This window comes from Pinus tabuliformis, chromosome 2_1 (genome assembly GCF_031772625.1).
Source record: "Pinus tabuliformis cultivar Carrire ecotype Pingquan chromosome 2_1, CPIR1, whole genome shotgun sequence".
Classification (NCBI taxonomy): Eukaryota; Viridiplantae; Streptophyta; class Pinopsida; order Pinales; family Pinaceae; genus Pinus; species Pinus tabuliformis.
Window position 1 is genome coordinate 259264550 of NC_142299.1, and position 72089 is coordinate 259336638.

General features: G+C 36.8%; 2 protein-coding genes and 1 pseudogene across 2 annotated transcripts; all 3 read right to left on the reverse strand.

Annotated features, from left to right (window-relative positions):
* Positions 1-44946: 44946 nt before the first annotated feature.
* On the reverse strand, positions 44947-45540 carry LOC149199721 (protein IQ-DOMAIN 6-like). Its single transcript, XM_089400669.1, has one exon. It carries the CDS (start codon positions 45538-45540, stop codon positions 44947-44949), a length of 594 nt encoding a protein of 197 aa, XP_089256795.1.
* A 3610-nt stretch (positions 45541-49150) lies between these two features.
* Positions 49151-52195, reverse strand: LOC149199722 (uncharacterized). The gene is made up of 5 exons (XM_089400670.1): positions 52082-52195; positions 51378-51481; positions 51106-51193; positions 49464-49579; positions 49151-49331 (listed from the first exon to the last, which is right to left on the reverse strand). Exons 1-5 carry the CDS (start codon positions 52193-52195, stop codon positions 49151-49153), a joined length of 603 nt encoding a protein of 200 aa, XP_089256796.1.
* Positions 52196-52291: 96 nt separating this feature from the next.
* LOC149199723 (protein IQ-DOMAIN 6-like) lies at positions 52292-54412 on the reverse strand (annotated as a pseudogene).
* Positions 54413-72089: the final 17677 nt, after the last annotated feature.

Genomic DNA, 72089 nt, shown 5'->3' on the forward strand with positions numbered 1-72089 from the left:
ATTGTTATCCCCTTCCTCGCATAGATGATCCTCTAGATCAATTGAAAGAAGTTGTTTATTTCACTAAGCTAGATTTGCACAGTGGATACCATCAGGTCAGAGTTGTAGAGCAAGATGCATGGAAGACTTCTTTCAAAAAAAAGAAGGGATTGTATGAATGGCTAGTTATGCATTTTGGCTCAACTAATGCTCCTGCTACTTTCATGAGATTAATGAATGATGTACTCAGACCTTTTCTTGATGATTTTGTTATTGTGTATCTGGATGACATTCTGATTTTTAGTAAAATGTGGGAATAACACTTAAAGCATGTTAGGCAAACATTATATGTTTTCAAAAGAGAAAAACTTTATGTTAAACTCTCAAAATGTGAATTTGGAAAAACATCTCTAAACTACTTGGGTCATATAGTAGGCAGAGATGAATTGAAAGTAGATCCCTCTAAAGTGGAAGTCATTGTGAACTGGCCTAAACCCAGGTCTGCTACAAAAGTGAGAAGCTTCCTAGGAGTAGCACAATATTGGAGGAAGTTCATTTCTAACTTCTCCTCGATTGCAGCTCCCTGTCATTCTTTAACAAGATTGAATAAGGTGTTTTAGTGGGGAGGCAAACATCAGAAAGCCTTCGACACCTTGAAAGAGAAAATAAGTACATCACCTATACTAGCACTACCAAATCTGCAAAGACCATTTGAGATCCAAAATGATGCCAGTGACTATGCCATGGGAGCAGTGTTGACACAGCACAACAAACCCATATGTTATCATTCTAAGACTTTTAATCCTGCAGTAGTTAACTATCCTACATATGATAAATAATTGTATTCATTGGTTCAGAGTGTGATAAAGTGGAAACATTACTTAATGGGCAAAGAGACAGTAATACATACTGATCATCAGCCACTTCAATATATACACTCCCAAACTAAGTTGTAACAATCAAGAAATTATAGATGGATGGGTTTTCTACAATAGTTTCACTTAGTCATCAGATATAAAATGGGCATGTACATAACAAGGTTGTAGACATGTTATCTAGACCCATTATAAATGCATCTACCATACTTAAACATAATTCTACGCTACATGAAAGCTACATAGAACAATATGCTTAGGATATGGATTTTAAAGATGTATATGCAACTTTGAGTCAAGGAAAAAGAGTAGAAGAATTGGACTATCATATAAAGGACCGACTCTTATACCGTTGTGGGAAACTTTGCATTCCACAAACTGAGAGGATAAAGATAATTAGGGAAGCACATAATTCTCTGATATTAAGTCACTTTGGGTTAAGTAAGACAGTTGCATAGCTGCAAAGATTCTACTATTGGCTGAAAATGAATGAGACAGTTTCTAGATATCTAAGAGGGTATGAGACGTGTTCTAAAAGCAAGCCCAATAATAGAAAACTAGGCTTGTTCACTCCATTTCCAGTTCCTTCTCACCCTTGGGAAAGAGTTTCCATGGATTTTGTTGGAGAACTCCCTAAATATGGGAAAGGTCATGATTATCTATATGTTGTTGTGGATATGTTTATCAAAATGTGTATTTTGATACCTTGTAGTAAGAAGATCACAACTGAACAAAATACAAAATTGTTCTTTGAACATGTATGGGTTCATTTTGGATTACCCACTTCCATTGTATTTGATCAACACACCCGATTTGTGGGGAAGTTTTGGTCTAGTCTGTGGGAACTAATGGACACCAAGTTGAAGAAAATCACAACTTTTCATCCACAAACAGATGGCCAGACAGAAGTAGTAAACAGGACAATGATCCAGTTATTGAGACAATATTGCAGTAAACATCCTAAGCTTTGGGATGAACACTTGTGTTATGTGCAGCATGCTTACAACAGAGCCAAACACTCTTCTACACAAAGATCTCCTTTTGAGACCTGTTTTGGTTTCACACCAAGGTCTCCTTTGGATTTCGTCTTTGGGAAAGATACCATGGTTGATGGACACAGTGATGTGGATAAGGCAACTAGGTTCATTGAACAGATCGAGGAGATCCATCAGGTAGTATAGGAACATCTAGAAAAGAGCCAGGCCAAGTATAAGGCTAGGCATGATAAGCATTGGATGGAGCATAGTTTTCAAGCTAGAGACCAAGTCTGGCTATATATCAGGAAGGACAGGATGAAAGGTGAAGGTAAAAAGCTAAAGCCCATCAGGTATGGACATTTTAGGATACTTCAGAAGATTAGTGAAAATGCTTTTCACCTTGATTTACTAGCTTACATGCACATCTACTCAGTCATAAATGGAGATTGCTTGAGATTGTTTGAACCTTCAATGGTTGAGGACCCTGAAGAGAAAAGTCAATTGCCTTCTATTGATGACCTGCTACCAGAATACCTCAATGAGTTGTAGGAAGACATAGTGCTAGATAGGAAGGTGAGGACAACATGCAGGGGAGAAGTTGAGTACCTTAGGATTGGGCTCAAAGGTTCAAAGACGAGTAGCGCAAATTGGATTGAGATTGGACAAGTGAAGAAACAACATCCTCACTTAGTCGATGCATGAAAACCAACTTTTGGTGGTCCAAAAGCTTTTTCAGTGGGAAGGCCGTGATCCGAATAGGATCCATGAAAGACTGTCAAAGAACCATGACTGTATCAGGCTGAACAAATCTCTAAAGGAATCCAAAAAAACAATAAAAAACACCCTAAACTAGTGGCAATGGGAGCCAACGTGGAACGATGAGGACCTTGGTTAAAGCGTGCTGACCGAAGCCCATGGAGACCGTGCAGGAGGCCGAAGTAGCCCTTGGGAGCCCCAGAATGGGAAAAGGAAGTGATTTTTGATGCGTGATTAGTGTTAGATGAACAGGGCCGCAAAGGAAAATGGAAAACACTCGGTCGCGTGGGGGATCCGGAAGACCATGGGCGGAAAAAGGAAAAAGCGCTAAACAGAAATGGTGGGACCCGTGCTCTGGAAAACGACCCTTTTGATCGGGGCACCCTTGAACGGTAAGAGGTTTTGGACAAAAGCAGAGCGATTCCATACAACGATTGACGCGTGGCAGGTGGAGGTGAGAGAAAACCACCATTGATCGCGTGCTATCGGTCGAGCAAGTCAACTGCGCAAAACGTGCATATGGCGTTAGATCTGGAGGGCCCAGATCGGACGGCTGAGATCGCGCCTGATGGAGGAAGCGGAATCGACAGGGAATTAAGCTGTGTTTTACAGGGATTTGGAATTCCTTTGATCGCCACGGCGGAGGAAGAACGCATCCACAGAGTAACTGAAGAAACGAACTGACGAAGCATGCTGGCACCATTTAGAGGAGGACAAATGGCCACTCCCTTAGCCTTCATGATGACGTTGAACACAGGGAACTCCAAACACAGCTGCAGAAGGTGAATTGATAAGCGAAAGAGGAACCAAACAAGCATAGGGTTCGAATGGCTAAGGCCATGAACAGAGGAAGAAGACAATCAGTTGGAAGTAAAGTTAGACGCAAAGAGATAGAAGTTGAGAGACGAAGTGTAACAATGAACCCTGAGAGGAGGACTGAACACAGAGAACAATAAAGCAAAGAAGAAGAGACAAAGGGCCGAGTTGACCAGAGGCAGGATCAAACACTAGAGAGCTTGAATATTCAAGCATTCCCATAGAGGAATCTATCCGGACGAAGCATAACATTTGGCTCTTTCCACTATAGACCAAAAGGTCACAGAGCTGGTAGGAAGAAGAAGAGTTTGTGTACTCCAAGTGGCTTGGGGAATCCAAGAACCACCTTGCCAAGCAAAATCTGCTTTAGGAGAACTCATATTGTATCCCTGTATTGTAATTTCTCTTCTTGAAGACACAATAAAACAAGGCCACCACTGAAAGCTGGATTAGAGATGTAGCCCTTGTTCTGGGGAAAAATGCCTATGCAGGACGATCCTATCCACCTAAGGTGTGACAGTACCTTAGCAAGAAATGAATACAACTACTTCGGTGTCTTCCTTTATGAAATGTGAAAGAGGGGAGATTGGTAGACTTATCGTTATCTTCCGGTTGTCCCTCGATCTAGATCCTCTCCTCTTTGGGTGTCCACAACTACTTGCCTCCTCGCTTGCTCAAGAGAACAGCTACTTGATTCCCACGAGATCACAAGAGAACAGCTACCTGTGACAAGAGAACAACTACTTGCGACAAGAGAAGGACACAACACATAGGCAAATATACATATTCATAAATGATTCAGGATTAGAAGTAAATCAAATATACTAATGCAAATCATACAAAGTACACCAGCATATAGGAAAGAACAAAGAAGCTTTATTGATTGATAACAAGGTTCAGGAAGAGATACAACCCATAGGGCTCCAACCCAGCATCTCCTTCCCAGCAGAATGGAATTCCTTCTTCAGCTCCCTTCAAAGGATAAACACCCAATGATCCCACCTCAAACCAACAAAAATTCTTTGCAATCACAAAATTCCAGCCTCCTGATCTCATAGAGGAGAGATCTATATATAGGAGTTTTGGAGAGAGGATGAGTCAGCTTGAGGCTGGTATGAAACTGACTAGTGTCCTTTCCCTCTTTCAGTTCTTGAGTCCACTTGGAGGTTCTTGCTTCCACTTGGAGATTTGGAACCTCTTACTCATCACCAGTCGAATTCCCTGATGCAAGTGTCATTTTGGAAGCTTCCTGAGCATTGACACATTGAGAAATGAGCCTGCCACTTGTCCAGTTACGCTCAGCACAGGTAGCCTTTGTTGCAGTTGACATTCAACGCAGGTAGATAGTGGAGCAGTTGACATTCAGCGCAGATGCTCAGTGGAGCAGTTGACATGATCCAGAATTGCCTTGTTTTTGAGTGTTTTCAGGTGGAGAACTTCAGTGAATTGCTGTGGTTTGCTGGCCTTGTTCCTCTAGGGGTAGGAACAACATGTTTAGGGACTTTGGATCCCTTGATTATTGGCATTTCATGCTCAGTGATGCAAGGCACAAAAACTGTCTATAACAGTTGCCCCCTAAAGTATGAGGCCGTTTATCGGGTGAAATGCTTTATCCAGGAGAGTCCGAAGTTCATCCATTTGCCGGGAGGAGACCTGTAATAAGATACAATACAATACATTATGATTCATACTGCTTTCATGATCTAGCTGAGGCGGACATTCCCATGCTCAGCTTTATAAATTCATTTTTGTACATAGAACAGACGATCGTCTGATGGTAGACTGATAATTTTGGCGAAACTATCATCCTTTGAGTAGGATGATCATATGCTACAATGATGTACATGTCAAATGTCTTTATTTTTCCTGAATATATATCGCAGCCCGGATGGACAAAACTAGATCCGGGGTCTTCAAACTCGTTCGATCTTCACTCTGAGTACAAGTCGATCCATGTGAGAATTGCGCTGAAGTCGAACATGGAAAGACATCGCTTGATTACCGGTCAATGATGTAAACCGTTAACAAGCGCGAGAGGAATCACCGATAATGATAATGACCCTCAAGGTACTGCAGTACAATTCACGTGGTGTGAATAAAGGACTTGGCGTCGAACACCACGCAAAATCTTCTGGTCGAAGGTCATTGATGTATACCTGTCACTAGAAGTGAGAAACTTGCCATTGAGGCATGCAATCTTCAAAGTACTGAAGGGGTTGTTCCTAGATCAACTTCTTGGATAATGAGCTGATGTCGACAAGAAGTGATCCGTCAATGGAGGGCCTTAATGAATCCCACATCAGTGACACGGAATGGAGCTAATGATTTTAATGGAGGTGAAAACAATCTGTGACATATGATTCAGGGTGGCAGTCATGAATGGATGAAGGATAATGTATGGCAGTGGATGGGACCCGGTTGACTCTTTCTGAAGGACTTCTCTTGAACATATGGCGACACTGATGCAATGGATTGGTAGCATTACCCCAAGTATGGATGGTATGGCGAGACCATGGTGATGTGACTGGTGAATGAAACAACCCAACCCGATGTGGTACGGAGGAAAAAGTGTCATGTTCAAGAGCGACCTGCTACCATCAAAGTTTTCTTGATTTTTTCCCAATTTTTCCCTAGTCATTTCTGACCAGTACCTCTTTATTTTTGTCAAGCTTGAGGAGGATAACATATGCTTGTTCTATAACCTTCCCTTCGGGCAAGCCCATCACTATGTTTTAACGAGCCTAGCGATAGTGAAACTCGTTCTCGTCTACAGACAAGTTTGTCGCTATTTAGTGATTTTAATGAGTCTAACGACAAGGAAAACTCGGCCCTTTTCATTTTTAGATAGTCTGAAAAGGTACATAAAGTTAACTCCAAAATTCCTTTTTCGTCATCTAATCCCTTAAGTCCGAAAAATTATAAAACAATACAGAAGGGATGAGTTTTCGATAGTTTTAACGAGCCGAACAAAACAAGCGCTCGATCTTTTTGTGCAATAATCCCTCAGGTCCAAAAAGATTAAAATCTAGAGGAGGGATAGCTCTTCCGGTCGCTTTAACGAGCTGGAAGGCCAAAACTCGGCAATCTTTTCATATTTTACGGGTCAATTGAAAAGAGCTTAAAGAAGACTCGTCTTTTGAGGAACGAGTGATGAACAGGGTTAGCAGCTGATTCCAGGTACAGGTTGGAATTTTCCAATCACGGTAGTGTCACAAGGATGGCTAGGTGAAATCACTCTTCGCAGTTGTTCCTCAAAATGGGTAAACAATCATATGGAGGTAAACGATCGGCCAAATGAACAGTGGAGGTGACGGTGCACAAAACACGACCAAGGCTTTTATGTTTGATCAGGTTACATACTCAATGGTTATTTACCGGGATGGGTTCATTTTTTAACGAGCTTGAATGCGCCAAAACACTGCTCAATCTTATGTTTATTTTTTAATGAGCATGAACTATGTGCTAAAACTGCTCGGATCTCGCTTTTCTATTTTTTAACGAGCATAAATTTCGCCGGTAAAACTGCTCGATTATATGGTCAAATTTTGATTTTTTACCATTACCAGCTTTTCTCTCTTCAAGAATAGTACTTCATTTTCAATCGCTGCATCAAACTTAGTTAGAAATACATAATATGAGATAAAAACCCTAATATTTTGCTTTGAACTACGTAAAAAGCCATTAAAAAGTGTTTTTACCTCTCATTTTACCATTTCATTTGAACTTGGTTTGTTGGAGCTTTGGAGGTGCCTCTTCCCCCTTGATTTTCACCAGCTGATTTCGGGAGATTCTGTGGACGATTCTCGGCGCCGTCTGGACCAGGTAGGAGCTAAACCCTAGCTCTTTCTTTTCATGGTTTGATTTTTCCATTCTGTGCTTGTTTCCCAGTCTTTCTGAGCATCAGGGGTTTTGCCAGGGCGCCCTGTCATCAACGCAGGTTGTCCATTCGAAACCTGCGTTGAATGTCAAGCTGCCTTAAGGCAGCCTAACCTTCAACGCAGGTAGGACACTGTCTACCTGCGTTGGGCTCAGAAAACTGAGTTTTTAGCACAGTTTTTGATGAAATTTCGCCAGTTTCTCATCAAATCCAGGATCTTACTCATTCTCTTGTTTGTTTTGCAGGAACCTTTGAGCAAAATGTCCCTTACATGGCGAGAATGAGAACATGAAGAAGAAGATATGATTGCTCTCCATGACCCTGTCACGGTGAACGCGTTGCGGAACTGTGGCCTGCTGAAGTTCTTCCGTATCTCTAGCATGAGAGCACAGATTTCTTTACTGCAGTACATGCTTGATGCTTGGGATCCCATCAACCAAGTATTCCAGATTAGGGGAAAATCCATCCCCTTGACCATCGTAGACATTTACTTCTTGACTGGGTTGTCAAGGCGGGGTGCCCCCATTTCTTTGTCAGGTTCGGCCCGGGGGAATGACTCCGTGAGAGACTATGTTCGCCAGTACTGCAGGGAAGGTTCCCAGCTGAGCAGAGATGGCAAGGTTGTTATCCGTGAGATTACTGATAGGTCTCTTAGGTCCATTCTGTATACTATTGGTAGGATGGCCGGTAGCGCATCTCTTCATTTTGCCAACCGATCTTATGTGCAGCATGCCTTGGAGTGTCTCCAACTGAAAGTATTCAACTGGTGTGATGCAGTACTTGTTCAGATGAAAAGTCAATTGACAAAGGTGAAGGACGGGAAGCTGAAGAACTTTGGATTTGGTTCTATCTTGACTGCCTTCGCCTTGGAGAAAATACCACTGATGCAGCCTCAGTATATAACACTCGACTTGCCTTCTCCGACCGAGCCACGCATGCAGAGATGGGTCGATCACATGTCTAGGCATGCTGGTCAACCTCAGATTACTTTTACTGATACCTTCTTCAAGTGGTTCAAGCGCTAGGAGATGGTCTTTTCCGAGTATCCATATGTGGGTATGGATTTCCGAGGTGATCCGGATTTGGTGTTACCGAATGGCAAACAGTGGGGCGCTATTGGTAAAAATCTTTGACCATATCACTGTTTACTGTTTTCATTCATAATTTTGTTGTGATTTATTCTGTCAAGACTTTTAATCAAACTCTTGGGTGCATGCAGATGTTGGTCCTGTTCATCCAGCAGTTCGTCTGAGACCGCCAGTTGCTGCCCCAGCAGTGGAGTCTGCTGGGAGAGTTATTCTTCACGACCTTGACGTGGCCGAGACCCTTACAGCTGTGCAGGAGCAGGTTGAGAGCCTTACTCTCGGTATTCTGGATGTACGGATCGATGAGTTACCTTTACAGTTGCAGCGGCATACTACTGGTGTGCCTAGACGATGGACTCGTCTCTTGCGCATGATTGCACAGGTCGTGACGTGCTATCATGAGCACCACTAGGCTAGGGTGCCCCCTAGCACTTTTGATTTTTTGGGTCATGCGACCAATTTTTGTCTTGGTTACAGAACATTATGTATAAACGATAAACAACTTTTATATATTTTGATTTTCGAGGTTTATTCTGGTTGAGTTACATGATCCACTTGCATAGCATTGATGATTCATTTCTTTTTATAAATGTCGCAAATGTCTATCTAATACATAGTTTGCTAATGAATTGGTTAATGTGTTTAAGTTCCTGGAAATATGTTGGTATTGAATTGAATCAAACTGTCTTTCCAAAATCTTAACCCTTAGAAACATTCGATAAATAGCTGGATTGCGGACATAATATATACCATTGAGTTGTAGTATCACGAGTTGTGAGTCTAGCCTGACGATTAGTTGGCGCAAACCATGGGTGATGGCATCAGAGAGGAGTTCTATCAACGCGCTATACTCAGCGATATTATTCGTTGATTGCCCAATACACACACCTCTGAAACTCACTAACTCGCTGCTTGGATCAAAAATGGCCCAGGCCACGGAGGACAGGTTCCGCGAACTACGACTCGCTCCGTCAGCATATCCCACACATGTCTCAGAAAGGTTCGACATCTGCAATAAATGTAAAAAGGTGGATTACTCGACCAAAACAAACACTTTAGCGAAAACAAAATACAACAAAAGCACACAGGTTACTATTTAGGCATAGTAACGCTTGAGATACAACCCGTTGCGGGGTTGCGCCAGTGGGATTCCGTCATAATCCATTAACTCATAGGCTCCTTTTGCTAACACTCGTTTAACAATATAGGGGCCCATCCATAAAGAATTAAATTTTCATGCTCCTAATTTGTCGGATTCTTGGTCGTAAAGCAAGACCAAGTCACCTTCGGAGAAGACACGGGGTTTGACATTTTTGTCGAACAGCGCCTTGACTCGTTTCTTATGGGCTTCGTTAGCCAAAGCGGCGTCACGACGGGTTTCATCCAATTGGATTAATTCCAAGAAACGGGCCTCTTCTTCTGAAGTTCTGGGGAGTAGGTCAATTGCGAGTTTAAGAGACGAAATTTCACACTGAATTGGTAAGACTGCCTCCAGGCCATACACCAGTTGGAAAGGTGTGAACCCAGTGGCATTTTTTACCGATGTTCGGTAAGCCCACAAGGCTGAGTACAGGATTAGGTGCCACCTTCTTTTGTGAACCCCGATCATCCTTTGCAACATACGCTTCAGGACCTTGTTGATTGCTTCAACCTGTCCGTTGGCTTGCGGATAATATGGGGTGGAGCTGTCGTGAGATAGCCCTAGCTTGGCAGCTAATTCAACCATCATGTGATTGCGAAAATGCGATCCATGATCTGTAACTATAGCCTGCGGTACGCCGAACCTGGCGACTACATGATTGAAAAAGAAAAGGGCAGTTGTTTCACCAGTGTTATCCAATGTAGGCATCACCTCGGCCCATTTGGTAAAATAGTCAACGGCGACTATAATATACCCATGCCCCCCAGTCGAGGTGGGGTTACATTGCATGAAATCGATTCCCCATTTGGCGAAAGGCCCTACAGCAACTATTGGTTGTAATGGTGTGGGTGGTCTTCTGGTTTTGCTATCAAAAATCTGACATGCATGGCAACTTCTGACTGCGATTATGCAATCTTTGAACATGGTTGGCCAGAAGTATCCTGCTCGTAAGATTTTTTGTGCTATTGCATTTCTAGATTGATGACCCCCACATGCGCCTGAATGACACTCATTCAGGGCTTTTTTGGCCTCCTCATGGGTAAGGCGCCTCCTCAGAACTGTATCGATACCACGACGGTAAAGCGTATCACCGACGATCATGTAGTCTTTAGCTTGGTATCGTATATGTTTCTGTTCAGAGTGAGAGGTGTTAGGCCTGAACTTTTGGGTTTGGAGATAAATTATGATATATCCATACCACTCATTGCTTGTAGATATCAGAAAAAAATTCTCATCCACGATTGACTCTTCCGATGTTTCATTGTTGGACGACGATGGGAGATCGCATAATAATTCCGCGAAAACTAGAGCTTTCTTTGATTTGGATTTTACAAATTCCATATCAAACTCTTGAAGAATCGCTATCCATTTTGAATATTTTCCCCCCAGCAACTGTCGCGACAGTATATAAGTCATGGCGTTGCAATCTGATAAAATGGTAGTTTTCTGAAAGAGGACATAATGTCGAAATCTTTGAATCGCTTGAACAGCTGCAAGCGCTAGTTTTTCAACATAAGAATATTTACTCTCTGTATCATTTAAGTTTTTACTTAAATAATATATAGGATGTTCAATTCCATCGAATTCTTGAACTAAAACCATCGCAATGGTCGTATCCGCTGTAGCCAGATACAGGTTAAAATCTCTTTGATAGTCTGGGGCATACATTAATGATGCTCTTACTAGAGAATCTTTCAGAGCGTCAAAGGAAGCTTGCGCGACCTGATCCCAGACAAAAGGTACATCTTTTTTCAAAAGATGAGTGTAACCTTTAGCAAGTTCTGCGTAATTTGGAATGAACCTCCTCAGAAAGTTTGCTTTCCCTTGGAGTTTCTGAATCTGAAGCAAATTTGAAGGTGGAGGAAAATTAATGATTGCCTGAACCTTGCAAGGGTGGAGACGAATCCCATCCTTAGAGACTACAAAGCCAAGTAAACGACCAGAACCGACGCAAAACACACATTTGTGCGGATTGAGTCGTATCTTGTAGTGTCGGCAACGTAGAAATATCGCTCTTAAATGCTGCGGATGATCAGTCTGCTTTCGCGAATGAGCCGGAAGGTCGTCAAGATATGGTTGAACTATGTTCTTGATGTCATGGAAGGCATAATTCATTGCCCTCTGAAACGTCGCCCCTACGTTCTTTAAACCAAAGGGTAATTTTCGATAAGCGAATGTGCCCCACGGACAAATAAATGCAGTCTTTGACTGGTCCTGTGGGCGGATATTTATTTGATTATACCCAGAAAATCCATCCATAAATGAAAAGATTTCACATCCGGCGCATTCATCAATTATCTAGTCGATGAAGGGTGTATGGTAGTTGTCCTTTGGACAAGCTTGGTTTACATCCCTATAGTCGACACACACTCTAATCGTCCCTTGTTTCTTCATAACAGGGACAATATTCGATACCCAATCGGTTAGAGGAACTGGGTAGATGAAACCAGCATGGAGAAGTTTCTCAACTTCTGCCTTAATGGCAGCGGCTTTCTTGGGGTGTACCTGTCGAAGTCGTTGTCTTACTGGTTTGACATCAAGATACATTTTAATTTCATGTTCAACAATACTCGAGTCAATGCCTGGAATTTCATCATATGACCAAGCAAAGACATCTCTGAACTCACGAAAAAGAGCGTTATATATTTCCAGTTCTGAAGGGGAACAACCTTTGCTGACATAAATATTCTCTGCAACATTTGGTTTAGTCGAGATATTTATGGCTATAGTCTCTTCAATATTCGATAAGTTTCGCTCTGAATCCACCGTATTTACAGTATTTGATAGAAATTTTGAAACTAAAGGGTGGTAAAGGTCGTGTTGAGTATCTTCTTCATACTCTGGAAGAAGGGAACGATGGTGGTGATCATTCCATGGTGCCCCCTCAATCAACATTGATTGTAAGATTCCTTCGTCAGTCCCATGTACTTTCGACCAAGGATCTAATGGGGTACCATATTCTCTAGAGCTATCTACCCAAACGCTTGACGAGCGTTGATTTGGGTTCGCCTCCCATGCCCAAAACATTGATTGCTACAATATTTCTATAGGGCTTGGGGGAAAAACCATTGCATGATCCATGTCGACTTTGTCTTCTGAGACCTTCGTGGAAGATATCATGTTGCAGGTTGCTACAAACGGTATATTTCGTATGTAGATAGGAGGTGGTAGCGCGAAAGTTCCCATCATTGTGGGGTCTTTCAATAGGCCTACTCTGATATCTTGAATTGAATGGTCGCTCCCATGGATCATGGGAATGCTTCCTGTAACTTGTAAACCATTAGGGAGGAAGTTCTGTTGGTCGACGACCGTAATCCCTCCTTGAAAAGGGAATGCGATCTTCCTAAAATAAGTCGACACTACAGCTACCATGGCATATATCCATGGTCTTCCCAGTAGGATGTTATAGTCAAGATTCCCATTGATGACTTCAACATCAATTTCCACTGTTTTTCCTCCTAGTTCAACCTTCAAGTTATTTAGGATGTCGTATGGGGTGTACGTCCTTCCGTCGAATGCTTTTAATGTCATCGAAGATCGCGACAAGGTTGGAGATCCAAGAGTTTTCCAGCAACTCATCGACATGATACATGTAGATGCCCCCTCATCAATAATTGTTCTGTGAACAGTTTTGTTGAGGGCTTTCACTTGTATAAGGAAAGCTAGTTGAGCTGGTAACTGAGGATCATACCCTTTGTGGTCAAAGGATACAAGATTGGAATCCTTAGGATCAACTCCACCAATAGCCGATAACAACGCCTGCCTTTGGGATGGGCAATTCTGTAGTACCTCAAGAGTCGACATAGCGGATGGCGATTGGGCCAAATCTTCCACTATGTTATAATGTTGCGCTGCCCTGGCGCGAGGATTAAATGTCGACTTGTGTACTACTCCCTTTGGTGGTTTTATTGTTAACTCCGGAATGATGGGCGGTACAACTTCTGTCGAAGTTGTTGTCGAACTACTAGGTTGATCTTTACCTTTGTCGTTCGACACTGGTGGATTCCCGTAATCTTTGTTCCTTGTCGAAATCAAAGCATCATTTTGTTTCTTAGAGATCGATAACATTAGCGCTTGCGACGGGGAAGCATTTCCACTATCAACCAGATTTTGACCTTGATTGGGAAAGGGATCAGTTAACACAGCTGAGGTGTGTGAACTTTTGAAGAACTTCTTAAGTTCAGCTTTGTATGGACAATTCTCTGTCCAATGATCCTCGTCACATATAAAACATGGACTTTTTGGTTTCCCTTTGTTAGGAGGGTTTGAAGAAGTTTTCTCAGGGGATGACTCACCCTGTTTCTTCTTCTTCCCTTTGTTTTGCTTCTTCTTGCTTCCTGGTTGATTGGAATTTTTGCCTTTATCTGTTGATACGACATTTATTTCCGAAGCAAGAATTTCTTGATTTGCATTTTGATTCAAAGTCTTACGGGTTTTCTTAGACGAATCCCTTGTCGACTTTGCGTTTACAGTGCCAATCACACCATCGCCGGCATGAGAGTCACTATTTGATCCAGGAGGAGGAGGAATTGAAAATTCCGGTATAGGGGCGTCAGGTATCTTGTCGTAGAGCGTGCCAGACTGAGTATACACTAAGTCTAGATACTGTGCACGAGCAATAACCTACTCCTCTGTTACGACTCCCCCCTTGGCCACATCTTCCGTTATAGCAGGAAGTAACGACTTTATAAACCATTCAGCTAATAGCTGATCGGGAACGTAGGTCTTTACCATTCTGCGATGACGACACCACTCATGTATATGATCGGATATATGTGTGGTCGTCGTCTGCTTGAAATTGGTTAAGATTTCTGTTCCAGTTTCATACCTTATAGGTAATTGAAAATGGGTTAAGAAATTCGTGGCTAGGGAACTGAAATTGTCGAAAGAGGCTCTAGATAACTCAATATACCATTTAGCCGCTGGACCTGTCAATGTCCTCTGAAAAAGGCGAAGCCTTATCGAATCATCGTTCAAGGTGTTTGACGAACACCACAGATGAAAAGTCATCACATGATTCGACGGGTCTTCGCCTGGATTTCCCTTGAATTTAGGAATGTCCGATGGAAGCTTGTGAGGAATCGCTGGCCACCAATGGGCATAAGAAAATGGATCGTTTGTTAATCGGTGTAAATCTGGTAATTCTAAAGTTGCCACGAATGGTAACTGTTGATTCAGGTTTGGCGAGGCGTACCCAGGATACGATGGAATCGCCTGAGCAGTAGGCCTCTGCATACCAGCATAATGTAATTGATGTTGGTATGATTGATACGGCTGGTGGACTTGACCACTGTAAAGTGGTTGGTTTAACCCGTTTTGAATATATGGTTGTCCACTCTTCGCAAAGATCTGCTGCTCAGATCCTTGGTACATATGCTGGAATTGTGGTTGTTTGTATTGCACTAGCCACGGTTGTGAAGCCATGTTCTGCTGTGCTATACTAACTGACGGACCAAGATGTGGGGTAATTGTACCTGTTTGGACCTGTGTCGTCCCAGCAGTTGGCGATTGTGGTTGTGTCACAGGGTCAAGGGGATGTTGCATTACAACCTGAGAGATCTGAGGTTGACACACAACAGGCATCGTTTGAACTTGCGACACTGTTACAATAGCTGGCGTCGTCGGGATGTTCAACATAGGTACACATTGTTGCATAGAATACACAACTCTTGGCTGTTGGGGTAGCATAGGTACCCAACCACTTGTCGTAACTCCAGTATAACCTGAATATGGTTGAGAACTGCCGTATGGGTATCCTCCCGGAGGGGGTAATGAAAGGGCATACTGTACCCCATACGGTAGCAATCCGGAACTCAAGGGTATGGTTTTCCCTTGGGGACTAGATGGCCCAAATTGACCTCCATAAGGATCAATTTGTCTAGTTTCAACATAAGAATTACCGGATATTATTCCGGAGGAACAAACTGGAACATACCACACTGTCGAAATAGTCCCTGGGTGGACTCCTTCTAGCAGTTGAGAGCTAGTTGGGACAGATGGTACACCGGCAAACATCGTCGGAGTGGCGGCAGGGGGCTTTGCTGTCGCTGTGTCGTTCGACACAGTCCTAGATGTCGATGGTTGCTTAAACATTTTAAGTCTATCCAATAAATCGCCTAGAAATTCTACAGGAACTTCCACTGGTGATGGACTAACTTCTGATGTTGCAGGAAAAAGAGTGACCCCTACTCCAAAATGGGTTGGAGTACTTGCTTGCGGGTCCTCTACAATTTCCTATATCGCAATCAAACCAGGTGGAAGAGGAAGACCGTCAGGTCCGTAAAATATTTTTGGTGCCGAAGAAGGGGTCGTTTCGACAGCGACAGTTGTTTGAGGAACAATACTTTCTGGACCGGTTACAGATGGAACTGGTTCAGTAATGCAAGTACTTGTTCTCAGACTAGGATCAGTGTTACTGTCCCTCTGTGGCTGTTGAACTTCTTCAATAGAGGCAGGGTTTCCAGAAATTCTTGGAGTAACCAGAATCTCAGATGTTGTTGGAACAATTGTTCTAACTTTAATGGGAGATTTTGAACCGGTTAAGCGAGTTCGCTTTGTCCGTACTGTTTTCGATTCCGGAGACAAAGACGGTTGACTCGCAAGCCTCCGCGAACGACAGGGTTTCAATTGACTTTCTTCCACGGTTGCGGATTACTCGATCAACTAAAATACAAAAGGGGAAATTATGTTTCCGAATTGAATGAATTTTATTAGACGCTTTTAGACACAACTTACTTTTTCACTTTTAAAGAGTGGAGAAAAAGCTAAAGATGACTCTAGTCTCCTTCGATGTTTTAACGAGCCCGAAGTGACAAATGCTCGAATGGAATTTTTCTGTTATAGAGTCTGAAAAAGGCCAAAAGGAACTGCTCTGGAGATCTAGGCAGAGGGTGTGCCAAACTTTTCGCAAAACCACAGAATACTTTTTACGGTACGGGTGGTCGATCTTCGTGAATGATGTGTTCACTGCATTGTGATCAGTAGGGCGGTCGACACGGCTTCCTAAGGATAAAGGATATATGCCTATAGGGGTCTCCCAATATATACACGACGGTACGTGGGAGCGCAAGTTCGTATTAGCGCTATCGTCCCTCACGAGGAATCACCCACCTTCCCCGAGATCGACAGTCACTAGGTTTAACGACGCCGGAACACGTCTCTACCTAGACCTCTATGTTGTGCGTTATGTTGCAAAGCGTTGTTAGGTTCATTCAGTTTATTTTAAGTTGATCTTTTTAAAGTTTGTCTTTCAGGATGACCACGAGATGTATGGTACAAATTCCTAAATGCAGTCTAAGATGTTAAGCAAGCTTTATAATCTTTCAACTTTGAAAATCCTAGCTACTAAGGAAAAAGAGAGCGACTATCTTTTCTCAAAGAGCAATCAGCACACTCTAATGCACTCTTCCTAAATCAAACATGCAAACTTTATCAAAATGCAAATGCACAATGCAAGTGTTTGTTTTCCACTTTCTTAGTATAAATGCCTACAAAGAAAGCTTTTTGTACAACTTTGAACTTTCTTTTAAATGACTGAAATAAACAAGTTTACTTTTTCCAAAATCAACAAGGGTAGAAGAGATTACAATCACTTTGCGATTTTCGAAATGAATACTTGTTTTGACACTTTAAAAGAGACAAATTCAAACCAATAAGCAAAAGCAAATGACAATCAGACTGTAAATAGCCAATGAACTCTCTCCTAAGATCACGATCAATCAATCAATCAGATCTGAATCAAGGGCTACAATATGATTATTTTGCTTATGCAAAGGAAAACTGTAAATGATGCCACAAACACATAAAAACACTTACAGTCTTTTTGTACAAAAATGAGGTGGAATTCAAGCAAAGAAAAGGGGTTATCAGACTGGTACCTATGTTGGTTAAAGGCTGCAAAAACAGAGATTAAAACAGGGTAAAAGACAGCAAGGAACCCCAGCTGCACAAGGCCACACTGGTTCAGTGCAAGTCTAACACTGTCAGTTTGACATTCAGCGCAGGTAGCCTTCACAGGACCTGCGTTGAAATGCAGACTGCCTTCACAGTGTCTGCGCTGAAAGGAGAAACTCTCGTTTCTCTTGGATTCTGGGTCATAAAATGCTCAAAAATCAATTGTTTCAGGCCAAATGAGAAACACAAGCAAGGTATAAATAGAGGGATGCTTTGAGAGGGTACTAAAGACTATCACAAAGGATCATCAAGTCATTTGTGAGTCCATTGTTGAGATCATAGACAAAAATCCAGTGAAGGATCAAGGCAGCAACATTCTACTTTGCAGAGTAGTTCAATTGTTGTCGTTGAGTCTATGAAGTAAACAATGATGTAAACACAAACAAAATGACTAAAACAAATTTCCCCAGCAGAGTCGCCAATTTGTTGTGGGGAAAAATGCCTATGCAGGACAATCCTATCCACCTAAGGTGTGACAGTACCTTAGCAACAAACGAATACAACTACTTCGGTTTCTTCCTTTATGAAATGTGAAAGAGGGGAGATTGGTAGACTTACCGTTATCTTCCGGTTGTCCCTCGATCTAGATCCTCTCCTCTTTGGGTGTCCACAGCTACTTGCCTCCTCGCTTGCTCAAGAGAACAGCTACTTGATTCCCACGAGATCACAAGAGAACAACTACCTGTGACAAGAGAACAGCTACTTGCGACAAGAGAAGGACACAAAACAAAGGCAAATATACATATTCATAAATGATTCAGGATTAGAAGTAAATCAAATATACTAATGCAAATCATACAAAGTACACCAGCATATAGGAAAGAACCAAGAATCTTTATTGATTGATAACAAGGTTCAGGAAGAGATACAACCCATAGGGCTCCAACCCAACATCTCCTTCCCAGCAGAATGGAACTCCTTCTTCAGCTCCCTTCAAAGCATAAACACCCAATGATCCAACCTCAAACCAACAGCAATTCTTTGCAATCACAAAATTCCAGCCTCCTGATCTCATAGAGGAGAGATCTATATATAGGAGTTTTGGAGAGAGGATGAGTCAGCTTGAGGCTGGTATGAAACTGACTAGTGTCCTCTCCCTCTTTCAGTTCTTGAGTCCACTTGGAGGTTCTTGCTTCCACTTGGAGATTTGGAACCTCTTACTCATCACCAGTCGAATTCCCTGATGCAAGTGTCATTTTGGAAGCTTCCTGAGCATTGACACATTGAGAAATAAGCCTGCCACTTGTCCAGTTACGCTCAGCGCAGGTAGCCTTTGTTGCAGTTGACATTCAACGCAGGTAGACAGTGGAGCAGTTGACATTCAGTGCAGATGCTGAGTGGAGCAGTTGACATGATCCAGAATTGCCTTGTTTTTTAGTGTTTTCAGGTGGAGAACTTCAGTGAATTTCTGTGGTTTGCTGGCCTTGTTCCTCTAGGGGTAGGAACAACATGTTTAGGGACTTTGGATCCCTTGATTATTGACATTTCATGCTCAATGATGCAAGGCACAAAAATGTCTATAACAGCCCTGGAGAACAGGGTGAACTCCTTATTAAAATTATTTGTGTCTTTGTGTTGTTTACTGTATTTCTCTGCTAGCTTTCCATTCTATTGTCTGTGTATTGGAAATTTGATTGATCTGTTGTTTCAATAACACAGACCACACACACGAGCACATGAGTCTGTAATACCTTAGTTTAATAATTCTTTAACTTATGTCACTCATAGGGTGAATACCAGATCATGGGGGTAGGAGAGGGAGGTGAAATAGGGATGGGAAGCTTAACAGTCATCCACAAGGAAAATATATGTTGGCATGTAAAGGTAAAGGGAATGTTAGGGGGGTAATTTGATGCAAAGCAACAGTGAATTATGCCTCCCTAAATGCACATCATGAGACTTTTTTTAATATTTTCCATTATGAAGCTGCGAGAAGACTATATTGTAAGCACAAGAGAGAAGCTAAACATATTATGGGTTGAGAAGAGGGCCAAGAAGACCCTTTTTTATTCTTCCTCTTTTATATTGGAGACACAAGATTTAAGAGTGTTTATCAGGTAGCAGTAAAGATGAGATGGATTGTCAAGCATATCCCAGCAAGGGTGTTGTTGGACTGTCATAGTGGAAAAATGATCTAATGGATAGAATGAATGCTTGCTTCTAAAGAAAATTTCAATCTTGACGAGCAACTTGGGAGGGATAGCTGAAAGTTCCCTAAGCTAGGTCTAGTGCTTGCAATGAATTAAAGATCAACTTCTACTACAAATTCTCATGAGGAAGATGATTATGCAATAAATGCACATTAAAAATTGGAAGTCAAAGTCTAGGACTCATTACAAAGTAGCAGTCAAACATTCACCACTAAGTTTTGAATGGGATCTAAAATTTGACTTTCTCAAAATTGAATGAAGTTGGAAACACTCTAAAACAACCTAAAACAATTAACGTTAATATTAAAAATTTAAGTAAAAGTTGACATTATCCTTATCTTTCCTTTTCAAAAAGGAAAGACGAGCAGCATGTCAACTTTTACTTTAACTTTATAAATTAAGTATTACCATTAATTACTAGGGTTATGTTTTGTAGGGCCCTAGGGTTAAGATCATTTTTTCCTTTTCAGTATTTTTTATTAAAAATTAATATTTGGTGGTCATTAGCTATGTTGCACTACATTCTTCAGAATTGGTTAGTTTAGTAGAGAACTAGTCACTTTGGTGTTTTAAGGTCATTTCAATACAAGACCAACCTTGGCCAATGTGAACCACCAAATTAGACTAGTACAACTCTAAAACCATTGGGACCAGCCAATTCCACTAGTTCTAGGCTAGTTCCAATAAGAGTGTGCCCTTCTCATCTTCCTCTAAAGTTGTTTTGTTGGATCCTTTCAAGAATGGTGATTTGGAGAGTGCCATAAATTGTCGGAGTGTTGTGAGCACCTAAGATCATAAGTAGTTAAGCATTGACAAACATAATTTTGCAAGGAGCTAGTATAGACATCCCAAAACATATATAGTGAGGATGTGCATGCAAAGAACTATTACATTCCTCCCAAAATAGTTAGTGAGGACGTGCATGACCAAAAAGCATTAGAAAAAATTATCCACCCTCAAAAACCCTACCCAAAACATTGAAGTGTGGTGAAAAACAAATTGTCGGTAGGTTATTAATGCTACCAACAATCATTCCCTCTCCAATTTCACAAGAAGATCATACTCAAGCTACCTCCTCCACTATGGTTATAGTAAGTTCTTGCAACTGTGTGAGCTACAAGAAATTAAAACTGCCTTGGAATCACCACCAATCTTAGGGAACTCGACTTCTCTGCATGCCCTAACTATTTTGGGTTGATTGATCAGTTAACTGGATGATCATTGAGTTTGAATGAAGTCCCACTGCTTAAATGACCTTCCACTACTTCCTCCAAAAGTTAGAACTAGTTTAGTTGACAACAACTTGAGATAATTGACCTTTATTGCTACAAATTAGCAATTGCATATGCAGAACTAAACTCTAACTCCTCCAACTTGAATTTACTGAGTAAATTAGGTGACACAAGCCATGTCACACACGTTAACATCATCCAAGTTGTCTATTGATGTGGAAATTTGATTTTTTTCAACCTAATCAAGGAAAAATCAAATTGAGAATTTCTTGCTGCATTTTTCAACATATAGTTCACTAGAATGTATTGCTTTCACTATGAACTTGACATAGCTTACATGTTATGTTCATAAGGTTTTGGGCTGATGTGGTTCTATGTTTTATGTATATAAAGAATAGGTGTCCATCTCATGCTATCAGAAACAAGACATCCTATGAAATTTGGTATGGCCACATTCCTTCGATGAGGCATCTCAAGGTTTTTGGTTCCTCCTGTTATGCCTTCATACCTAAGGAACAGATAAAAAAACTCAGTGCAAGGAGTCACAAATGTATCTGATTTGGGTGCTCATACATCCAAAGAATACCATATTTATGACGAAGTGAATAAGAAGTTTATAATATCTAGAGATGTGATCTTTCTTGAGTCTTCCAAGATTGACAATGTTGTTGAGTGGTAGCTTAATCGTTTGGATAGATTCGAACATGCAAAGTATTTTCAAGAGTTTGATACTAAGATTCCACATCTCCTTCTCTTAGCTCTATACTTTCTATGAAGAACCTTTAAGAAATCAGGTTGAAGGAAATTCCTTCCCCTGCTTTGTTAGGAAAGAGCTAAGAGACTACTGGCAGCAAGTAGCCAAATCTGACAAGCAGTATGGGTACATGCAAGATACAAAGCAAGGATTAATGCAAAGGAGTAATGAAAAGGAGTGTATTGACTATATACATATCATCAAACATCCTTCATCCCACGTAGGATGCCTTGCATTGTGCCTGGTTAGTCATAAGATCATGTTGGTCACAACCTCCGTAGCTTAAATAAACAAGTGGTAATACTCTTCATCTTCTAAGCTATGTAATAAACAAGTGAAAGGGAGAAATACATGTAGAGGAAACACATGGAATGAATTTCAGTTCTTGCAACCATGCATGTCATTGAAGACATAATGATACAACAATGATAATCAATATTTTAAGCTACACTAAGAGGTGTATTTTAAAAGATGTGATTTTTTTTCCAAACCTAACCTCCAAAGGGTTATTCATAAGATGTAGTCTTCATGTGGTACTGATATTATATCATACCTTGGGTTCCTTGGTCTACTTATTTTTCTCCCCAGCTCCTTGAGAGTCATCTATGATGTCATCCTTCTTCATGGACCCTGAGAGACATAATTGTGTAGTTTCAACAGGTAGTGACTATTGTGGGATGAGGCCCTAAGAGGTCACATTTACACATTTTTAGGATGCAAGGCACTGCTATGGGATGAGGCCCTGGGAGGACACATCTACGCAGTTTCAGGATGCAAGGTAGAATGGGTAGTCAAGGGACAAAACTGCATAGTTTATGGAGACAATGGGTTCCGGCTGAGGGAAGGAGATTGAAGGAAATCACTGCAAATTTTTGAATGCTAAGGGAGGTGAGGATTTCTGTGCATTTCACAGTTCCAACAGGCAAGGGAAAATCTTGAGGGTTACATATGTGAAGTGCATAGTTCAGGAAAGTTGGATGAGGCATGTTGCTAAGGAAACTCTGAAATTTGGCTAAGTGTAGGATCAATGGAAATGATGTGAATAGTGATAAAACTTGACTACAATCACACACTTAAAAACTTAGCGATACAACATAGACCATCCAAAAAATATAACACATACTTCGCTTAATGCAACAACCTTTGTGGTAGCTTACGACAAATGCAGCTTCGATGACAGACTTTGGGAGGATAAAGACGACACTTGTGTAAGAGTGTGTGAAATGAGTGTGAAACATGTCTATGTGGTGAGGAAAACCCATTCTCATAAAGATTTCCCCTTGAAGAAAAACAAATCTCCCTTTGCATGAAAAGAAATAACCCCCATGCCCAAAGATGACACATTCTATGTAAATATGAAAGCATGAATGACTCTTAAGATAGAAAAGGGGAGCTTGAGATCATCAACTTACCAATAAGTGACAAAGGAACGATCAATCAAAATATCCATAGTGCGCTCCAAATTTTAAGTGAAGGCCAAAATTTTGGAGGGTGTTGCAGTCGCTACAACAGAGCCTCCGCCTTCTTGCTAGCTTCTTTTTCAACCAGTGTCTTCAATTCTACAAACTTGGAGAATGTCTCATCTTTCTTCCACATGAAGAACATCCAACACTTTTGTGAGAAGTCATTAATAAAAATGACAAAATATTTGTGTCTGAGAGTGGAGGTTTTCGAGAAAGGTCCATAAAAATTATAATGGATGCTTTCTAGGACTGCATGTGCTTTGTTTTCCCGATCATGGAATGTGGATTTTATTTACTTCTGCAACATACATCCTTTTCATACATCTTATTGCTTAAGTTATCCTTTAGGGAGGCCAGTGGTTATTCGTTGTATATTATTCGAGGTACCATGATGCAAATGGCCTAGTATTTTGTGCCAAAGTTCATCGACATCACGACCTACACTTTCTCCACCTTACTGCTTAATGCATCACAGTCTTCCACGTCTAGATTATATAGGTTCTTCACGCGAACCACAATCTACTTCACCTGTTGCATGGCTATGTGTCTCAAGAACACTTTTCCTTTGATGAATATCACTTCACAACCATGGTCCTCCAAAACTGCAGCAAAGATGAGATTTTTCTTTTGGACTAGAACAAGCATGACATCCTTGAGTGTGAGAGGGGAGCCTAAATCCATCTGGAAGGTGACTGTACCAATACCAGTCACATTGTATCTTTTTTCATCTCCTAGCTTAATGTGCATGTAGAGATATTTCTCCTCCAAGTCACTGAAAAAATATTTACACCTTTTCATGTGGAACAATGAAATTGAGTCCAAGTACCACACGCTCCCCATCATTGTGTTGTACATGCATATGATAAGGGTAAAGTCAAGCTCTAACTATGAAGCCAAGGTTTAACATGCTGCTCCTCCTAAGTTCTTCTTGCTTGCATTACTGTGTGGACACTTCACGGCAGTGCCCGCATTCATGACACTGGAAGCATTTAATTTTTTACAGATCTTTCTTCTTCCCCCCTTGACTCGATTCTAGTTTGGTTTGATATTTATTCCCTTTTCCCTTCTTTCCCTTTCAAACTAATCCAATTTTTTATTTATCCTCACCCTTGGATGAGGTCCCATCTCTAGTATTCTACCTTATTTCCTCCTGTACCAAATAAAACCCTAAGTGTTCCCAATTCAGTAGTTTCTCCCTTCCATTCATTGAATCTTGATAGTTATGCCAACTCTTGGGAAGGCCCAGAAGGGCTAGGCTTACCAATTCATCCTCTGAAACAATAAAACCAACTTGTTATGAAACTAGTTCACAAAAAGATAGAAAAGATAGTTGAACGCCTTAGAATTCAACGTCTTCAAGGGGGAAACCTCCTTTACAATACACAAATGAACAATTCTTGGATGATTCAAATGACAAGACCTCCTTTCTATATATAGGAGTCTAAGGAGTCACAATATAACCCGCCGACCTAACAATAATAATATAAAGCCACAAAAATAACAATAGAGGGATTCTATGGGGCACAATAATAACAAAATGGGGAAAATAGGGGCACAACAATATTAATAAGGGACACAACTACAATAGTAATGGGATAATCACTAGTATTATAGGGACCTAACATGCCCCTCTCCTTCAAAAAAGTGTTGTCCTCAATGCTTGAGTAGTTCTAGATGCTTCTGTATAAAATTCTCATCCTCCCATGTGGAATCTTCAGCAAATAAGTTCTTCCACTTGATGAGATACTCTGAAATTGATCGATTTCGTAGGTGTCGAGTTCTTGTTTCTCTGCATGCTTCCAATTCCAATATAATTTTTCCTTCCTTGTCAAGTTCTAGCAATATTGTTTGAACAGGGATCTTATCACCTATAACCTTCTTTAAACATGAAACATGGAAAACTCGGTGCACTCAAGAAGCTGCAGGAAGCTCCAATTTGTATGCCATAGTACCAATATTTTGCAACACCATGTACAGACCATAATACTTTGGTGATAATTTATTATCCTTCTTAGCTTACTTGAGGGACATTTGTTTATATGGTTGTAGCCATAGGAATACCCAATCACCTACATCAAAACTTCTTTCACTGCAATGTTGATCTGCCTGTTGTTTCATTTTATTCTGTGCCAACACGAAGTCATCCTTTAAGAGTTGGAGGACTTGTTGTTGATGTTCGATGTGATGTTCCACTACTTAAACCTTAGAATTTTCTCTTAAATATGATGTGATGGATGGTGGCTGATATCCATAAAGTGCCATAAATGGGGTCATTTTTTTGCTGTATGGAAGGAAGTCTTATACCACCATTCAGCCAGAGGCAACCATTTGACCCATTGTGTCTGTTTATCAGATACAAAGCAACAAAGATATCCTTCCAAACATTTGTTTACTATCTCAGTTTTCCCATCAGATTGAGGATGATAAGATGAGATATGAGCTAACTGACTACCAAGACAAGAAAATAATTCTGTCCAAAAATTTCCAGTGAAAATGGGATCTCTGTCACTTACAATAATCTTTGGGTTTCCATGTAGCTTTTGAATTGTTTCCATAAATGTAGTAGAAACTGTACTGGCTTTAAATGGATGTGATAATGCACAAAAGTGTGCATACTTGGTAAGTTTGTCAACTACCACCATGATGACACTATTTCCCTCAGACTTGGGTAAACCTGTGATAAAATCCACTGAAACCTCCTCCCAACGTTGGCTTGGAATGGATAAGTGTTGTAATACACCCGGGGTCTTAATTGTTTCAACTTTATTTTGTTGGCAAACCAAACATTCCACCACAAACTTTTGAATATCTGATTTAAGGCCATCCCAAAAAAATCCTTCTTAACCCTATGGTAAGTTTTTTAAATTCATGAGTGCCCTACTAAGGGAAAAGTGTGCAATTCCATAAGAATCCTTTGTTTTAGTTGGGAATTCTTACAGAGGTATAAGCGATCTGTGTACCCTAATGAATCATTTTTCCAGCTAAATGTATCAGATGTATTGGAATCTTGTTGTAACTTACAAATAAGTGCCCACACTTCTTCATCATTCTTCCATTCCTCCCTTGCTTCATTTATCCAATCTGGTTGGATAAAGGAAACGACGCACAACAATGCTTCCACATCCTCATCTTTTCTTGAGAGTGCATCTGCCACCACATTTTGCTTCCCTTTTTTGTAGATGAATTCAAATTCATAACCCAACATCTTTGTGACCCACTTTTGTTGCTCTTCAGAGGATAATCTTTGTTCTAAAAAGTATTTAAGGCTATCATGATCCATTTTTACCTTGAAGTGTCTTCCCATTAGGTAGGGTCGCCATTTCTTAAGTGCATGTAGTATTTCCAACATTTCCTTCTCATAAATAGCTTTGTGTAAAAACTTTCCCTTGATTGGACGACTTTCAAAAGAAATGGGTCTTTCATCTTGCATTAAAACAACACCAATTCCATTTCCTAAAGCATCACATTCCACAATAAAGGTTTTTGTGAAGTCCAGTGTAGCTAAGATCGGTGCTTGGCACATTGCCTCTTTAAGATGTTCGAAGGCCTTTGTTGCTTCTGGAGTCCATGAAAATGCATCTTTATTCAATAATGTTGTTAGAGGTGCTACTATTCTCCCATAATTCTTAACAAACTTGCGATAATACCCTGTCAACCTAAGAAATCCTCGCAGATGCTTTATGGATGTGGGGATTTTCCATTCCTTAATGGCTTTCATTTTGCTATGGTCTACCTTAACTCCTTCATGAGATACAATATGACCCAGATATACCACCTCTTGTACTCCAAAGAAACATTTGGATCTTTTTGCATATAATTGTTTCTCCTCCAATAGTTGTAGCACCCTGTCAACATGTTCAACATGATCCTTCCAAGACATGCTGTAGATTAGTATATCATCAAAAAATACTAACACAAATTTTCTAAGGAAGGGTTTGAAAATGGAATTCATCAAACCTTGAAATGTAGAAGGTGCATTGGTAAGGCCAAAAGGCATGACCAAAAATTCATAATGACCCTCATGAGTTCTAAATGTTGTTTTCGAAATTTCTTCAATCTTCATTCTGATTTGATGATATCCTGAATGAAGATCCAACTTGGTGAAGTAAATTGATCCATGTAATTCATCCAGTAATTCATCAATGACAGGAATGGGAGACTTATCTTTAATAGTGAGCTTGTTGAGCTCCCTATAATCCGAACACATGCACCATGATCCATCCTTCTTGTGCACCAATACTACTAGAGCAGAGAAAGAACTTTGACTATGTTGAATTATACCAACCTCTAGCATTTTTGCAACCATACGTTCAATTTCACTCTTTTGGGCATAGGGATATCTGTATAGCCTGATGTTTGGAGGAACACTTCCTCGAATCAGATGAATAGCATGATCATGATCATGAATAGGTGGGAGACCTTTGGGAGTCTCAAATACCTTGGAATGATTGTCCAAGACTTTTTGGGGATCTAGAGAAATAGATGATTTCGATGTGGAAACATCTAGTGAACATAATTGTGCAATTACACCTCTTTGTTCCTTTTTTAGAATCTTTGTCATACCGTTAGAGCTAATTATCTTTCCTGGTTTCCCTGCAATACCCCTTAATTCAACTTCCTTTCCTTCTGTAGAAAATTTCATGAAAAGTTCTTGAAAATTAAAAGCTATTGTACCCAAGGATTGTAGCCATTGGACTCCTAGTACAACATCAACACCTCCCATTGGAATGGAAAGCATTGGGCAAGTCAATACATATTCTCCCATGGATAGCTTGATATTATGGCACTTTCCAGAGCAATTTATCGTTCCTCCATTTGCAACCATCACTTGACACTCTGGTGCTGGGTATAGGAAGCAATTCAATTCTTTTGCTATCTTACAATGAATAAAATTATGGGTACTTGCTGAATCAATCAACACTATTACCTTTTTCTTCTTGATTTGTCCTTCTATCTTGATGGTTTGAGGAGTGGTAATTCCAACCAATGCACTACAAGATATGGTCAGATTCATTTATTCTTTATCTAGCCTTTGTTCCTAGAGTATATCCTCTTCTTTTGACCTTTCTTGCTCCTTTTCTTCTTCCTCTTCACAATCTATGTAGAATAATTTCTTCTCAGCACACTTATGACCTTTAGTGTATTTTCTATCACATCTGTAACAAAGCCCTTTTTCTCTTTTTTCTTCCAATTGTTGTGGTGTCAACCTTATAGGTTGTGGAATACTAGGGGCAACAACACTTCCATCTTTATAGTTGTGAGTGGTATGCTTCCTGGTTTCCATAATTTTGCTTTCCATTTTTCTCGCTAACCTGAATGCCTTCTCTAATGAATCAGGTTCCCAAAGGCGAACATCATGTTGGATATTATTCTTTAAAGTCCCTATGAACACATCAATCCTATGCTCCTCTGGAAAAGTTTTTACCCTTATTTTCAATTTCTGGAACTCCTCAATGTGCTCCATTATTGAACCATTTTGTTTGAGACTTATCAATTGGCTAAAAAAAGTGTTGCTTTTTGTATCCTCATAATGTGCTGTCAATTCTTCCATAAAAATTTCCCAAGTGATAATTCTTTTACGAGAGAAAAGCCATTGATACCATACAAACTGATTTGATTCCAAATATAAAGTTGCAATACGTACCTTTTGTGTGTTTTTCACATTGTTGAGATCGAAAAATTGCTCCATCTATAATATCCATGTTGCGGGATCCTTGCCATCAAACTTCCTCATATCAATTTTTGGAATATGGTGGGTCTTTGATCCAACATTAGAGTCTATGAAATCATGATTAACATTTCTTTTGTTCTCATCATGAGTTTCCTTTACTACCCTTTCACCATTAGTAAGCATTTCTTGTAGAAACTTTGTCAAATCTGTCTTCAAATCTATCTTCAAATCTTCCATGCCTATCTTCAAATCTTCCATGCCTATCTTCAAATCTTCCATGTCTATCTTCAAATCTGTCTTCAAATCTATCTTCAAATAATCCATCTTAGCTTCCACGTCATTCATCTTAGATTCTACGCCTTTCTTTAAACAATCCATCTTAGCTTCTACATCTTTCTTTAAAACATCCATCTTAGATGTTGTTACTTTTTGTGCAAGTGACACTTGTTGCACTTGGTCTCGTAATTTTGATATATCATGTTGCATTTCTTCCTCTTCTTCATGAGTCATGCTATAGATTTCAGGTTGCTTACTAGGTGTTTGCATTTTCTTTCCTTGGGGCATCAAATACTGATAATAATGCTTTACTATGCCCTTTGAATTCCTTCAAACTAATTTTTCAAACCAAGCTTATGCAAAAATTAAAAATAAACTACACACCTTTTTTCACTTTGTAGGAGCTTGATATTGAATCTGATGTATCTCTGTAATTTCAAATTATCCAGTTCTAAAATTTCGACCTGTGGTAGCCCTCTGCATCCTCTTTCCAATGCCACCAATCTGATCCAACTTGGATTCTCCAGGGAAGAGTTATGCCAAATCTCCCACAATGACCTGATTATAGACTAGTTCAGTAGAGCGAACTTGTACTAGGTACCACGAGTCACTGTTTTGACCTTTGGCTCTGAAAATATATACAAGAAGCTATAGTGTGTCCTCCTTCTGTACCTTCTTACAAAATTTCAATCTGATGCTCAGAGAGAAAGTTATGACGATTTTCCCTAGGTCACCTATTTGGAATGTAACTTAGGAGTCTGCAAAAAGGCCAACTTCCTTAGATCATATCTCTGCCAATATAGTGAAAAAAGCTCTGAAATTCGGACCCAAGGTTCAGTGCGATTTCGTCTCCAATGGTTTTTTTTTAGCTTATGAAACATCGCAAAAAAAAGTTATAGCGAAAATGCCATGATGACCTATTTGGTGCAACGAAACCCTAGAATCCAAATCTCTGATACCAAATGTTATGAAACCAGCTCACAAAAAGATAGAAAAGATAGTTGAATGCCTTAGAATTCAGCCTCTTCGAGGGGCCAACCTCCTTTACATTACACAAATGAACAATTCTTGGATGATTCAAATGACAAAACCTCCTGTCTATATATAGGAGTCTAAGGAGTCACAATATAACCCAGCCGACCTAACAATAATAATATAAAGCCACAAAAATAATGATAGAGGGATCCTATGGGTCACAGTAATAACAATATGGGGACAATAGGGGCACAACAATATTAATAAGGGATACAACTACAATAGTAATGGGGTAATGACTAGTATTATAGGGACCTAGCACAACTATTGCAAGATCATAACGAACTTGTGTGAACCTACTCAGATACTGTGGGATAGTGTCATTCTTCTACATCTTGATATTTCAAAGTTTATCCTTGAGCTCCAGCTTCCATGGTCACTACTCTTCTGGAATAGATTTTTCAGTGTCTACCACATTTCATAAGTATTTTCTTTCCCATGGAGATTGGTGACAATGTGGTCTCGTACTCCCTCCAATATTATTCTCCTCGCCTTGGTTACATCTTTCTTCCATTGAGAAAGGTTTTCGACATCATATTTCGCTAGTTTTGCAGCATCTCCCTTGATGTATTCCAGAAATCCATAGTCGTCGAATACATGCTCCATGCGATCCTTCTATGCGATGAAATTAGAGTTTCATTCCAAGACGTACTCTAGCCTCAACCCATTGAAGGTCATCTTCTCAGCTCTGAAGAGATTCTACTACATCGAACTACAAATTTGAACCTGCTAACAAACAAATTCAAAATTACTACTCTACTGTGAATCCTGCTCTAATACCATGTAGAAATTACGGTGTAGATTTTCAACTGCTCATGAAGTTTTAATAAAAATTACAAGACAAAAGCCTACTCTACTGCACTATGGAAGTTAATTCCCAACTTAGAACAAAAATTTCAGACATGCAATAAGAAATAAAACACATGCACATAGTATCTTTCTTGGGGAATGAAATCTGGTAAAAACCCTAATATATGCTTGCATTAATATGATGAACATAGATGTATTACAATTGCTTTGCTCAACTAGTACAACCTGCAAGTGAATAACCTCTATCTCTACTCATTGAGAAGCTTTGACCCAGACTTAGTCAATTTATTCCTTTTCTTGAGCCCCTATTTCCTTCCGCAATTCCTCGAGAAATTATTCCCATATTATTTAGGAAATTTTCCAAAATGGATTGCACAATTCCCAAGGTTGATCATCTGATTGCATGCAACACTTGTACACTCAAGACTAGTCTACAACTGATGTTACACTGCCTTGGAATCTCCACCACAACTGGGGAACTCGAATTCTTTGCATGCACTAGTTATTTTGGGATGATTGATCAGTTAACTAGATGATCATTGAGTTTGACTGAAGTCCCACTGCACAACTGACCTTCCACGAGTTCCTCCAACAATTAGAACTAGTTTACTTGAATACAACTTGAGATAACTAACCTTGATTGATACAAATTAGCAATCACAGATGCTTAACTAAACTCTAAATCCTTTAACTTAGATTTACTCAGTAAACTGGGTGACACAAGGCATGCCACACAAGTTAATTGCATCCAAGTTGTATGCTGATGTGGAAATTCATTTTTTCTCAATTTAATGAAGGAAAAATCAAATTAAGAATTTATTGTTGCATTTTTCAACAATCCTTCAGGTGAATCTAATCCATGTTGTCGATGACAATCAAGAGTTCCAACACAATAATGTGTTGATAATAGCAACCAACAGATTGAAGTAGCATTCAAAGTAAATGAAATATTCAAAAAAACAAAATTGATGGAGACCCTAAAAAGTACTCCAACTATGATACTTCTTATCCACATTCAGAAAAAGTTCCTCCATCGCTCCTCTCATGAATCACACCTCTATTTTCGGCCTCCATCACCCTAAATGCCATCAATTTTTGTCGACCTCCATCACTCTACTTCCTGAAGAACCCATCAACAATGTAAAGGCGGACCCCTAATTCTTTACCTTTACCTTTTTTTACTAATGCCTTGTATTGAAAACTTGAAGAGAAAATATTTATTTTCTCCTAAAAAGTTGTCTTAAAATCCTGCTGCGTGTAGCATTTCCAAATGAAATGATAGACAAGTTGTCTCTAATCGTATCAGTAAATATGAAAGGGACAAAGGAGGAATTGATGTTCGATAAATCTTGTCAGTGAAAGTTGTCGCGTTCTTCTTAGTCGACTACCCCCACAAAATAAAGAGCCCAACAAATCTTTGTCTTTATATAAGATAACATAAATGGTAAGTAAAATAACAACCTCGATATATGTGCAAGGCAGTAGTTGCCTGCAAGCTGGTGGACTTACGACGCACTATTAGAGTCAATTTTGCAGTTGTTAGATAATATTATCTTAAATTGATATGTTTGTGTCTTAATTGTTAATTGTCTTACATAGATTTCATCTAAAGTGGCCATTGTCTTAAATATAAAGTTGTCTTAAAATATTTTTGTCTCAAACTATTTTTGTCTTAAATATAAATTTTTGTCTTAAAATATTTTTATCTTAAATTGTTTTTGTCTTAAAATAATTTTGTCTTAAATTGTTTTTGTCTTAAATATAAAGTTTTGTCTTTAAATGTTTGTCTCAAATTACTTTTGTCTTAAATATAAAGTTTTGTCTCAAAATATTTTTGTCTTAAACTACTTTTGTCTTAAATATAAAGTTTTGTCTTAAAATATTTTTTTCTCAAACTGCTTGTCTTAAAATATTTTTGTCTTAAACTATTTTTGTCATGAATATAAAGTTGTCTTAAAATATTTTTTTCTCAAACTGTATTTGTCTTAAAGTTTATATTTAAGACAATTCAAATGATATGAAATTTTAAAGTAAGATAACTAAAATAAAAAGTGATTTTTTAAGACAAAAGATTTCTTTTGTCTTAAAAAAATGTCTTAAAAGTGACATTGGTGTAGTAGTGATATGAAAGGTGGACAAATATGTCACTTGAATTTGATTTTTAATTGTTTTCTATGTCTTTTAGTCCTTTTTTATTTTACATATAAAAGATTGATAAAAACATTATTGAAATTTAAAATTAAAAATGACAAATTATTTGTATATATGAAATGTTAGTGAGAAAAAGGTGTATAGAAGGCATTAAGTTATAAATAATAGCTATGTGTAGGGAAAACATTGATACAAATAAATTCTTCGTTGGCCTTGCATTTTGATATATATATATATATATATATATATATATATATATATATATAACTTGTTGTTAACATTATTGCATATTAAAAATGTGATTTATATCAAAGAAATTTTTAAGTTGTTTTATATTATTTTAAATTAATTTTAAAAATGTGATTTATATCAAAGAAATTTTTAAGTTGTTTTATAATATTTTAAATTAATTTTATTAAATATTTTGGAATCATATTTATAAATTTGAAATAAAAAAATGACACATTATTTGTAAGTATTAAATGTTAGTAGGAAAATGTTGTATGGAAAACATTAAAAATACAAATAATAACTAAGTGTAAGCAAAACATTGACTAGAAGTAAATTCTTTGTTGACAATGCATTTTGATATAAAAAAAATATTTTAATGTATTGGTTGTTGTTAATTGGATATTAAAAATGTGATGTATTTAATTAGTTTTTTTTAAATATATACATATAGTGTCAAAATGCTTAGATAATATAATATAACATGACATGGGTGAAATAAGTTGTTTTAAAGTAGGGTTTTATATAGACATTATAACATCTCTTCCATTCTAGGAGGATGATATCGAGCTCATGGGAGGATGCCATCGAGATCATTATTGAAGTGATGTTGCCTCTCCTATCTTGTTATGTAGAAATTTTACATTTTGACTTAGTCAAATTTCATAAGGTAAAAATAAAAATAAACTAATATTTATTCATTTAAAACTACAAATATACATACTCTCCTATGTTGTTATGTATAAATTTTACATTTTGACTTAGTCAAATTTCATAAGATAAAAATAAAAATAAACTAATATTTATTCATTTAAAACTACAAATATACATACTGGGTGACTGTCCTATCTTGTTATGTAGAAATTTTACATTTTGACTTAGTCAAATTACATAAAATAAAAATAAAAATAAACTAATATTTATTCATTTAAAATTGCAAATATACATACTCGGTATTACAATTAATAATAATTACACCTTATCATATGCAAATTAACAAGGTTCCAAGGTTGTGGACCATGTCAACAAGCCTTCAAATTTTTTTAGTACATTTATTATGTTAAGGTTCTAATAATATAGAGCATATGAGAAGTCTCCAAACTTTTATCATATGAAAATTAACAAAGTTCCAAGGTTGTGGAGCATGTCAATAAGCATTCAAATTTCTTTAGTACATTTATTATTTTGAGGTTCTAATAATATATAGCATATGAGAAGCCTCCAAACGAGCATGTCAGTAAGCCTTCAAATTTCTTTAGTACTTTTATTATGTTAAGGTTCTAATAATATAAATCATATGAGAAGCCTCCAAACTTCTAGGATATATGGAAATTTCTTTTTAAGTTTATCAAATATTGAGAGTATAAAAAAGTATATACTATAAACCTTCAAATTTCTAGGATACTGGAAACAGTGTTTCTATTAAGGTTCTAAAAATGTATAGCAAATCATAAATCTTCCAACTTTTTGTTGTTTTATGTTCATCAAATATTGGTATAAAAAAAGTATAATTCATAATAAAAATTAACTTTTTTTCTTCTGGTTTGTGCAATATTAAAAAGCTTTCTATTATTAAGGATATAACTTTATTCCTTGGACATTTTCAATTCATAATATATTTCTAATTTAGATGAATTTAATGAAAGTAGATATATACAACTTCCAAATTCACAACTTGTTAACAACATTCAAAATTAAATTTTAGATAAATTTATATTACCAACCTAAGTAATAGATTTGGGAAAAGTAAAATGGAAAAAAATATTTATGAAAAGAAAATGGAAAAAAATGAATTGAAAAAAAATTAAAAAATAAATTTAGATTTTCAACAATCAGTAATTAGTGATTATATAAAATGTAAAACAAAGAATAGAATGCACTTAAAAAAAATTCAATAATCTTCAAACTAATTTTAAAATAATAATTTATTTTTATTTTTATTTTTAGTTTTTTTATCGTATGAATTTTAGGCTTCCACTGAAGTTCTATATTTGTTTCTTATGATGTCTACAGGAGAATTTTGTTTAAGATTGTACAATTTTGAAATGTCATTTAATCATATAATATTTAATATTGCACTATAGAAGGTTGTTACACAAAGAGATATATCAATGTTAATGGGGCTTCTATAGAGGGAAGGTGATATTTCCAAGATCATAAGGGCATTCAAAGATATATTCCTTGACACATCCAAACTTTTATGGATTTTTTTTCTCTGCTATATTTTATTTACATGTGTGAAGGAATTTCAATAAGCCTTTAAATTTGTAGGAGACTGGAAACTATGTTCCTATTAAGGTTCTAAAAATGTATAGCAGATCATAAATCTTCCAACCTTTTGTTGTTTTATGTTCATCACATATTGGTATAAAAAAAGTATAATTCATCAAATAAAAATCACTTTTTTGCTTCTAGTTTGTGTAATATTAAAAATGTTTCTATTATTAATGATATAACTTTATTTCTTAAATGATTGGACATTTTATTTCATAATATATTTGTAATTGAGATGAATTTAATGAAAGTAGATATATACAACTTCCAAAATCACAACTTGTTAACAAGTTTCAAACTTAAATTTTAGATAAATTTATATTATTAACCTAACTATTAGATTTGGGAAAGGAAAACGGAAAAAAATATTTATGAAAAGAAAATGGAAAAAAAAATGAAATGAAATAAATTAAAAAAGAAATTTTAGATTTTCAATAATTAGTAATTTGTGATTATATAAAAATTAAAACAAAGAATAGAATGCCCTTTTAAAAAATTCAATAATCTTGAAATTAATTTTTAAATAATAACTATTTTTTATTTTTATTGTTATTTTTTGTATCATATGAATTTTAGGTTGAAGTTCTCTATTTGTTGCTTATGATGTCTAGAGGATAATTTTGTTTTAAACCATCATTAAGATTGTACAATGTTGAAATGTCATTTAACCATATAATATTTCATATTGCACTATAGAAAGTTGTTACACAAAGAGATGTATCAATGTTAATGGGGCTTCTATAGAGGGAAGGTGATATTGTTAAGATCATAAGGGCATTCAAGATAGATTCCTTGATACATCCAAACATTTTATGTATTTTTTTCTATGCTAGATTTTATTTACATGTGTGAAGGAATTATTGTAGAGGGATCAACACATCCTTTGGATCCTTGACTTCAACACAACATTGAATCAGTGGATGTTATTATTGGTTCAAAGGATATGCGAACTTATAGATGGGATGAAAGAACCCTGCTTTATATACGCTCGCATATATAAACCGGTGCTCGGTGATCTATAAACGCTCGCATATATAAACCAGTGCTCTATATAAATCGGTCTCTGAGGCTCGCATATAAACCCTTGTATATATACGCTCGCATATATAAACCGGTGCTCTATATAAACGCTCACAGATATAAACTGGTGCTCTATATAAACGCTCAGTGATCCTCGCATATATAAACCGGTGCTCTATAGGATATATAAACCGGTGCTCTATATAAACGCTCGGTGATCCTCGCATATAAATCTTCGCATATATAAACGCTCCGGTTTCTGAGGCTCGCATATACACATGGTGATCTATATACACGCTCTGGTTTTGAGGCTGCGTTTTATACGCTCTGGATCTATATACATGCTTTGGTCCTGAGGCTGCATTTATAAATCCTCGCATATATAAACGCACGATGATCTATGCACACGGTGATCTATATACACGCTCGGTGATCTATATCCTCGCTCTGGTTTGTGAGGCTTTCATATACACACGGTGATCTATATACACGCTCGGTGCTCTATATAAACGCTCGGTGATCCTCGCATATAAATCCTCGCATATATAAACGCTCGGTGATCTATATCCTCGCTCTAGTTTCTGAGGCTCACATATACACACGGTGATCTATATACACGCTCTGGTTCTGAGGCTCCGGTTCTGAGGTTGCATTTTATACGCTTTGGATCTATATACACGCTCTGGTCCTGAGGCTGCGTTTATAAATCCTCGCATATATAAACGCACGGTGATCTATATACACACTCGGTGCTCTATATAAACGCTTGGTGATCTATATCCTCGCTCTGGTTCTGAGGCTCCAGTTTTTGAAATACATATAAATCCTCACATCCGGTGATTTTGGCATATATAAATCCAAAGCTCGGTGATCTATATCCTTGCTTCGGTTCTAAGGCTCCGGTTTTTGAAATATATATAAACCCTCGCATTCGGTGATCTTGGCTTGCATATATAATCCTAGCACTCGGTGATCTTGGTTCTGGGGCTCGCATATATAAACGCATTTGGTGATCTTGGTTTTGAAGCTCGCATATATAAATCCAAGGCTTGGTGATCTTGGCTCACACAGACGATCTACAGTCATGTTCGTTGATATCAGGTGCACACATTTCTTATATTTTTCTTTTTCTAATACATATTTGCTCATATAATTTCAGGTATGAATATTTCACCACAGTTACCAAAGATTACCAAGGGAAAACCTAGCACAGTTACTCTACAAGGCCTTTATGAGTATATAGAGTCTTTAGAGAAACGTAGAGAAGAAAGAGAAGCCAAGTTACAAAAAGAGTTAGAAGCCATGCTGGAAAAGAAATTTGCATCTCTTGAAGACACGATCTAAAAAGAAATAGAAAATAAAATAGAACTACTGGAGAATAAAATGGAGGAAATGGAGACTAGATTGCAGGTTATAGAAAAACAAAACCAAGATACTAACCAACCATCCCAGCAAGGAGACGCTAATACTTTAGAGGGTCTTAAAATGAAAGACATGATTAAGGAATTAGAAGAAAAAGTTAATAGCCACCTCACCCTAAATAATGTGGTAGATAAGTTAGATATTAAACCAATTAAAGATGAAATGAAAAGATTAATAGAATTAGACCACGAACGTAACAAAAGGGCCTTGAACCTTATAATCTTCGGTTTAAAAGAGGAAGAAGATGAGGATACTTTAGCCTTAGTCCAGACAGAATTACATAATAGATTACAAATTGAAACAATGTGTCTCACAGAAGAAACAAGGTTGGGGAAATTAACTGAGAATAAAGAAAGACTAATCCACATAAAGGTGAGCTCTATTGATCATAAGCACGACATACTTAGTAAAACCTCAATTCTAAAAGGAACAAGAATATTCATAAATGAAGATCTTGTTCCAGAAGATCAAGCAGAATTAAGAAAGGAGGTTCAAAAGGTAAAAGAAGCTAGAAAGGAAGGAAAATGGGCAATAATCAGAAATAGAAAAGCCTTTATTCGAGATAGAAACCAAAAATATAGTAATCAATAGCAATTAAACATGCTTCGGATCGTTTCTTGGAACTGTCGGGGCTTCCCATGGAACAAACACCCCAAGCTAAGTTGGATTTCAAATGATGTTGATATTATTTTGCTTGTTGAAACTTGGGAGCACGAAGAATCTAAGGTCCTTAACATAGATGGCTTTACGCTACAGCCTACGTGGAACAAGCGATCCTCCCGTAGAGGCATTGGAGGAATAGCTTGTTACATTAAGAAGAACATCTCCCCACATGTTAGGATTTATAAAAATGACCCTTACAACCAATATAGTTGGATAGAGATCAGAGACATTAATAATAAAAAGTCCTACATAGCAATATGTTATTTTCCCCCCATCAATTCTAACTTCTATAAGAAGAAGAATCTAGATAAAACTAACCCTTACAATGGTTTAGAGAATGATATTTCCACCCTAAGGAATGACGGTAATATCCTTTTAATAGGTGACTTTAATTCTTGAACTTCAAACAACCAAGCTATTATTCTAAGCAATCATTCCAACCCTAATCCTCTTTGGTTAGACGAAGACCCTACCCTGGCTAGTAGGTACAAAAGGAGCTCTGAAGACCTCGAGGAAAATTTGTTTGGGTCAGAGCTAGTCAAGCTCTGTAGTGCTCAGGATCTCATAATTTGCAACGGTCTAAAGAAGTGGCCCAATTCCAGCAAGATGACCTGCATCCATGGACTTGGTAGCAGTGTGGTAGACTACGTTATTTCCGATCTCCCATTATACAACGAAATGGTAAATTTTGACATCTTAAACGACCACGAACCTGACTCTGATCATAGGCGTTTACTTATAACTCTCAATTTTTTCATGCATAGAGTTCCCATAGAAAATAATACTTACAGCCAAAAGAACTTAATATTTGATAGAAATAAAAAGGATCTCTTTCTAAATGAATTAAAAACTAATTTTCTTCCTTTATCTAGTATAGACAACATAGAAGACCTATCATAATTTTACTACAACCCTCTCATTTTCTATTAACAAGTTCTCAATTGAAGTCTCAAATAATAAAAGAAATAGCAAAACCAATCCATGGTATGAAAAAGATTGTAAAAGTGCGAGGAGAGAAATTAAGGAAGTTGTTGATGATTCTCTTAAAATGGACAAGATAAAAATATACAAAGCCCTAACTAAAAGGAAAAAGAGGAAGTACATTCGTCAAAGACAGGAGAATCTCTTACACCTCTCTAAGGTAGCTCCTAAGAAATTTTGGAGGCAGATTCTGACTAGGAAGACTAAGGATAATAATAAAATTGCTCTTCACAATTGGAATTCTTATCTTAAAATGCTTTATGAATCTCTAAATGTCATGGATAATTTGGAAACCCTGCTCACAACGAAAGAAGTTTTCTCTTTAGAAGACATTAAGTTTGGGGTTAATCGCCTCGCTAATGGGCAAGCTAAAGACATTGAAGGTTACCAGGTGGAAATCTTAAAAATTGGAGGTCCTGTCCTCATCCCCCACATCCACAAGCTTTTCAATCAAGCAGTCAAGCAAGGGTTCCCTAAACCTTGGACTGAGAGCCTCATTATCCCTATTTTTAAAAGTGGGGATACAAATAACCCCTCTAATTATCGGACAATTATGATCAGCCCTCTCTTAGCCAAGTTGTATGGTAGTATTCTGGAAAAGAAGTTAAGCATATGGCTTGAAAGTGAAGGTAAGCAGGCTAAAGGCCAAGCAGGTTTCAGAAGGCATCACTCAACAACAGACCACCTTGTTACACTTAGGATCATTGCGGATGAATTTCGTAATGATAAATCCAATTTATTTTGTTGCTTTGTGGACTTTAGAAAGGCTTTCGATATGGTTCCTAGATACAACCTTTGGAATAGGTTAGAAGAGCTAAAGGTTCCTCTTGAGTTGAGAGCTGCTGCTATAAGGTTATACGAGAATGTAATTGCCAAGCTAAAGAGCAATGAGGGGTGGTCGAAAGATATTAAGTGTAACATCAGAGTTAAACAAGGTTGTCCCCTCTCCCCTACCCTATTTGGCATTTACATCGATAAGCTCGAAGGCTATTTAGAGGAAGCAGTATGTGATGGCACGATCTTAGCTGGGATAGTCGTTATCCTTCTTCTCTATGCTGACGATATTGTTCTTTTGGCAAGGTTCCCTTCTGATCTTGAAAAGCAACTCAAGCTTCTTAAGGATTTCTGCTCTACCATGGGTATGACTGTTAACACTGACAAAAAAAAATTATGATTATCAAATCCAAGAAGGAAACTTACGCTAATTTTATGTATGACAATAATAACTTGGAGGAAGTGTATTATTACAAGTACCTAGGAATTGATATCCATCACAAGCTCAACTGGAACCATAGCATTGAGAAAAGGATTAATGGGTGGTGGAAAGCTTATTTTGGTCTTGAAAATAATTGTAAAATAGCAAACCTCGTAATGTGGGATAAAAAGAAGTTCCTCTTTGAAACTTTAGTCACTCCTGTTATCTTATATGGCTGTGAGGTTTGGGGTTGCAACATCTCCAGAGAATCATGAAGAAAGATTGAGCAAATCCAGAAGCGTTTTATAACTTATAACCTAAAAATTAAAAGTAATACACCCTATCCTATTCTCCTTATAGAAGTATGTCTTCCCCTATTGAGAGCCTAGCTATGCTTAGGTTTCTGTTGTACAAGCACAAGATCAATAACATAGACGATCATAGACTTCCTACGCTAGCTTTAAATTCCAGCCAAAACTACCTAAGGCTCAATCGAGGATGGCATAAGGACACAAGGGCCTGGTTAAACTATTGGGAGATCAACAAGAATGATGCATTGCAAAACATAAATAACATTAAAGATATTGTTACTTCTACGGTCAAAGAAAAATTGTGGTGTGAGAAAGATTTAGCATCTAAAAGAAAATTAAGTTATTATAAGAAAGTCGTCAACCCCACCCTTGAAGATCAAAAGTATCTCTCTATTTTAACTACCTCAAAGAAGAAAATCAATATAGCAAAGATTAGAACGAATTTTCATGAGCTCCATAGTGAAACAGGTCATTGGGCAATTCCTAAAACGCCATGGATGGAAAGGATCTGCCATATTTGTGAGAATAGGAGCATCGAGGATGAAAACCACTTCCTCTTAGAGTGTCGTGCGTACAAACACATTAGATCTCAATTTCACAATCTTTGTTACAATACTGACCTTCCTAGCCTTTTACAATGTCAAAATTATAGTGAGCTCGGGAGGCTTCTCTCCAAGATTTTTGAGCATAGGAATAAAATCTTAAATCAAAATAAATAATTTTTTTATTTAGGTCCGATAGATCATTGTTTGGTCTCAGCGGACGTTAACCACCATCATCATCATAATAGATTTATAATGCAATATATGAGGTTGGGGGTGGATGGAGATATTATATAAGATATAAAAATATTTTATTGCATAATATCTCCCCCAACCCCTTTGTAAATGCTTGTGCAAATATATTAGACACTATGAAGTAGCTAATTTATTTGAGCAATGCTAATAGGAAGAAATAATCAAGGATTTGATTGAGCTTGAGTTGAGCTTGAGTTGGTCATAACAGGGAGAAAAAAATTATATGAAGACTTAAATTAGGGTATGTATCACTGTGGTTTTGGGCATATGAAAGTGAGGCCAAAACTAATTTTTCATTTCCCCCTCCGCCCCCTTCGATGATAGGAGTACTAATTTAATTAAGAAGCATTACAGAGTGTTAGAGCAGTCCTGTAAGACTAATCATGACACAAGGCATAACATTGATTTGAGTATTGCTTAAGAGGAGTTTGGCAGGAAAAGCACTACACCATACTTAGAAGAAAAGATCCCCATTATATCAAAGAAAAATAAGACCTTGAAGAGGAGTAATCCACTAGACAAGGTATTCACATAGAGCATTCACTTGTGTATATTAGTGGCTGCATATATTAACTCAAATAATCATTTAGTTTTATTAAGGGTTTGGAACCGGGGATTAGGATTCTGAAACTGTATAACACATGCTCATGTCAATGCTATGATTTCTACAACTTAGGATTGTAGGATGAACCTAAGACCAAACAATGATTTTTTTTTAAATAACTGATGAATGATGAAAAGATGATACACACAAGGAAGAAGAGGAGCCTATTAGGGGAGGGAGAAATATTTTGCATAATGTAAATCATTCATCTTCTATGTTTAAATGACATCTCGTTTACTAATCCTTGTCTTCAATTATCTTTTAAATGTGATGAGTCTTCTTGAATTATTCCTTATGGCGTTTCCTTTGCAACATCTGGTGCAATTGCTAGTTTAGTAACTAATAGAAAAAGAATTTATTAAACAACCCATAATAAGGCCTCAACCAATCACCTTACAAATAAATAAATTTAAATAATAATAAAAATAACAAAAATTGAATTCCTAATGTTAAACTATGCATAAGCTTCATAAATTTTTGGTCAAGTATAAACTAATACCTATCCCAGGTATAATAAAACACACACATATAAAATAAACATATATATATTAGAGTGTATATATGTTAATATAAACAATATTAGTTAATCATATTTCTTAATTTTTGGTGATGACATTCAACAATAAAGTATAGTGTTCTATACTTGCGGCACATATAATAAAACACACACACACACACAAATATATATTAAAGTGTAGATATGTTAATATAAACAAGATTAGTTAATCATATTTCTTAATTTTTGGTGATGACGTTCAACAGTAAAGTATAATATTTTATTAGTTGTTTTATTTTTGTGAAGAAATATGTCTTTAATTAAGCTATATTTAAGCAAAGATAAAAATACTAACTACTAAATAGCTCTTGTTAACTTTTACTTTTGGAAATTCATTTAAAAAATTTCTATATAAATTAATATTGATCCTCCTAAATTAACCTATTCGTCGTATTTTTTTAATCTTAATATTCTCAAATAAAACTATTCATCATATTTATGCATTTTCTTTTCATCTTTTTGTCAAAATTTAATATATTTTATTAAACCTTACATTTTAAAATTCATATGATATTTTTTTATATATTAATATTTATCTTTTCATTGATTTTTGTAATATTAAATATTAAATAAAATTTAAAATAAATAATAAATAATTTTTAAAATAAATCTTTATTATACATCGTCAAATGAAAATTGGAATCAACCATATAACTTATTATGACACGAAGATTGAAATCAACAATATAACTTATTATTATTGGTTGTTTACATTTAAATTCTATGTAACTTTTTGATTAACTTGATAACTTAAATCTTCAACCATATAAAGTTCTCATTATTATTGGTGGTTTACATTTAAATTCTATGTAACTTTTTGATTAACTTGATAACTTAAGTTATGTTTTTTAAATTGAAAATAAATATTTATTAGAACTATAATATTATAAATAAAATTAATTAAATATGTTTTAAAAAAAATTAATTATGTTTATTCAATATTTATATTATTAATAAATATGTAGTTTAACTTAGATATCAATGAAATTATTAAACTTTTTTAAACATGCATATTTACATGGTTAATTAGGTCAATTATTAATAAAACCAAATTACACTAATTTAATTGAAATTGTTTATTAACATAAATTTTAATTGAAAGTCATGTGCTGTTAATTCTCATTCAAATTTTAAATGTTTATAACAAAAAAATTTAATTCAAAGTCCTGTCATGCTAGTTCTGATTCAAATTTAAAAATAATAATCTATTCAAAACAAATTGCAAAACTAGAAATTTCTTTATTCTTAAGGATTAATTGCAAGACGAAAGATTTAAATTATTGTGCGAGATGGTAGAGATCATAAAAAATAGCATTTGCAACACATGTTGCAAAGGAAACACCGTAAGGCAATGGCATAAGAAATAATAGTATAGAAAAAAGAAGTCAAAATTTTATATAATGCATAAGAAATAATAGCATAGAAGAGAAGTTGTGTGATTTCAAAATGGGCTTCTCTCCATTATAAAAAGAACTAAACACGTGTGAGACTACCCTAGTGGACCTTAAGTGGCAGAGGAAAACCTTGAGAAACAACACTATACAGTCAGTAATGAGGCCTAGATTCTAGCACCAACAATTTGATCCCTCTTTGTGCAACCACAAACAGATGTTTCATGTTGGCCCAACTAAACAAATGAAAATATTTCATGTCTTCTTTTGAGTTCTTAAGTAAAAACTATTTAAAATTGAACTCAAAATTTTACTCTCCACTCCTAAAGAGCATCTGACACAGTTCAGCTGGAAGCTGAAATCTTAACCTCTGAAGTTAAGTTGAACTTTTGTTCAAACATACAGAAGAATGCCCATGAAATTCTAGTCACTGTAGCTCAAACCATTCACAGCAGAGTTTTCAACCTTCAGCCACTAGTAGTGACAGGATAGAACTCTGAAACTTAGCATTGATAAAAGGGTTTTCGGGACTCTCCATAAGAACAGGAAGAAATCTCTCCACTCTTGGTAGATGATTTGTCAGATCTCAACATAGGTGGAATCAATTTGCAAGCATGCAGAGAGGAATCTGAACCGGCTGTGCTCTTCACTTCAGCATTATATGAAGAAACTTTCTTCTGCAATTGAAGATCATCATATGAGGGTCTTATCTTTGGAGCACTGGACGAGCGTATTTTAGCCTTGGCAGACTCTATAGAGTTCATGTAATTAGGCCTTCCCACGCTCTCATATAATGTCTGTCGAGTATTTCCAGATTTTGGAGTACATGATCCCCTTGAGATTGTTGAGCTCTCATTAGATTGGATATCAGAGCTAGGCTTTGAAGATGATCTACTCGTATGATGACTGGAAACCACTGAAGGTGGTTTTGCAGCAACACGAACATTAATATTGTTTCTGTGAACTTTAAATTTGCCTGGTTCATGAGATTTCCTCAAATTCTCCCTAGCATCATCATAGATTTTGAGAGACTGAATTTCACAAGCATCCATTTGGTCTTGTTCCGTGAGTCTATTCAGCCAAGGCTTTGCAGCCATCCAGCATTCTAACCAGCTCCATACCATAAGAAATTACTCTCTCACATTTGATTGCACCCTCTTGTCTCATTTGCAGTTTTGCACGAACTTCTTCAAGGGTTCCTTGACTATCACACCACCCCTCCTGAAACATGAGCATACAACTTATTGCCCAAAAAGATAGGTGGGGAATTGAGCATACAACATGTTCAACAAACCATGTACTTCAAATCTGCCCAAAAAATACAGAAATAAGGTATCTTTTAGCAATGCTCGGGTTCTTAAATATTGAGATTTTTAAGTTGTTGTTTGGCAGGAAGGAGTCATATTCTGATGAGAATAGATTTGCTAATCATGAATAAATACGATGGTAGTTCTACACTTTACAACAATATTTCTCCTTAAATATTACATCTGTTTACAAAGTTGTGGCCATAAATTTGCTTTTAACGAAGAAATACCACTGTAGTAATATTAACATATCAGCCACTGAATTCTATACAAAAAGGGAATTGTACAATGTTTCTTTTCTCTTGTAGAAGCTCAGGGGCCAAATTCAACATCCATAGGTTTCTGGTCCATAATGTAGTGCTTACATATGGGGCATAGCTTAGAGTGATTTAGCAACCACTCTGCCCCACAATGGTTATGGAAACTGTGGGTGCATGGTAAGGAGATGATCTGGTCACCAAATTCATATTCAAACTAGCATATTGCACATTTCCTACACAACGTCCAAGAACATAGATTATCAAAATCACAGAAAATAAATCATCTCCTTAGGTTGTTAAGAACAATTACAGACATTGTATCCTAAATACAATACATGAGAACCTAATAATAGATAAACCCTTACTCCATTTCATCTGTCGATCCCTGTTAAGACTTATTTCCATCAAAAGTTAACATTGGCATAGAGTTCACTATTGTGGCAAGAGCCACACATTTTACATTTACCAGCTGAACAAGAGACTGTAAAAATCGCAACAACAGACCCCAATACCGGTAAGATTAAAATTTAATCTCAAATTGGAAACAAAAAGCTTGTTGAACTCTCTGAACCTTGCTACCACAAGTGTACACTCACTCCAGCTAGTCTCTTAAAAATACAAATTCCAATGAAAGCATAAATCATTTCATTATGTTGGTTCATCTGCTGATGGTGCCAATATTTAATGTATATCCTTCTGTATGCAGAAATATTATCAGTTTTGAACATATATCGCCCAAGTTTGATGGCCTGATTTATTTCCCTATTCAACAAATTTCCAAACTACGCAAACTAGTTATCAAACAGAATCAGATACACAAGTCTAATGGCAACTCTGGCATGTATGTAAAAGACCAAGGAATAGACCCTAATCATGTATGTACAAGACTTCACTTATAGTAAAGGTTGGGCATAGAAAGAGGTGAACTTTGTATCTGCTCAAAATCCATGACATCTGGACAAAACACCTTATTAATATTAAAATGATTATTTTGAAGTATTTCATATCAAAGATAGAATATAAACGTATGTCCCTAAACAAGCATTACCTAATATGGATCACCCTGATTGAACCTGACATCAAACCTGGCATCTTTTCAATTCAAGAATCAACGCTAAGGTTCTCAGAATTAAAAACCCAATGAAGCCAAATCCACATAACGTTATAAAGTCATACACGAATTTTTCTAACTTTGTGGCTATCCACCTAGGCATTTGGACTTCCTTTGTTATGTACTCAAATTGGAAAAAGAATTAAATACGCGTAATGCACACCAAGCCCTTATAACGAAGCCTTCCAGTCTCACATTCGAAAGATGCATGAAACGCATTGAAGCGAATAAGACACATGGATATTCTATCCAACAAATACAGAATCAACTAATAGAATATATCACGCGCCTAACACAAAATGGACCTACTTATACCTCTGTCAGGAAACTCTTGAACATGAAAAAGCTGACAGGAATGTTTGGATATCCCTTGTAGATGCACTGATGCATCAAACCTTTTGTTAGTTCTTTAGAAAGAAGTTTGTTTTTTGCCCTTAGTGCCCTGAGGACTTAGGACACACACTACTAAGGAACAGAATTTGTTGCCATTTGAAAGAAATTTTGATTTTGATTTTGAGCTAGCAAAGCTCATGGCTCAAGCGTCATATGCAATTCCATGCTTATTAGGCAGCCCATATTCTCACCGTACCTTAGGAGGTCCACACAAAGATATCTTCATGCTTATACTTGTTCCACAAGGGGGAAAGCTCTTCAATCCCCTAAGAGGGTGAGTGATTACTCCACTAATGCCATGAAAATTTATTTTCACCAATAATTATTAATAATAATGTGCATAGTACATCATAATACATTTTTCCTCCTACAAAGTGCAAAGACTTGAATCTTAGAAATATGTAAATATTACCAAAACAAGAATAAGGGGAAGACAAATGATAACAAAATCTGAAGACTAATATATCTCCTTTCAGGAAAATATCTAGTTATTAGAGGCATACCTCATATGACATGTCAATAGTGCCTTGGTTACTATATTCAATGCCCCCTAAGTATGGAGGAGGATCTGCCAATGAAAATGAAAGGGCTAAAACATGCAATGATTGTCAATAGTGCCTCGGTTACTATATTCAATGTCCCCCGCGTATGGAAGAGGATCTGCCAATGATAATGAAAGGGTTGAAACATGCAATGATTAAATTGGTCATAGTTCTACTTAATAAGTTGGTATTCAATAAAATAAAACAAACTTTAAGAAATGCATCAGTTAATGAATGCTAACTAGATGGAAAAGTTAAATCATGAGAATCCATTATTCTATGAAACTTGCTTGCAACAATTCAACCATAGGGAAGCAGCTTACATAATGCCATTTCAAGGTCAAAATCATCACTGTTTTCATTTCTCGACTGATTTGAATGGAAAAATTCAACACCCATTAAAGTTACTAGTAAATAAATTTCAAAATGTTATCCTGGCATCTACATCTAAGGTCTTGTGCAGAGGATTCTACCATAGCATTTACAATCTGCCAGAAATAGAGTGTTCAATCAAGGACTTATACAAATGAATTTTCAAGTGACTTTTCTGCATTGAACATAGGTTATGTACCTGATGGGAGAGAGCATAAGAAATTTCTCTCTCATGTTTGATTGCACCCTCTTGTCTCATTGTAGTTTTGCACGAACTTCTTCAAGGGTTCCTTGACTATCACACCACCCCTCCTGAAACATGAGCATAAAACTTATTACCCAAAAAGATAGGTGGGGCATTGATCATACAACATGTTCAACAAACCATGTACTTCAAATCTACCCAAGAAATGCAGAAATATGGTATCTTCTGGCAATGCTCGGATTCTTAAATATTGATATTTTTAAGATGTTGTTTGGTAGGAAGGAGGCATATTCTAATGAGAATAGATTTTCTGATTCTGAATAAATACGATGGCAGTTCTACACTTTACAGAAATATTTATCCTTAAATATTACATCTGTTTACAAATTTGTGGCCATAAATTTGTTTTCAACGAAGAAAGACCACTGCAGTAATATTTACAAATCAGCCACTGAATTCTATATAAAAAGGGAACTATACAGTGTTTCTTTTCTCTGCCATTTTTAGCCGCAGAAGCTCAGGGACCAAATTCAGTATCCATAGGTTTCTGGTCCATAATGTCGTGCTTACATATGGGGCACAACTTAGAGTGATTTAGCAACCACTCTGCCCCACTATGGTTATGGAAACTATGGGTGCATGGTAAGGAGATGATCTGGTCACCAAATTCATATTCAAATTGGCATATTGCACATTTCCTACACAACGTCCCAAAACATAGATTATCAAAATCCCAGAAAATAAATCATCTCCTTAGGTTGTTAAGAACAATGATAGACATTGTATCCTAAATACAAGACATGAGAACCTGATAATAGATAAACCCTTACTCCATTTCATCTGTCGATCCCTGTTCAAACTTATCTCCATCAAAAGTTAATATTGGCATAGAGTTCACTATTGTTGCAGAAGCCACACATTTTACATTTTCCAACTGAACAAGAGACTGTAAAAATCCCAACAACAGACCCCAATATCAGTAAGATTAAAATTTAATCTCAAATTGGAAACAAAAAGCCTGCTGAGCTCTCTGAACCTTGCTACCACAAGTGTACACTCACTCCAGCTAGTCTCTTAAAAATACACATTCCAATGAAAGCATAAATCATTTCATTATGTTGGTTCATCTGCTGATGGTGCCAATATTTAATGTATATCCTTCTATATGCAGAAATATTATTGGTTTTGAACATATATCGCCCAGGTTTGATGGCCTGATTTATTTCCCTATTCAATAAATTTCCAAACTACACAAACTAGCTATCAAACAGAATCAGATACACAAGTCTAATGGCAACTCTAGCATGTATATAAAATACCAAGGAATGGACCCTAATCATGTCTGTACAAGACTTCACTTATAGTAAAGGTTGGGCATAGAAATAGGTGAACCTTGTATCTCCTTAAAATCCATGACATCTGGAAAAAACACCTTATTAATATTAAAAGGATTATTTTGAAGTATTTCATATCAAATACAGAATATAAACTTATGTCCCTCAACAATCATTACCTAATATGGATCACCGTGATTGAACTTGACATCAGACCTGGCATCTTTTCAATTCAAGAATCAACGCTAAGGTTCTCAGAATTAAAAACCCAATGAATCCAAATCCACTTAACGTTATAAAGTCATGCATGATTTTTTCTAACTTTGTGGCTATCCACCTAGGCATGTGGAATTCCTTTGTGATGTACTCGAATTCGAAAAAGAATTAAATACACGTAATGCACACCAAGCCCTCATAACGAAGCCTTCCACTCTCGCATTCAAAAGATGTATGAAACGCATTGAAGCGAATAAGACACATGGATCTTCTATCCAACGGATATAGAATCAGCGAATAGAATATAGCACGTGCTTAACACAAAATGGACCTACCTATACCTTTGTCAGGAAACTCTTGAACATGACAAAGCTGACAGGAATGTTTGCACATCCCCTATAGAAGCACTGATGCATCAAACCTTTTGTTAGTTCTTTAGAAAGAAGTTCGTTTGCTTCCCTTACTCCCCTGAGGACTTAGGACACACACTACTAAGGAACATAATTTATTTCCATTTGAAAGAAATTTTTATTTTGACTTTGAGCTAGCAAAGCTCATGGCTTAAGGCTCATATGCAATTCCATGCTTATCAGGCAACCCATATTCTCACCGTACCTTAGGAGGTCCACACAAAGATATCTTCATGCTTATACTTGTTCCACAAGGGGGAAAGCTCTTCAATCCCCTGAGAGGGCGAGTGATTACTCCACTAATGCCATTAAAATTTATTTTCACCAATAATTATATACAATAACGTGCATAGTACAACATAATACATTTTTCCTCTTGCAAAGTGCAAAGACTTGAATCTTAGAAATATGTAAATATTACCAAAACAAGAATAAGGGGAAGACAAATGATAACAAAATCTAAAGACTAATATATCTCCTTTCAGGCAAATATCTAGTTATTAGAGGCATACCTCATATGACATGTCAATAGTGCCTTGGTTACTATATTCAATGGCCCCCGAGTATGGAGGAGGATCTACCAAAGATAATGAAAGGGATGAAACATGCAATGATTAAATTGGTCATAGTTCTACTTAATAAGTTGGTATTCAATGAAAGAAAACAAACTTTAAGAAATGCGTCAGTTAATGAATGCTAACTGGATGGAAAAGTTAAATCATGAGAATCCATTATTCTATGAAACTTGCTTGCAACAATTCAACCCCAGGGAAGCAGCTTACATAATGCCATTTCAAGGTCAAAATCATCACAATTTTCATTTCTCGGCTGATTTGAATGGAAAAGATCATGAGAAAGAGCGTGGAAGCTGGCAGGAATGTCAAACAGCTACTCTCCTAGCAGATGAGGCCGAGAAGAAATTCACAATAAAGCTCATATTGGTGTCTGATATCATGCTCTTTTGCTTCTGCTATAGATTTGTTTTTCCCTTAAACACAGTTCTCCAGTAAGTAGCTTCCTCAAAGACTCAAATGCAATCCAGCTGACCATGTCTCCAATCACCAGATCAAACCAAACTTTTAGCTCCTCACAGCCACCAACCAAGAAGCTAATCAACAGTTGAGCACTGTGGCTTTTGAACTCAAAATTTTACTCTCCACTCCTAAAGAGCATCTGACATAGTTCAGCTGGAAGCTGAAATCTTAATCTCTGCAGCTAAGTTGAACTTTTGTTCAAACATACAGAAGAATGCCCATGAAATGTTGATCACTGTAGCTCAAACCATTCACAGCAGAGTTTCCAACCTTTATCCACTATTAGTGACGGGATAGAACTCTGAAACTTAGCAATGATAAAAGGGTTTTCTGGACTCTCCATAAGAACAAGAAGAAATCTCTCCACTCTTGGCAGATGATTTGTCAAATCTCAACAAAGTGGAATCAATTTGCAAGCGTGCAGAGAAGAATATGAACAGGTTGTGCTCTTCACTTCAGCATTATATGAAGAAACTCTCTTCTGCAATTGAAGATCATCATATGAGGGTCTTATCTTTGGTGCATTAGACGAGCGTATTTTAGCCTTGGCAGAGTCTGTAGGGTTCATGTAATTAGGCCTTCCCACACTCTCATCTGATGTCTGCAGAGTATTTCCAGATTTTGGAGTACATGATCCCCTTGAGATTGTTGAGCTCTCATCAGATTAGATATCATAGCTAGGGTTGGAAGATGATCTACCAGTAGGATGACTGGAAACCTTTAAAGGTGGTTTTACAGCAACACGAACCCTAATATTGTTTCTACGAACTTTAACTTTGCCTGGTTCATGAGATTTCCTTAGATTCTCTCTGGCATCATCATAGCTTTTGAGAGACTGAATTTCACAAGCATCCATTTCGGATTGTTCCATGAGTCTATTCTCCCAAGGCCTTGTAGCCATCCAGTGTTCTAACTAGCTACAACCATAGCTATTTTTGTCTGGCTCAATTTTAGCATAAGTCATGTTTGTTTTCGAATTGCTTCTCCATTGTTGAAAATAGATTCAACACCGATAAAAGTTACTAGTATATAAATTTCAAAATGTCAACCTGGCATCTACATCTAAGGTCTTGTGCAGAGGATTCTACCACAACATTTAAAATCTGCGAGAAATAGAGTGTTCAATCAAGGGCTTATACAAATGAATTTTCAAGTGACTTTTCTGCATTGAACATAGTTATGTACCTGATGGGAGAGAGCATAAAAAATTTCTCTCTCAGGTTTGATTGCACCCTCTTGGCTCATTTGTAGTTTTGCATGAACTTCTTCAAGCGTTCCTTGACTATCACACCACCCCTCCTGAAACAAGCAATGCACTTCTGAAACAAAATGGATAACAGAGCCAATTTTTTGCAAGTTAAAACATAAAATATTTTTAGGTTATCAGAATTATTCCGGCAATTCCACATCACACAGATATTACTATTGTAGTATAAGTGATGGGATTGTCAGAAACTAAAATTTAGCATATCTAGAAACAAAGGGAAAGAAACTAGTAAGAAAAACCGAGATCGTTTCAGACCTATGATAAAGAAGTATCTATATGAGGTATGATCTAGTCCACTGCACAAGGGTCGTGAAAAGCAATATGGCCAGGGAAAGTCTACAGAAAGGGCAGCTACTTTTCTTCATGAGTAGTCCTGGTTTGGTGTCTGAGCAAAAACCAGAATAGGGGCCTGAAGCGTTTGTGCAAGAACTTTTCATGATAAGAGTAAACACGATGATGATTCGGATTTGCTTGTGGTTTCATATATATCTTAAACTACAGTTGACATATGGTAATCCGATAGTCACAGGATTCGGCACTTCGACCTATTGTGTGGGTAGAGTAAGCTACTAAACCATAGTGGCCAGAGTGTTAAAATACCTCAGATTCTCGCAGTTTGTTTTGGCAAATTCAATGTTCATCAATCATTTTTTGCACAGCTAAGCCTTCAATCGACATCCAAACATGGCGAGCTCTTACACGGGCCTGAGCTCTAACAAGTGCTTGCATGCACCTCAAGGTAACTGCTGCTTGTTTCCTTACCTGACGACCTCGAAATAATGCTTGTAATCTCACAAACCCTTTCAGCGCTCGCAATGCCCTCGTGGCCTGTAAAACCCCAACCAAAGCCAATGGATTGAAAACAGTCATCTCTCAAAACAACCAACCATACAATCTATAGAGGCTCGTGCATGAAGAATGGTTACCAAAAATCCTCGAAAAGCAGTCTGTATGCGAATGGCAGCCCATTCTTCTCCGACAACCTTGAAGTCTTTAGGACGAGCCCTCACAATAGTGGCCACTGCAGCATTATAAGCCTCTGCAGCAGCAGATATAACTTCAGATGTCTCCCCATTTGAATTTACCCTCTTATGGAAACTTCCTTCATTTGTCCCCTCGGATTCATGGTCACTAGAAATTTTCCACAGGCCCCATTTTCAAGACTTTACATTGGTGAGCTTTTTCTGTGCATCTTACAACAAAGTCAATAATCTTGCTTCCGCTAAATGAATGAACTTACAAGAAGATTCCTACGTAACTAATGACTGGAAAAAAAATGAAGTAGCACTGAAGACGGGTGAGATGCAATTTCCCAGGTAAGGAAATGCATCTGTTATTAGGGTCCACTGATAACCTAAGATAATGAGCAGGACTGCAAAAAGTTACATGAGCAGAGTATGCAAAGGCCATGCTGTAAAAAGTTACATGAACAGAGTATGCAAAGGTAGTGCTGCAAAAAGTTACATGAACAGAGTATGCAAAGGCCGTGCATAGAGCATCTCCCACAAAGTAAGACATGAGAGAAGTACAAGAAGATATAAAGCATGAAAAATTTAAGAAAGAAACAGGAAAAGATCATGAGAAAGAGCGTGGAAGCTGGCAGGAATGTCAAACAGCTACTCTCCTAGCAGATGAGGCCGAGAAGAAAATAGAGAACGATCCAGAAAATACCATAAAGCTCATCATGGATCTGCATTATTTTCTTGATATATTTTGGATGGAGATCATAAAAGTAGTCAGACAAATATTGAGCCATTTATCAGAAATGGGCTTGGAGCAGTGGATATTCGCCCGGGAGCCTCTTATGCGCAAAATGTTCGTACCACAGAGACATTCGGTATCCGAATATCTCCCCTCGAGTTCTGCAACCCTGCTGGTTGATGTGCTCTAGCTGGTAACAGCCCTAGCTATTTCTGTGTCTCTAGAAATTTGCGCTGCTCAGGCGGCTAGAGAGTTGCAATTACCTCAGCATAATCGAATGAATCAACATGGTTCAATCGTCTAACATATCATCTAATGGGGCAAAGTAATGACACGTAAGCAGACAACAAAGTTTATTTCAAAGGGAATGCCTTACAGCGTAATTATATATCTGTAGCAAAAAGATATTCAAAGTAATTGAAACTTTGGGTGGATCTTTTACCAAAACCAATGGATTGATTTTCAGTAACGGATGAAATACACATGAAAAATGGATTTCAGGTTTTTATATCTTTTAAGTATTACTATTTTCCGACTATTTGAAGCAGAATCAAGTCGTCAAAAAATTCCTTTTTTTTAAATATAAAATATTCGAATTATATAATTTTAAAGGCTGTTTAATATAAAATATTTATATTATATATTTCTAAAAGTTTATTGAGGGTGTAAATTTGGTGAGAGGGTTAAAATTATTTTTTTAATTTATATCTGAATCATATTTTTATAGTGGAAATAGATTTAGCACTATTAAAATCTTTCTAAATTCTTAAAATTTAATAATTGTTTAAAAAAAAATGTCTACCAAATTTTATCAAAATTTCTATAATTTTAAAGGAAAATTTGAAATTAATTAGACTATGAAATTTTGAAATCCCATTAACATATAACCTTATGAGATTAAAATTATAATTTTATATAAACAAAATCAACCCGCCAAGAAAAACCTCTCCCAGTTGGAATTGGAATACTGACTATTTTTTCTTAGTCATTCTGCTTTTTCAAAGAGAATCAAATCGTCTTTCACACTGTGCCTCTACCGAATACTAGAATGTTCATCAATTTATGATGCAAATTTTCATTCAAAATTCTAAGTCGTCGTTAAGTGTAAGTCAATCATAGTGTTGTGCCTGGTTCTGCGTTTTATATAGGTGTAGTACCCAATTTCTCAAGTCCTCCTTCGTTCCGCGTGTTATGCTTTGCTGTAAAAAAAGAGGGTATGGGCATCTATGCGACCTGCATGGCGTTGGACAGCGGGAAAAATGTTAGAAATTGTAATGGTGTTTGATAGTTGGAAGAATGTTATAAAATGTAAAATAATGGTGTTTGATAGTTGGAAGAATCTTGTAATTATTTTAGCATGTGGGGTGAGTTAAATATAGAGAGTCAGTTGACTAAGTAATTGAAGACTAAGTAATTGAAGGTTGAGTGTTTGAGTATTGAGTCAAGTCCAGTTAAGTGATAGATGATTTTTAATGTGTGGTTGTGGTAGCATGTTAATATATTTTAAATAAGTGGTTAATTGGAAAAAAAAGTAAATACTAGAGTCCATTGTAAGCTTTTTGTTTTATGTGTGATCAATAGAAAAACAGCCGCTAATCATTTTATTTGTGAATTATTTATGATTGGTCTCCTCTGCCTTTCCAACAAATTAGTATCGGAGTTGAGTCGGAAAAAAACCCAGGTTTATCACGCCTTTGGGTACTCGCACGGTTTATTATTTTCTGGGTTATTCAAGAGCCGTGAATTTGTAAGGGGAGATATCGCTGGAATAGTGGCCAGCAGTTAGTAATTCACTTGCAACGCCACCGTATCGCGAAACGCAGTGTGTAGCCGTCACAATCGAGCCGCGAAGAGCGTAATAAAAGTCTGGTATTTGTTGACAGTCAAGCGACAGTCATAACAAACGAAACAAGGCCGCAGCCCAACAAATCTCTTTTTAAGGCAAGGTTCAAAGGTATATTTAAAGGCGTAACTGAAGTCAACGGGAAAACAAGTAGTTGCCGCCGCGGTTGAGAGATTTGGGAAGCCACTCTGATTAGTTAAATGCGTCGATATTCAGTGGTTTCTTCTGTCTGGTGAGTGGTAAGCCGTAGAAAGGACCGAAGACGGCGTGGGCAAGGTTTGCCATCTAATATTACTTGAAGTTTCGTGACATTAAAAGGATTTGACAAAGTAAAGTTATTCGAAAGGTTCCTGTAATGTTTGAATGATTTTAAAATAAAAGATCATGTGAAAGTTAAAATCGTGGTTATAAAAGTATAAAGGATTTTTGGAATATTTTTTTGCAAAGGCACGATTATATGGAAATTTTAAGAAGCATGTTTCATGGTTTTATAAAGGGTTACAGTTTTTCCACAAAGGTTTCTAGACGCAGGGTTTTGAAGATTTTTTAAGTGTTTTTTTTAATTCAAAGAGAAATAAAAAAAAAAAAGAGATCGTATTTAACAAGAGTTTAGGGCTTCGGAAAGTTCGTCAGTCTACTAAATTATTTGGTTTTTTGTTAAGCATGACAGTTTTTTTGGTGAAGATTGTGCTTTGTGAGGGTGCATATAGAAAATCATATTTTTTTCCAAAGGCGATATGGAAAACAACGTCATGCAATCAGCAAAGCAACGGCAAGAAAAAGAATAACAACAGTCATGGGTCGCAAAGCGCAACTGAAGAAGACTAAGAAAAAAAATAAAAAAGAAGAGGCAAAGATCATTGCCAAAGAAGACAAAGAAGAAATCGAGGGTGATTGGTGTAACTTTGATCTGCTACCACCTCCTATGTTTACATATGAATATTTTGATCATTGGGTTATCAAGGTGTTAACTTTTCTTAGAGCTAAAGAGTTAATTGAGTATGAATCTAATAACCCATATGATGCAGTATGTGATGTTTTAACATTGAATCTTATAAAATATGCATTGGATGAGAAGTGTTTTTGCAAGATAGAAAAAGCTACAACTTCCTTGGAAGCATGGAAGATCTTGGAAGCAAAGTTTGGCACAAAGGAGAGTGACATGCAACAATAGGTTATGTCACAAGAAAAGAAGTCGGCGGCAGATCTCAGAGTAGATGACAAAGACCTTAAGAGGAAAACAGAGCTTGAAAAATCTCACTCAAAAGTGGATGATGGTTGTCAAGACCATAAAATTGAAACTCATTATGCAAGCATGCATATGGATAAAGAAGATGCAACAAAGATTGCAAAGAGAGAAGTTGAAGCATCTGTGTGTGAAACAGAGCAAGAGCAAATAAACTCAAAGATTTCATCATAATGTGGATGATGCAGATGATGGTGAATCCCACTATGATGAGACAAATGTGGATGATCACTGCAAAGTGAGATGTGAATTGGTGAATCCAACCGCCACTGATAGATTTGGTAAATTTGAAATTGTCAGTGAGCACATGAATGTTTAGATATCCTACCATAGTGTGGATGAACATTATGATGATGTTATGTGTGGTTTCTTTTTTGAAACAGGGATTGATTGTGATAATATGGTAAGCGCAATGTTTGATAAAACATTGAAAGTTGACGCTTCCACTATAGAATCAAGATATGAAGAAGTTGGGACTACTCATGAAGCAATATGTCATCTAGCAAAAGTTGATGATCAGGAAAATGATAAAGTGATTGAAGAGTTTTTTATGAGAATATCCACTAACATCGTAATAGTGGAAGACAACCTCCATGCAATTGAAAAGAAGTTAGATGTAGAGCAAGAAGTTGTCACTGAAGAGAGTCGTATTAAAGATGTTTTTTGCATTGATTTTTAATATGCAGGTGTTCAAAATAGCATGGGAGCAGAAGTTAAAGGCAAGGTTGTTAATAAATTTGACGCAGATTTGAAGTTCATTGAAGAATGATTCATAAACCAATAGAACAAATTGATATGAGTCTTAAAGCAGCAGTTGGAATAAAGGAATTGAATGAAATGGTGAATAATGATCTTGAGTGTGCAGATTACAGGAAAAAAATAGCAGTGCCTGATGATGAAAGTGAAAAGAATGATATAGATGTTTCTAAAGACAAATATGAATGCATTGAAACCATTTTTCAACAATGGAGTCAAGAAGAGATAAGATTTTGCTATCAAGAAATATGGCAGAAAGAAAGTCAAGAATATGAAGCACAAGAAGCAAAGCAAAGAAGACAGTTTGAAGATGCATTGTTATAGCATCAGTCCATATTTGAATGAATATTTGAAGAGGAAGGTGTAGAAGAAATTATCCAATTGTTTTTCAAAACAAGTTCAAAACAAGTCAAAGAAAAATTGCAGCAGCAACAAGTGAATAAACCCTACAGCAATAAAGTTCAACGGAGAATGAAGCAATTTCGATCATATAGAATCTGGAAGCAAAGAAAAAGAAAATGAAAAATTGTAAAATTCTTGAGTCATTGTAAGCCTAGCTGAGACATAGACGAGAAGGCATGTTTGTCTGATAGTTAAGTCATGTTCAGTCATGTTGAGTCATATGGTCGTAATTAAGGGGGAGTGTTAGAAATTGTAATTACTCCTGCATGTGGAGTTAGCTAAACATATAGAGTTAGTTAACTGAGTGATTAAGGGTTGAGTTTTTGAGTGTTGAGTCAAGTCAAGTTATATATGAATTTTAGTGTGTGGTTGTATGTCAAGATATTTTAGGCATGTCGCTAGTTGGAAAAGGATAAATACGCTTCACCGAGTTCATTGTAAGCATCATGTTTTATGTGTGATCAATAGAAGATCAACACCTCATGGTTTTATGTGTGAATTATTTATGCTTTGTCTCCTCTTCATTTCCAACAAAGAAAGCCATCTAGCTCATTCACTCAGACTGCGATGTTCACATCTTTCATAAATCAATGAGTGTTGGCCAAATCATGAAGGAATTCCGTCAACATTTAGTCTTCCACTTCACCTCCTTCTACATCGGTCACAAGGCACCAACAGCTTTCTGAACAGGATGATTTCCTTAGGAAAGGCTAGTAAGAATAAAGTTCAGTATGTCTACCAAGGTTCAAATGATGGCAATGGCTGGTTTAGGGAAAGTTGTTGAACACTGAACAACCAAAATTGAAATTTGTGCAAAATAAGGCCATGATGGTAACTAGTAGTGCAGACGATGATTCTTTGGTTTTGATCAGAACTAAGAAGAACCACCAAGTCTGGTCTTCAGAACTCGTTCGACTCTTAGTGCTCCAGCAGTCTCCAGGATCCATTACTATAACTATTTTATTTAATGAGAAAGTAAAAAGCCAAGAATTTCGATAAGAATCTCTTCGATGTTTAGATCAAAAATATGCAATTCTAAATTGTGCCTATTAGTTGCAGTGAGAAGCTATTTTCATTTCATTAATTCAACTCCTTTGTTCATATGAAACCTCAAGTCGCGCATTCCTTAAAGGTTCATCATGTTAGTTTAGAGCACAAAATAGATTCATATTCAGAGGGAAACAATAAAGCATAATCTCATAAACAGAGATAATGAAAAAACAAAAGAGAAACACAAATGCATTACTAATGGAGAATGAAATCACTTCACATTACACAGAGGATTTCTCCCTTGGCTTTCCTCCCTTGTCCAAAGAAAATACAAATTTATAGAGCATGAAGAAGCATCTAGAATTCTGCATGTGAAACAAAATGAGGTTACAAGTCAATGAATGTGGGTGGAAGTCGGTTTAGTGTCAGTGTGATTGTCAGAGAGTGGTTGCCGAAGCATTTATTACGGATTCACATTTAACATTCTCCCACTCAAAGAAGAATGAAGAATCCTGAATTAAGTCACATCGATTCCTACCATACTTCTACATAACTCATGTTTATTTCTTGGTAGAATTTTAGTGAGCATATCAGCAGGGATCCTATCTGTATGGATATTTTCCAAGGATAATTGTCCTTCCTCCAACACATTCCGGATCCAATGGTATCTTAAGTCAATGTGCTTGGTTTTTGAGTGAAATGTTGGGTTTTTTCGCAAGTGAATGGTACTTTGACTATCACAATATAGCACATACTTGTCCTTCTTTATTCCTATCTCTCCTAGGAATCGATGCATCCACAACATCTCCTTACAAGCATCTATTGCAGTTATGTGTTTTGTATTTGTTGTAGAGAGAGCTACTATTCTTTGTAGCCTTGACACCCAAGTACTTCTCCACCTGCAAATGGATACAAATAACTTGTAGTGAAATTTCTGGTGTCTATATCTCCAGCCATATCTATATCTGTAAATCGTTCAAGCATAGTCTCATTATGACCAAATCATAAACAATAATGATTAGAATCCTTGAGATATCTCATAATCCATTTTACTACTTCCCAATGTTGTTTTCTTGGATTGGCAAGGAACTTTCTCACTACTCCCATTGAATATGCAATGTCGGGTCGTGTACATACCATGAAATACATCAAGCTGGAAAATGTTGAAGCATAAGGAATCCTTCTCATCTCTTCCTTCTCCTTGTCATCACTAGGACACAATTTAGTACTCAACTTGAAGTGGGTTGCAAGGGTTGTACCAAGTGGATTATCATCCTTCATATTAAACCTGTCAAGCACCTTCTTGATATAATTTTATTGTGAAAATCACAACCTTTTGTTTTTCCTATCACGCGTGATTCTAATGCCCAATATCTATTATGTTGGAGCCAAATCTTTCTTCAACCTTTTGATCATATTCTTATCATTCCCAACAATTAACATGTCATCCACATATACCAATAATATGATATAATTTCCTTGATCATACCTCTTGATATAGACACAATGGTCAGCTTCCAACCTGTGAAAACCATGTTCCAACATGAATGAATAAAATTTCTTATACCATTGTCGAGGTGCCTATTTCAACACATAGATACTCTTCTTCAACCTGCAAACAAGGTCTTCTTTGCCTTTTTTTATGAAGCCTTTTGACTGCTACATATAAATTTATTCCTCCAATTCACCATGAAAGAATAAGTTTTTACATCTAATTATTCAAATTCTAAGTTTAAAGCAACAACAAGAACAAGAATGACTCTAATGGATGACATTTTAACAACATATGAGAAAATTTCAGAGAAGTCAATACCTTATTTTTGGAAAACTCATTTCACCACCAACCTTTTTTTATACCTCTCCTTCTTTTTGTCACCTTCATGCTTAATCCTGTAAACCCATTTGCTATGTATAGCCTTTCTCCCTTTTGGAAGATTTAGCAACTCCAAGTTTTATTTTCCAGCAAAGAGTTCATTTCTTCCTCCATCACTTTCTTCCATTCTTTACTGTGCTTAATTTTACAAGCTTTTTGAAAACAATGAGGCTCACCTTTATCAGTCAATAAAATACAGTTTGAAGGAGGATACCTTTTGTGAAGGCTTATGAGGCCTAGAAGATCTACGAACCAACTATGGTGGTGCATTATCAAGTTGAATCTCCTGTAAATGTTCTTGGAATATTCCTTCTTCTTGGTGTTCTTAATTTTCCACTTGTTGTTCTTCCTGCTCCTGAATTTGTTGTCCATTTTCTTGCATTGGTGGGATGTCTTCATGCTGCTCTTCAAACCTGACAATAACTTTCTTAACCTCCAACTCACCTACAATTCTCTTAAACATTTTTGACTCATTAAATATAACATCCTTATTTCTAAGAATTTTATGTTTTACTGAATCCCATAGGCAAGAAACCAAATTCTTCAACCTCATATCCGAGAAAAATGCATTTCATAGATTTATCATCTAGCTTAGTTCTATTTTCTTTGGGAATATGTACAAATGCTTCACATCCAAATATTTTCAAATGAGAATAATTCAACTTCTTACAGTCCAAACTTCTTCAGGGATACCATCATCCAAGGCTATAGTTGGAGATCTATTTATATGGTAGCAAGTGCTCTTGACCGTTTCAACCCAAAAAATCTTCTCCAAACCAGAATTGGACAAGATGCTTCACACTTTTTCCACAATGGTGTGATTCATCCTTTCTTCGACACCATTCTGTTGAGGAGTACCAGGCACAATATTCTCATGCTTTATGCCAAACTTGTTACAATATTCCCTGAATGCATTTGAACAATATTTTCCATCATTATTTGTTCTCAAACACTTGAGAAATTTTATAGTCTCTCTTTCAACAACAACATGGAATTTTTAAAATATTCCAAACACTTCACTTTTACTTTTCATACGATATGCCCAAACCTTCCTAGATACATCATCCATAAATGTTACAAAATATGATGCTTCTCCTAATGACTTGATGTTAACATGCCCAAACACATCTGAGTGAATCAATTCTAGCACATTTTTTTTTGTCATGGACACCTCCAAGAAATGAAACCATTCTTTGTCTAGCATATATAAAATGCTCACAAAGATCAAGATTGTAGGATTTCAAACCTAACAGTAATTTTTTACCAACAAGGATTTTTAAGCCCTTGTCGCTCCTCTGACCCAAGTGCTTAAGCCACAAATCTCCTGAATTTCCTTCTTTTGTGACAGAAGCCAAATTTGATTTTCCTATTAGTGCCTTCAATGTGTATAATGTTCTTGTCTTAGGTCCTTTGGCCACGACTAATGCTTCTTTGCTAATTTTCCAGCCTCCTTTTCTAAATCTTGTGAAATAGCTTTCATCATCGAGTCGTCCCATAGAGATCAAACTCATGTGCATTTCTGGTACATGCTTGATGTGTTTCAACAATATATTTTGTCCATCCTTCACCTTGATCTCTACATCTCCCACTCCAACTATATTGCAAAAATGATTATCCCCAAATGCACTCTACCATAATCATCAAGATTATATGCAACAAAACTATCTTTGCATGGGGTTACATGGTGATATGCCCCACAGTCAAGGATCCACTCAAAGCTACTGTTAGATGTATATCTACATGCATCCTCTACTGAGACAGTAAATAACACATCACCATCTATAGGTACAACAGTAGTCTCACCTTCATTTGTCTATGATGACTTGTGATTTGTTGGTCAGTCTCTCACCTTCATTTGTACTGGATGACTTGTGATTTGTAATAGCTGGTCTCTAATCCTTTTGTCCTTTCTTCCAGAATCGGCAATCTTTCTTCATGTGGTTGGGTTTTCCACAATGAAAACAGATGATCCTGCCCGTCCTTGATTTTTATTGACCTCTAGATCTTGATCGCCCTTGTCAGCCTCGATCAATTCTCCTACCATGATCAACTAGAGCTAGAGCTTCTCCTCCCTAAATTTCATTAATTGACTTACGTCGTAGCTCCTCATTCATTAAATTGTTGTTTCCATCATCAAACTTCAAGTCCTTGTAGTTGTTGAAGTGCTCATAGCTACAATTAAATTTTCCCAGATGTTTGGCATAGAACACATTAACAAAATAGCTCTAATTTCATCATCCAAAATTATTTGAACATAGGCAAGCTGATTAGTAATAATATTAAATTCATTCAAGTGCTCAGCAAGTGAAGCACCTTCTATCTTGAGATTATAAAGCTTCTTCATCAAGAACACATTGTTGGATGAAATTCTCTTCTCATATAGACCATGGAATTTTTTCCAAAATCCTTGTGTCATCTTTTCTCCGGACACATTGAAATACACATTCTTCGCTAGATATTGGTGGATTGTTGCAAACACCTTTCTATCTAGCTTATTCCACTCTTCATATGTCATAGATGAGAGTTTCTTTGTTGTGCCCTCAAATCGGTAAACACTGATCCTTTAAGATCAACATATCCTCCATCTATGATCTACATAAGAAAAATAAGGGCCACTCAACTTCATATATATAATTGTTATTTCCATTCTCAATAAAATTCACACCCCAAAAGTAAAATTCCACTTACAAAATAATATACCAATTAATCAAAATACCCCTTTAATACAAAATTATATAACAAACTACAAGCTCTTCTCAAATATAACACCTCTTATTTATTTATTTTTAGTGAGAGCTTCTGACAAATGATTTTAATAAATCAAGATCGAAAACCGCAAAACAACTATTCTTATTTCAATGTCCTTTGTGTTTTCTTTTAATACTTTAAAGGAGAAGCTTTAAAAAAGACTACAACGCTTCAACTCAAAATAGGCACAAGGCTCAAAGTCTTTCTTCCCATACACTCTATTGAGAACAAAGCTTTTAAAATGATTTAGAAAATCAATACCCTGCAAATCAAACAAGTTGAGATTATATTGAAAGCTGCATACCAGACGTTGTTAAAACGCATAATCGAAATTAGTTCAAAGCAAATACCAAACTGGTAAACCGGTAAACTTTTTGATTATTTGGTTTCCTTTGAGACAGCGTGTGTTGCGAGTTCCCCTGAGAAAGACTTGCATCGTAGATCTGTCTGAATCTCAGTTGTCGGGTGCAATCCCGAAGTTTGCCTCACAGCATCTTCGGGCCTTACCGGGCTCTTCAGTAGTAGCAATGGGACGTCAAGCGGCAACAATCCCGGCGGTGGCGGAGGTGGGAGCAAAGCCTGGATAGTGGGCGCTATTATCCGCGTCGTGGCTCCGATCTCAGTTGTTAGTTCAAAGCACGCAACAGATTCATATTCAGAGAGCAACAATAAAGCATAATATCACACAGAGAGACCATGGAGAAAAATAAGAAAAACACAAATATAATATTAATGGAGAATGAAATCACTTGACATTACACAGAGGCCTTGGCGCTTGGCTTGACCTTACACAGAGGCCTTGGCCTTTGGCTTGCCTTTCTTGGCCAAAGAAAATTACACAGAGGCCTTGGTCCTTGGTTTGCTTTCCTTGATCAAAGAAAATTACACAGAGGCCTTGGCCCTTGGCTTGCTTTCCTTGACAAAAAAAATACAAGCTGTACAATGAATTCATTTTGACTCTAGAGAGTGGACTATCATTGCAGGAACAAATGATGTTCCATCCTGCCTTTGTATAAGCTGCTTTCAGTCTATATTGCTCAAAGTGCGTAGTCTATATTGTTCAGAGTGTGTCTCTGACTGGCTCTCCGCTGTAACAAGTTGCTTTTGATATCTTGAAAACTATTCTTACTAACTCTGTAACATATATGAATGCATCTGAAAGATGATCTATATAATTTTCTATTCATATACATATGGCTTTTTTCTTACCAAAAAAAAGTATAAAACATAAAGAAGCATCTAAAAATCTAAAATTCTGCATGTGAAACACAGTGAGGTGTGGGAGTTGGTTCAGTGTCAGCCTGATTGTGATCGAGTAGTTGCCGAGAGCGAGGTCGGAGCCAAAATCTTTATTACGGCTTCACATTTAATAGATCATTTCTGTAAACATTAAGAAGCTAACTATAAGTCCTTGCCAGCAGGTGATCATAATTTTGACGTAACCTATGACTGCATTTCATGTGTATAATTAAAATGTTCTATAAATACTAGTTCACATATAACCAATAATTTAAAACTTTTAAATATAAATTTTTATGTTGTTATTTAAAAAACAAATAATTAAGTATAGAGAATTACTTTACATAAAATTTTACTATTTCATAATATTTAAACAAAATTTAATAAATAAAATAAATTTAAGGGAAAGGCCCAATGTATTTATTAGATATTTTGGAGGGTTTTCTGATTTATTTTTGGGTTTAATTTGTTCAGAACTTCATAATAATTTGTTGGAATCATAAATAAATTTGAGCTGTGAACTCTCCACAATCCAAGTGTCCAAAAGATTTTTTGGGAGGTTGAATCTATATATGAAGTCAAACACCCACTTTAAACAACACAAATCAAAATTTTTCCCAAAAAAAATATCAAATTCAGATCATAATCTCCAAAACTTTTAATAATTAAACAACCTAGAAGAAAATAATATTTTTTTTTATAATTTCTTTTATTGACTTTCTTCCTTTTTATATTTTTTATTGATTGATTTTGTTTCAATTCTCGTTGCACTATTGTAATTATAATGAGATATATATTGTAATTATAATATATATACATTTTAGCTATTGTGTATATCTTTAATTGCTAAGTTGATGGATTCTTCAATTGAGAATTTGTTTGATGTGTGTCTGAAATTTTACTCCATTACTATGTATATTGTTTATTTAATACCTCTCTAGCTTAATAATGTTTTTAGAATTGATTTCATTTTGTATACAAAAAAATTAGCAATATCAATTATAAAAATGATCTAAATTATTAATAAAAATTAAATTAATACGATATTTGATGAAAAACTAAAATACAAAACTTTGAAGGTATTACCAAAATGCACTTCCAGAATTCTCATAAAGGGAAAATGCATGGACGAAACAGCACCCAATCAAAAAAAAATACCAAATACCAAATTATTAATGTACAAGATTGACTCCTTATTCTATTCTAATAAAAACATGAATACACATAAATTCATCCCTTTTCGTTTTAATTAGTTTACGCTGAATTATTTTATTTTTATTTAATCTTTTTAACTACATAAAATTAATTAAAATAAAAAACATCAATATTATTAATCTCGGTTAAATTAAAACTAATTTTAATTGACACTTTATATCTCAATTTTAATAGGATCTTTCTGAAAAATTCCAAACATACTTTCATATTTTTCAGAAGAAAAATTACTTTTACTATATAAATGTTTTTTATATTATATTATTAATTTTTAAATTTCTCTTTATCCTTTATTTATATTATATAATTACTCAATTTTATTTATTGCATTTCATTCCAAATATTATTATTATTATTTATGTTTTTTCACTGTCTCTTTGTCAAAGTCTTCTTTGTCATTATTAAGAAGATTAATGTAGACACTAACCAACTAGCGTGTAGGAAGAAAGGACTATGGATGTCACCAGGAAATCGACAAGGGTGTAGAAAGAAAGGATTATTGATGTAACCAGGAACTCGATATCATTTAGGAACAACGAGAAGTTAAACGAATGAACGGAGCACTTATGGAGTTGGAGTTCCCTCACACACTCTAACCTGAAAACACTATTACTATATACAAAGAGACACTATTATTATACAAAGAGTTTGTTTTAAAACACTATTACTATATACAAAGAGACATTATTATTAGTCCCTGCCATTGCCAGACTATTACTATATCCAAAGAGACATTATTATTAGTCCCTGCCATCTAGCAATGGCATGGGACTATAGTAATCGTTTTGATGGCATTTGACATTAGTTGGTCTTCAGTTTTCAATTATTATTTTTTTCATATTTGTTATTTCCCTTCTCATTCAACTTCACCATCTTATTTGGCCTCATCCAGAGGCCAAAGAGGCTAGACTATATGATATTCTAGGTTTAGACAGTTCATTTTTTTGAAATGTTTTACACTAGGGAACTAATGTTAAAATTAATTTGAGTTGCTATGGTTATTGGATTTCCATGGACTGCATGGTATAGAATAGAGGAACCATCACCCCCTCCTAATGGTACGCTTGCCACCACTACCTATCACCGCTGCTTGTACACCTGCCATGACTACCTGCCACAACTTCCAGGTGCCATACACTCTTCTTTTCAGTTTACATGTAACCAAGTGTCCATTGAATGCATGACCAGCTGATCTTCGGGGCACCCACTAGGAATTGCAAAATTGGTGCATTACATTTGGAAATAGGTACAGAAGCAATAAATCTTATTGCAAGACTGGAAACTCACTTGCCTCGCCATATTCATGAAGGAAAAAATGTAAAAGTTACCTTCGCATAGAAGGGAATGATTCATGAAGAAAAAATACAAAAGTTACCTGAGAGTAAAGACCTCCTGCTTGTACCCATCACCAGCACTCTCTGATTGATGCTTCCATTTCAATTCAAGTTACCTAAGAGTATCTTGCTTGCTTTTACTAATCCTAGTTCAATTAGCGGAAAAATTACCATTGTGTTTGACATGGGTTTGACATTGCCATACATACACCGGCCACGGAGAAGAATCAATCTTTTGTTCCGCACCAGTTAGGCTACTGCAATTCCCTGAGAAGAATTAGTCTTTTGTTTTGCAATTCCCTGAGAGGAATCATTCTTTTGTTTTGCACCAGTCATGCTACTGCAATTCCCTGAAGAGCCAGAGAAGATCACTATTCTGTCTGGGCATCATATGACCATTTCCATGAGGTGAACAAGGGCGTGGAACCTACTAAGGTGGACATTAAAGAAAAGAAGAAATGCCCGTGTTGCCACGGTCTTCCTGGTTCACCCTGGATTCCTAGTTTGGTCGCTTCATCCAGGAGTCCTTGTCTACTCTGCCCTGCTCATCTCCTTTCGAAGCTTCTGGAGGCTATTTTTCTTTATCCATGGAAAGAATCCTTGGCGGTGACAGAGGAAGGCATGGAAATTGAGGGAGCAGGTGTATCTCATATGCTCAGGTTAGGCAAGATGCAAGTGTATCTTAAATGCTCAGGTCAGGAAGGATGTAAAGGAAGTTGCAAAAGCTTATCATAGGGAAATCCAAATTCATATTCAAGAAGAAATCTCGCAGACAGAGGAAGAAGTCAAATTGCCTGGGGAGGGAATTTCTGCATTATGTATTTTTTCATTATATCTGGATGCAGTTTTAACTATTACTGTGCTCAAGATTCTTGCTTCCATGAATTCTAAGAGAATTCAGAATTTGGTAGCTATCAATGGAAGAAGGCGTTTCTAGATGAACACACATTGAAACTTGTAAATCCATACCTCTCACACCTGGGAACCATGCTGTTGGCATGGCAACATCTATTTTTAATTTAATTTAATTCACTTTATTATTTTTATTTTTTAACATTCTCATACATTCAGACATATGACAAAATTTGTTTATTGAATGTAAGACTGATCGACCTATCTAAATTCTTGTACAGGCCAAAGATCCACAACCTCTTGTGCTTGGTACATCTCCTTTGTGTGGGGATCAATGGGAAATCTCAGATATATCATTCTTTGCTAAAACCATATGTTCTAGAGGGGATGATAGAACCCCAAAGCTTTAGGGGTAGGATTTTCATTTTTTCTTTTAAATATCTTCTTTTGCAATTTTATGCTTTTTGTTTGGTATTTTGCCCATCTCTGGATTGAATGGAGTGCCCTCCCCCTCTCCTGATAATTCCAAGTCTCATGAAAGCACACCTTTCAGGCACCACCATGATGTGGAAGCAACGCCATCACCTCTTTTTTTGACTTATGTATCAACCAAAATAATGAAGAGAATTATTACACCTAACACTAAGCAGCATATATTCGTGGTTATACTCATTGTTTTTGGATGTCTCACAGCTTCTTCTTAATTTCCTTTATCAATAATTCTAGTGGTTTTTTCAGTTCCATTGTTCATTACTTCATCAGCCTTGAAATTATAATGTATTTTTGGTTTTTAATTCATGTAGTTACAAAATTTGGCCAATTGGTGAAATGAATTTGAAAATTTATCAATTTGTCCCATTCGGCCGCATTCTTAGTTAAATTTTATTTGTCTTCACAATAGATTTAGGTTTTTGGGGAGCGTGACAAGGGTGGAGAACTTTAGGGTTCTTGAAGGAGCAATTCAGAGAGCTTCCTGAAAAGGAGTCACCAGATCTAGCCTTTTCACATGTTGCAGCTTCGAGTGAGTTCATTGTAGCTTTATCCTCATGTTTTTGTGAACTTTATCGTCATATAAAATATGTGATTCCTTAAGCTGACAAAGCTTGAGTGCACTTTCTATGGGGCATCTTTCATGTTCTAAAAATTATTTTGTTTTTCCTTTGCAGCATATGGTCGAAGTCATGTTCATTGGATCATCATGTCACTGGATTTAACCGAAACAGTTTTATATTTGTTAGTTTGAGGAAGGACCTTAAAGGCTGATAAGTTAGAATTATTACAATTTTTTCCCAACATGTGATTCTGTTTTCTCAAGTTCTCATTTATCTTTATGAGAATAAAATTACTAGCATGATTCCAGCTTTTGAGCATGCTACCTAATCTAGTTTCTCATGACAGGAGCTTGTAATACAAAGCACAAATTTGAGTCTCTTCCAACAACTTCTACAGGGGCCAATTTTGGGTTGTGGCAACTTTCACTCTTGTCATTGAGCTTTAGAATAGTAAGTTGAGCAACATCCAAATTCGAAATGATCCTAAATCAGTCAAGGTTGGATATGGTATGGGGTTTTGTAATGTAAAGGCATATCCATCTGTATATAAGTGCTACTTGTTTACATAAAATATATGTAAACAAATGTGTTTTCTGGTCAAAGCTGCAAAGGTGGCAGGCCACTGATCACATATATTTCTAATAATATGTTGAACTATGAAATCCCCATCGGGATTTTTGGTTTCATAAGAAGTTCCCTTTCTTACAAAGGCACTTTGAAATAACTTGGACATGAAGACATCTTTTTCTTTTTTCTAGTCTATCCCTGGGTTGGGATTTCATTCCAATGAATACTTGTTCTAATGTACTCCTAGCTACTCAACTAACCTTTTCAAAGTTAGTTGTGATGTTGCCAATTCTTTATCATGGTATCTCTCATGATCTTGTGGAAAGAAAATCTAAGGTGGCTCTTTTGTCTTAGATCCAAAAATAGGTATTTTGTTTTTCATGGTGTGTAATAGAAGCGTTTGTTCTGTAATGCATGTTGTTACAGAAGAAAACTTTTTGCCTTGGTTGTTTTGTTGTAGGTGTTCTTACTTTCATAATTATTATGGCTGATGAATTAGTCTCCTGGGAAATTATCTGCAGGCTTAGATCAGCTATATTGAGATTATAATTTCTGTACAAGCCATGGTGGAGTGTTTTTTTAATGTAAAGGCATATCCATATGTATATAAGTGATACTTGTTTACATAAAATATATGTAAAAAAATGTGTTTTCAAGTTGAAGATGCAAACGCCCCGGATGTGGGTGGTTGTTAGCGCTATAGGGCCCATGACTTGTCAACAGGGCAGGTGTCCGCCCGGACAAGCCACGTACACCCAAAGGACACGCCTTAAACTCGCAGGCATGCAGCATTCAAGGAGGGTCGTTAATACTGGTTGCAGAGCCGTCCCTTCGACATTCATTGCCAGCATTGAAACGCTAACCATGGCTCTTCAAAGCCGAAAGCTCGCGGACATTCCTCTGCATTTTTTGCCTGCACCGGTTCTGATCTGGAAGGAAGGGGCGGAAGCTCATTACTTCGGCTCTCTGTCTGGCTGTGAGAGTGATTGTGACGATTCAGGTGCCACAGACCTGGGCAATTGGAAAGCTGGGCAGTTCAGTTGTGAGCCTGGTCGTTTGGAGGTTCTGCATACCTTCAATCCGCAGTCTTGTTGGGGAATTGGGAGTCTGGTGCAGGGGAACAATTTGTGTATACACACCCGCCATCCGCTCTCCTTCAGAATGCAACGTGAACGGCTTCGGGGTACCAGTCGGCGGGGCAGTTTCATTGGAAGAGCCCCTTCCCCCTCCTCCTCCATAGAAGATTCCTCTGAGCACAGAAGACCAAGAGGAAGGCCTTCGGGCAGAGGAAGAATTGTGGAACTGCCGGAAAGAATGGACTGCGGGCATACAGAACATCCGATGGTAGGATATCGCCTTCCCTGCACTCTGGCCAATTCG

Bases quoted from the DNA above. Each gene is read 5' to 3' on its own strand.
- LOC149199721 (XM_089400669.1), bottom strand. From the start codon at position 45,540: ATGGCTGCAAAGCCTTGGCTGAATAGACTCACGGAACAAGACCAAATG.
- LOC149199722 (XM_089400670.1), bottom strand. From the start codon at position 52,195: ATGAACCCTACAGACTCTGCCAAGGCTAAAATACGCTCGTCTAATGCA. The intron at 51,482-52,081 runs GTGAAGAGCACA...CTAGGAGAGTAG, and splicing joins TTTCTTCATATAATGCTGAA to CTGTTTGACATTCCTGCCAG. The intron at 49,332-49,463 runs GTAAGGGTTTAT...GACGTTGTGTAG, and splicing joins GGATCGACAGATGAAATGGA to GAAATGTGCAATATGCCAAT.